The 67,702-nt window shown below is 44.1% G+C and overlaps 4 protein-coding genes across 4 annotated transcripts; 3 read left to right on the top strand and 1 right to left on the bottom strand.

Moving 5' to 3' along the window:
• LOC8085128 lies at positions 7,777–14,011 on the top strand. The gene is made up of 8 exons (XM_002439746.2): positions 7,777–8,022; positions 8,394–8,607; positions 9,790–10,511; positions 11,568–11,741; positions 11,848–11,964; positions 12,512–12,691; positions 12,989–13,035; positions 13,408–14,011. Exons 1-8 carry the CDS (start codon positions 7,972–7,974, stop codon positions 13,745–13,747), a joined length of 1,845 nt encoding a protein of 614 aa, XP_002439791.1. The 5' UTR covers positions 7,777–7,971; the 3' UTR covers positions 13,748–14,011.
• Positions 15,255–17,847, top strand: LOC8076946 (cysteine proteinase inhibitor 3). Its single transcript, XM_002439747.2, has 4 exons — positions 15,255–15,579; positions 16,098–16,329; positions 16,432–16,535; positions 17,546–17,847. Exons 1-3 carry the CDS (start codon positions 15,391–15,393, stop codon positions 16,533–16,535), a joined length of 525 nt encoding a protein of 174 aa, XP_002439792.1. The 5' UTR covers positions 15,255–15,390; the 3' UTR covers positions 17,546–17,847.
• LOC8076947 (65-kDa microtubule-associated protein 5) lies at positions 33,807–39,454 on the top strand. Its single transcript, XM_002439748.2, has 11 exons — positions 33,807–34,106; positions 34,695–34,898; positions 34,994–35,248; positions 35,326–35,541; positions 36,229–36,384; positions 36,484–36,643; positions 37,376–37,527; positions 37,665–37,752; positions 38,411–38,484; positions 38,574–38,648; positions 38,875–39,454. Exons 1-11 carry the CDS (start codon positions 34,035–34,037, stop codon positions 39,139–39,141), a joined length of 1,719 nt encoding a protein of 572 aa, XP_002439793.2. The 5' UTR covers positions 33,807–34,034; the 3' UTR covers positions 39,142–39,454.
• Positions 50,200–52,513, bottom strand: LOC8076950 (WAT1-related protein At5g07050). The gene is made up of 6 exons (XM_002441045.2): positions 52,038–52,513; positions 51,814–51,930; positions 51,412–51,655; positions 51,133–51,291; positions 50,847–50,998; positions 50,200–50,733 (listed from the first exon to the last, which is right to left on the bottom strand). Exons 1-6 carry the CDS (start codon positions 52,310–52,312, stop codon positions 50,481–50,483), a joined length of 1,200 nt encoding a protein of 399 aa, XP_002441090.1. The 5' UTR covers positions 52,313–52,513; the 3' UTR covers positions 50,200–50,480.

Consider the following 67,702-nt stretch of genomic DNA (forward strand, 5'->3'; position numbering starts at 1 on the left):
GCACGGTGGTAGCCCGGCCTGGTCGGCCCGTGGCCCGATGTGGCCCGGCACGGCCCGCTGAAAGGTCCTAATATGGCTAGAGGGGGGGTGAATAGCCTATTTAAAAATTCTACAAACTCACTAGAGCAAGAGGTTAGTAAAAACAAAGCAAAGCTTTTTGCTCTAGCTCTAAAGGGGTGTTTGCAAGCCACCTACCCAACAATTCTAGTTGCTAAGATCACTAACCACACGAGAACTAAGCTACACAAGGCAAAGAAAGCAACTAAACTAATTACACTAGTTTGCGGTAAGTAAGGATAGGACGAGATATTTATACCGCCGTGTAGGGGATGAACCAATCACCAATATAAACAATCAAGCACCGGGAGAATGCCAATCAAACTCAATTGAGACACCGATTTTTCTCCCGAGGTTCACGTGCTTGCCGGCACGCTACGTCCTCGTTGTGTCGACCAACACTTGGTGGTTCGGTGGCTAAGAGGTGTTGCACGAACCTCGTCCTCACTAGGACACCACAAGAACCTACCCACAAGTGAGGTAACTCAATGACACAAGCACTTTACTAGAGTTACCTTTCGGCTCTCCACCGGGGAAGGTACAAGACCCCTCACAATCACCGGGAGATGGCCACGAACAATCACCAACTCGTGCCAATCCTCCTCCGCTGCTCCAAGCCGTCTAGGTGGCGGCAACCACCAAGAGTAACAAGAAAACCGCAACCAAAACGATCCCCAAGTGCCACTAGATGCAATCACTCAAGCAAATGCACTTGGAATCACTCCCAATCTCACAAAGATGTATAATCTATGAAGGAGATGAGTGGGAGGTGTTTGCTTAGGCTCACAAGGATGTCTAGTAGTCAAGAATGCCAAGAGAGTGAGCCCTAAGCCGGCCAACAACTATTTATAGACCCCTCAAACAAACAGAGCCGTTGGCTCTTTCACTGGACAAAACTCGGGGTCACCGGACGCTCTTAAAGGGGCACCGGACGCTCAACACCAGCGTCCGGTGCTCCAACGTCAGCCGCGTGTCAGAGTCTAACGGTAACCTGTAGAGCACCGGACGCTGTGCACACCGGACTCATGCGCAGAGAGTTCCGCAAACCTGCGGGTCATCGGACGCTAAGCACCGGTAGCATCCGGTGCTCACCGGACCCATGCGCAGACAGGGTCGCAAAATGCCCGCACACCGGACACTAACCACCGGACGCTCCCTCAGCGTCTGGTGCTTCCAGTCAAACACTCTGGCCGAAGTCAGATAGCACCGGACGCATGAACAGGAGCTCCCCTGCGTCCGGTGAGCATCGTTCGGTGCTTGACCCCAGCACCACAGCACATCGGACGCAAAGCCTCTGCGTCCGGGCCTCAACGGCCAGCGTTCGGTGAGTGTTTCTCAGCGAGGAACACTCCCGCGACTTCTCCAAATTTCCCACCGGCGCAATAGAAAATATACACTTCATTTTCTCAATGCATGCACATGAACAATGACACCTAGTGACACTTGATAACCGCTTAGCCAAAGAATTCCCCTCTTTATAGTACGGCTATCTATCCTAAATGTGATCACACCCTCTATGGTGTCTTGATCACCAAAACCAAAACCCTAAGCAATACCTTTGCCTTGATCTCAATAGAGTTCTGTTTTTCTCTTTCTTTTTTTCCAAGTTGAGCACTTGATCATCTTGTGGTCATCACCATCATCACCATGATCATCACTTGCTCCATCACTTAGCATGTACCAACTTCATTAAGTCTACACACACTTAGTATAGAGGTTAGTACTAGGGTTTCATCAATTATCCAAAACCAAACTAGGGCTTTCACCCGCTCATTTTGTTCTATATGTTGTGATTTTGTGCTCTTTCTCTTTGATATAACTTGTGAATTGAGATATGTTTTGCTTGAAACAACGAAATTGTATGCTGTTTCTTTCATATGCTGTGATTTGTGAAAAAAATTGACCTTTGTTAAAAAAAACTGGTAAATTGAGACACGATATGCTTGTCGGGCTATGGGTCGGCCCGACCCGACCGGGCTGAACGGGCGGCACGGCCCGGAAAAATGGCCCACGAACCGGACCATGGGCCGCACCCTCGGCCCGCAGCACGGTGGTGGCCCGACCCGGTCGGCCCGTGGCCCGACCCGTGCCGTGCCGGCCCGGCTCGATCGGGCTGCGGGCCGTGCCGACCCGGCCCGTTGTACATCTATACCTTCTAGTGTGAAGATTCATATCATCTATCAAAGCAAAAGGATTCATGTAGGTGTGCACTGTCAATGGGAAAATGATTTTATTGCCCTTAATCGAAATAGTAGCTTGTTTTTAAATGTAATGTCAAAGCCATGGGTAATAGGAAAATTGTATAGGAATAATCGAAGACTCACTCCACTATAATATCCCCTGAAATCATGTGCCTTTTTTCCGACATGAATATATATATATATATATATATAACTAGGAGGATTCTCCGCGTGTTGCTACGAGTATGAAGAAGGAATTTAAATAGGTCAAAAATGTTAATCCCTAAGAAACAAAGATGTATATGTAAGGTGTTAGTAATGCAACAATAGATGTTAATAAATAATATGGTTTGCTAATGTGAATAGCTTAAATGAAGACATAAGGCATGTGTTAGTTGAATGTGTTAGTGGATGTTGATGTGAACTTTTTATATGGCAAGCTAGTTGAATGTGCTATGTGCTTGTGGGATATTCTAGTGGATGCTGGCATGGACACTTTGCATGGTAAAATAAATAGCCAGCGAGGTTTATCTTTATAAGAGATATAGATTGAGTTAAATGTACTCATTTGTGCTTGTGTGAATATTCACCAACAAGAGGAGTGAGGAGGAACACAATTGAGACACCAATTTTTCTCCCAAGGTTCACGTACTAGCCGGCACGCTACGTCCCCGTTGTGTCGACCAACATTTGGTGGTTCGGTGGCTAAGAGGTGTAGCACGAACCTCGTCCTCACTAGGACACCACAAGAACCTACCCACAAGTGAGGTAACTCAATGACACGAGCAATTCACTAGAGTTACCTTTCGGCTCTCTGCCGGGGAAGGTACAAGACCCCTCACAATCACCGGGAGATGGCCATGAATAATCACCAACTCGTGCCAAAGCTCCTCCGCTGCTCCAAGCCGTCTAGGTGGCGGCACCCACCAAGAGTAACAAGAAGACCGCAGCTAGAACGATCCCCAAGTGCCACTAGATGCAATCACTCAAGCAAATGCACTTGGAATCACTCCCAATCTCACAAAGATGTAAATCTATGAAGGAGTGGGAGGTGTTTGCTTAGGCTCACAAGGATTTTATGTATGCTAGAATGCCAAGAGTTGAGCCCTAAGCCGGCCAAACACGTATTTATAGACCCCTCAAACAAATAGAGCCGTTGTCTCTTTCATTAGGCAAACTACGGGGTCACCGGACGCTACATAGGAGGCACCGGACGCTCAACCCCTACGTCCGGTGCTCCAGAAACGGTCATGTGTCGCCTTTTGAAAAATCTCGCGTCAGAGTCTAACGGTAACCTGCAGAGCACCGAACGCTCCTAAGTTGGCACTGGACGCGTCCGGTGCACACCGGTCTTAAACGCAGGGAGGTTCGCAAAACGTGCAGAGCACCGGACGCTGAGCACCGGACCGTCCAGTGCTCATCGGACTTAAACCCAGGGAGGAAACCAAATGGACCTCACACCGGACACGTACCACCGGACGCACAAGGCTGCGTCCGGTGCCTGTCGTCCGGTGGCTTACCCTAGCTGGGCCAGGCACTGACAGCACCGGACGCACAGACTCAGTGTCCGATGCCTCAATGGCCAGCGTCCGGTGAGTTTTCCTCAGCGAGAAACACTCCCGAGACTTCTCCAAATTTTCTCACCGGCGCAATAGAAGATATGCACTTCATTTTCTCAAAAAGCGCCGAATCCCTCCTCCCAAGCTCGGCGGGTCTCTCTACCCTTCAAACTCCACCTCCTTCTCAAAGCGTGCTAACACCACAATGTGTAAACCAACAGTGCACGTGTGTTAGTATTTTCACAATCATTTTCTTCGAAGGAGTTAAGTTAGCTCACTAGGTTCTAAATGCATGCACATGAACAATGACACCTAGTGACACTTGATAACCGCTTAGCCAAAGAATTCCCCTCTTTATAGTACGGCTATCCATCCTAAATGTGATCACACCCTCTATGGTGTCTTGATCACCAAAACCAAAACCCTAAGCAATACCTTTGCCTTGATCTCAATAGAGTTTTGTTTTTCTCTTTCTTTTTTTCCAAGTTGAGCACTTGATCATCTTGTGGTCATCACCATCATCACTTGCTCCATCACTTAGCATGTACCAACTTCATTAAGTCTACACACACTTAGTATAGAGGTTAGTACTAGGGTTTCATCAATTATCCAAAACCAAACTAGGGCTTTCAACATCTCCTCTAAAGGAAAAACTCAACTTCCTATGTCAATCGCATGCACCTCCTTGTCAAGAACTCACCCCATATAGTCCCCTTGTCGAGAACTCACCCCATATAGTCTCGTTCTGAACTCCTCAAACTATCATACTTGTCACATCTCGTTCTGCTCAACATTGCTCTTTTTTTAGATTTACACAGTACAACGTTGATGCCACAACACACATGTATACTTACTCCTATGAACACATCTACACAAACCTACTCATATGAGCATATTCGTTGTGAAGTAAATGAATGCCCTCAATAGAATGGTTGTTCAGATTGAATTCATAGTTAAACAGGCCAAGGTGAAATTTGTTGTACTTTAGGGAGCTAGTGATGTTGGATGATAAGTTGGCAACGACAAGCTAGGTAGCAGCTTGTGCTATTGTGTTGTGGCACAATGCATTTGCTTTATCAGAGGGTTTATCTAGTAGTTTTAAAAGAAAAAAGAAAAAAAGAGAGGGTTTGTCTGGTGCTCTAATATCTGGATTTGGTGTCACCATAGGATATGTTGCCTTTTTTCTTCCAAAGAATGGATCTATTGTCTGATATGGAGTCCTCTTGCATAACTTAATATTGGTGAGAAATGCGAGATAGTACAGTTGACATGTCCGAACTATCTGTATCGAGGCGTTTTGTAGTATAGTATATCTGATAGCCAATCTTTGACCATGTTAAGCTAGTTCTATTTTAGTTTATTGCAATGTTCATGCACATGAGCATATTCTTGCTTACTAAGGAATGGAAAACTAGTTGAGCCTTGTTTAGTTTCCTAGGTGAAAAGTTTTTGGATACTCTAGCACTTTCATTTATCTTTGGCAATTATTGTCTAACCATGGACTAACTAGGTTTAAAAGATTCATCTCGCAAATTACAGGTAACTGTGCAATTAGTTAAAATTTTATCTATATTTAATGTTTCATGCATGTGTCATAAGATTTGAAGTGATGGGAAATCTTGAAATTTTTTTAGATTTTGGGTGGAACTAAACAATGCCTTGGTACATTTTTACCAATTAGAAAACCATTTTGCACAGACCTTTCCTTTATATTTTTTCTTAGGTAATTTTGATAGTTGAAAAATACTCCTATATGGAAAATATTAAAGAATCAGTGTTACTACTATCTGGCTCTCCCTTTTTTTTTGGGGGGGGGGGAGGGGGTTAGTTGAAACCACTAAAAAAAATCACAATTTGATCCTTTTTCGTGGGTTTGAGTTGAAATCATGAAAAATGTACCAACCCCATATGCATTTTTGTTAATTGCGTTAGGGTTGCATGAGGTTTGTCTCATGCTGTTTGGCATAGGAGTTCAAGCCTGCTTATGGAACCTTAGTTCAACTAAGAGAACTACGTGAGTAACCTGTGTGGATTGCCTTGCATCTTTAGAAAGCCAGAAGTCATTATTTTACTCATAATCATAAATATTTGGTTCCTTGTGAGATAGTAAAAGGACTACAGATTCCATTGGCACAGGAGTTTAAGACTTCTTATGGGACCTTAGTTTAACTGTGAGGACTAAAATAAATTTTGCGCTGTTGTATTCACCCTCGTAACTTGTAAGACAGCAAAAATATTTGTAGATTCGACAATCAGATGCATAAAATGGAGTGTGCTAGCTAGCATAAAGCAAGCGTGAATTAAGCATGACGTTCACTTATTTGAAAAGTCATAACTGAAAGTATTGTTTGTTGATTTATTATGAAAGTACTAAATATTTAACAGATTTAGCAGATAAACTTAAATGAACATGCTTGCCTAGATATGGTTTGCAGCCATGCGAGCTGCAGTGTTTACCTCAGCATCGGACGGGCGATGTGAGACCACCCTGTCTTGGTGGTATGCCACTTCCTTTGTGGCTAAGAAATTCGGCACGGGCCTATTTGGAAGGTAGCAAACCGAACCATCCTTGTTGACTTAGCTAAGGAACAATAGCTCCTGGTCCTTGTATTCAAATGCCTTGTCACCTTTTCGTTTTCCCTAAGTTATTATTATATTACAAACGAACTTAAAAAGAAGAGCAATAGAAATAACACCACGACAAATAGACACAAAAAATGCCTCACATATTTTTGACTATAAAATTACTGTTATATTTACATATATCTACCTGAAGCATTATAAAAAATAAACAAAAATTATTCTATATAGAAGAGGCAAAATTTTTTACCTCTGGTATTTTTTAATTTGATCTCCCTTGCTAATTATACCATGTTTAGGTTATGTACTCATTTCAAACTCCATCTGACAAAAAAAATTAGGACTCCTTATCCGTGTCACACAAGGTAAAGTATCATATCGCTATCCGGTATCCAGGCCGCACATGTATAGAACCAAATCTAGATTCTAGATCTATCCAAAACAGTCCCTCGTTAAAAAAAAATAATAAACAAGGTCAATCTATTAATTTTCCCTACAAAAGATTTTGTTACTAAATTGTTGATGCAATATTGATTACAAAAAGTTTATTTTCATTAAAATCTAAATCAATCAGTAGTACATGAACTAAATCTTGATCAGTTTGTTGTAGTTTGTTATCTAATCCAGTCTAAATAAATGTATTTTTGGAATCATCGATGATGACTGCCATGTAAAAAATCAAGAGAGGTCTCTCGTCATAATCGTCATCGCACAAATTAATTCTTGAGACGTCAACAAATAACTGCTTGCAGACTATAATAAAACATTTTATGGGTCTAAAAAAGTCACAAAATATTATGGATATCATAGTCATAGTAAAATTATATATTTCAAGTTTTATACAAAGGATAAATTATAAATAGAAATATGTCATTACCATTGTCCCTTCCCATTAAGGTTTGAAAGTTTTATTTTTCTTCCATTGCAACGCACGGGCATATTTTACTAGTATATAAAAAATAATAATAATATGTAAAGAACATCATTAGATTAATTTTGAAGTACATTTTCATAATACTTTTTAAGATATAAATGTTAATAAATCTGGTTAATTTCAGAATTAATTGGCTCCTCAAGGTTTATATTATTTTTGAATGAGTCAGAATTAATTGGCTCCTCAGGTCTTGTTTAGTTCCTAAAAAATTTTGTAAATTTTTTTAGATTTTCTATCACATCAAATTTTTAAATATATACATAGAGTATTAAATATAGATGAAATAAAAATTAATTATACAGTTCACCTATTATTTGTAGATAAATCTTTTAAGTTTTGTTAGTTTATAATTAAATAATATTTATCAAATATAAACAAGAGTGCACGTAATATTTTGAAACTAAACAAAGCCTCGAGGTCTCCGAAGTACCGGAGGACCTAAACGGAAAAAACGAAGGGACGGGCTGGAGGCTGGAGCTGGTAAAAGCCCGTCCTCCCCCGTGGTTTCGGTCACCTCCTCGCTTTCCTTCTTCACTTGGTATCTAACGCAATCAGCGGGGAACCCCAAACCCTAATCCTCTCCATCCGCGACGCCGGAGACAGCCGTGTCGGAGCTCGGTTCTCGGGGTTCTGCATCGATTCTGTTATCTAGGTTTCTCAGATGGGCGATCTCAAGGAGGTTTTCCGCTCCCTCCAAGAACTCTTCCCTCAGGTGCGTACGATCGGTTCTCGTCCGTGTCTCGCGTATAGCCTTTGAGATGTCATGTGTGAAGGGCTGCAAAATAAGTTTTTTTTCGTGAATGTATTTTTTTTGGTAGCTGAGGGTACTAGGGTAGGGTGACTAGCCCTAGGAGGCTAGGACACACATGGACTGGGTAAATACCGGTGGGATTAGGAGCTGCTAATTGCGGTGAGATTCGATTCGATTTTAGTGGTTTTGGAGGGATCGGATACGATTATTTGATGATTAGATCAAATTTAGGGGCTTTATCTGTTGGGTTCATGGGCAGCCTGAATTGCAATGTTTTTGCCGTTCCTGTCTGTTTTCCGAGGTCAAATTTGTGTGATACCGCTTTTCTGCAGGTTGATCATCGTATACTGAAGGCTATCGCAATTGAGCACCGTAAAGATGTTGATTCCGCGGTGGTTGCTGTCCTTGATGAAGTCATGCCATCCATGACTGGTTCGGCTGGAGCTTTGTCTACCCATCGAGAAGGGTTGCCATCTATGGATGATTCTGTTGGGAATTTGTTTGCTAATCGCAGCACATGTGAAGTGGGAAGTTCATCGTCTGCTGGTGAGTATGAAATCCAAACTTTTAGTCTTTTGCACCTTTTTTTTCCTTCCGATGTTTGGCCCCATTTGTACTCTAGTGTTAGCCTTAAAGGTGTTAGGATCCCTGGGATGTTTTTTTACATATATAGTGTATTTGTAGTACTGTAAAAATAAAGTAGTTGTGCTAAAGATATAGGGGGGGTGTTTGGGACTGCTCTGCTCCACGTTTTTTAGCTCCGCTCCACGTTTTTTAGCCAAATGGTTTCAGGTCCATGCACTTAGTTCGAGGAAAAAGGGTGGAGTTGTGAGAGCACCTAAAGAGGTACTCCACAAACTCTAGTTTTTTGTGGAGCTGCTCCACGGTGGAGTTTGTTGAGCAGTCCCAAACACCCCCATACTCCCTCCATTCTGTTTTACCCGGCGCGAGAGGCATGACACCAGATACCAAGATGACGTACTAGTTCAGCGATAGTAACCACCTTGCGGCATGCATGGAGTAACCACCTTGCGGCATGCAGGGATGTATTAACTCTCCGTTGCCTACCTGTTGCGCTTTTTTCTCTCCCACCCGAGTAATTAAATTATCCTTGATAACCCAGCTCGCCTCCTATTCTAGCAGAATTGAAAAATGGGTGTGCGCCTGGTAAAACGGAATGGAGGGAGTATTGATGATAGCTTGCATATTCTTCTGCACTGGCAGTATTTCCCATATATATATTTTAGTAATTATTACGAGGTTTACAATATGGTTGAAAGGTCCCCAAAGACACATGCATGAAATTGTGCCATTTGGCTCATTTACTACTGTACCAGTGGTGTTTAAACTTATTCAGTGCTCCTGTTACGTTATAGTAATTATGTAAGGCTGTTGAGGTTTTACTTTCTTGTGTGTGGGTAAATTTTATTTTGAACCACTCCGCACTCAAAAGCTTGGTTCAGTTTAGAGATGTTCTGTGCGTAGCCCTTTTTGTTCTTCATTGATCATAATCAACATTTCTTGACTTTGCAAACGGGCTTCTAGCTGAGTTGGTTAGGTGATTCTAGTAGCACTTCTCAGATCTTGGGTTTGACTCCCCGTTGGAGCGAATTTCAGGCTTGGCTTGGGTTGAATATACTGGGGAGGTCTGTTCCACAGTATTTCTTTCCAAAAAAAAAACATTTTCTTGAATTTACACTAACTGAGTTGGCTGTTGCCACAAATTAGGACATGATATACATATCGATGAGATTGATGTAAGTGTTCACTCTGCGCAACACACTTCTTCTGGGGAGGTCAAAACTTGCAAGCAAGAAAACATAAACATTGAATATGTGGGAAGAGTTGCATCAATCGAAGGGGTCAGTGAGCAACTAAATCTACATTCTGATCCTATCCCAAATGACGGTCAGCATGATTTGATTCCCAACCTTGATGTGCTATCTTCAAATACCAATCCAGAGAAACAGTTGGCTAACACAGATAATGAAGTTGGATACGGTGGATTGTCAAGTGAATGTTTTTCTCAACCACCGACAGGGGAAGACGGTGGTGATATCCCACAATCCCATGATCAAGATCCTAATAAGATTATTCCAGTTGGGGATTACTTCCCCCAGAACACTTCAATGAAGTTCTTCAGTGGTTATGAGGACATAAATTTTGATGATGACCTTTTGCCTCTTGGTTCTAATGATCAAATATCTTCTGGAATTTTGGGTACTGAAAAAGATTCTTTTGCACCTGTGCTGGATGTTCCTGGCCGAGATAAAGAAGAATCCTCAGTTGGGACTTCTGGATTTATAGAACAGAAGGACACCAGCAGTGTTGCAGATATGCTTCCTGATCTTAATTTGAATCATTTTGCTTCTACGGCTTCAGCTCACTCAAGCCATTCTGTTAGTATTGAGTCTCTTGAGGATTCTGTTGCTGATGCCAGAAGCAATAAGGTAACGTATTATGCTTGCTGTGCACTGGTCTTTTTATTATGCATAATGTAGATATTAATTTTCAACTGTACATTCTCTACCATGTCCCTGTCATGTGTGTGTGCCCACTAGCACTGGATATTAGTAGAACATTCATTTGGATTGATGGTGACTCCCTCTCTCTTTTTTTTATCTTGTTTGGCCTTCCCTGAGAAATAAAGCGAGTATATTGGACTAAAAAGTGCATGAAATACATGCCTAACCTATTTTTGTTTTGTAATTTTGTTATGTTTTTTGTGACAAGTATTTAGGACCAAATTTCACATATTTTTTTTTCATTATTTCTCTAAAACGCCACATGCTCATTTTTGAGTAAACATGCCAGATTCTCAAGCATAAAAGACCTGTACAACCACCATATTTACTAGCTGGGGGTTATTTGGTTGGTCACAAGTACACAAAACATGCACTAAGCATGTCCATTTTTACATAGAAGAGGATAGTGGTATTCTTCTGCACTAGGTTTAATAGATAGGTGTATCATCTTAGGATGAAAAGGGCACAAGATCACCACCCCTTAGATTGATGAGAGCCACTTCAAGCCATACTGGACATTAATCAGTATTCTGAGCCCTACCTAATTACATACTCCCTCCATTCCAAATTATAAGACACGTTGGCTTTTCTAGATACATAGCTTATACTATGCACTTAGATATACATAGTCAAAACAATGTATCTAGAAAAGCCAAAACATCCTATAATTTGGAATGGGGGGAGTATTTTATTTAAGCTGCTGTGCTACATTTTTCCAAAAGATTTTATGTCTTGAATCCTTTATTTGGTTTCCTATATTAGGATATGTTTCTTTCTCATATGAGCCTGAATTTTCTTAATAATGAGGACTGTTAATAGTTCCTCAAAAGTCAAAACTTCTATGCGAGCTATATTTCTCACTTTCTGACGCTTTCTCAAGTTTTAAACACCACTTTCTATGTACAATGTGCATTCCAATGATTAACTATCATATTGTTGTTGAGGTTGGTGGCTCATTCTTGTGCTTTTGATATAATGCAGAATGATCTGTTACCTTCTCTAGAGTTGGTTACAAAAATGATAGAGGATGTTGAGCTTCTTGAAGAAAAGGCTAAAGTAGCCAAGCATGAAGCATCTGTTGCTGGGACAGGCATTCTGACCAAAGTTGAGGAGCTCAGAGAAATGTTAACTCATGCAAAGGAAGCAAATGATATGGTCTTTCCCTCTGACTTAATATTTCATCAATCATCATCATTTTATAAAACATCTCGATCTGCCTAGGGTCATGGCACAGGTTATCTGACAATTTTTCTATCTACAGCATGCTGGCGAGGTTTTCGGTGAGAAAGCTATTTTAACCACAGAGGCACGTGAGCTTCAATCACGACTTCAGAGGCTTTCAGATGAGAGGAATAAATATCTGGTGATAATTGAAGAGGTATATTGTTTCTTTGGTGCTGGTATCACACTGGAGTTGACACAATAACTATCATCCTGCATAAACTAAAAGTTAATACTCTCTCTTTTCCAAATTATAAGTTGATTTGACTTTTTTTGGCACATCCAATTCTATGTATGTAGATATATATTATGTCTAGATACATAGCAAATTTGATGTACCAAAAAATTCAATGCAACTTATAATTTGGAATGGAGGGAGTAATAATCTTTAAAGTTTAAAGTGTGATATTGAAGAACTGCCACCTTTTAGTTTATATAGTTGGCATGTTTATTCGTCAATTTGGAAAACCTATATTTTTCTACTCTGGTTTAAGTTTTCATACCAAAACATGGAACTGTTGGTCTGTTCAGCTATGGTTTCCTTATTTTTCATATGCAGAATTGATTTTATTTGATCTGACTTGAATTATACTTTTTTTTTGATAACATCAATACTAAAACCTATAGTGGCCATGTAATTGATTGCATTACATTATAAAAGCTGAGTTGATGCTAAATTTGATATTTAAATTTAATTTATATAGATACGCCAAACTCTTGATGAAAGATTGGCTGCTGCACAACAAGAAATTGCAGCAGCTGAGAAAGAAAAGATTGAAAAGGAGGCTGCTGCTCAGGCACTACTTGATGAACAGGAAAAGACGATGAATTCTATTGTTGAAGAATCAAGAAAGCTGCAGATAGCAGCTGAGGAGAACCTGAAGGTATTATCTGCTTTCTTTATCCAGTATAATATGGGTTTTGAATTTTGACAATTTTATTTTATGTGTTTTTCCTTGTTTTTGTAATTTATAAAACATGCTGCCCGTGTATAATAGATCTTGATTTGCTCTATATATCTAATAATATACTCCTGTGTATAATGGATGATATACTCCTGAGGCGAGGAGTACAGTCACGTGTTATTGTCCACACATATAATAGGATATATAAATTTGCAGAACGATTTTTTTACAACAAACAATTGTTTACTGATGTTTATAATCAAATTGTTTGTACAGTTGAAGGAATTCTTGGTTGAGCGGGGGCAAATTGTTGATATGCTGCAGTAAGTTGTCATTCCATCTCAGCCACTTCAGTGCTGTTAAACTTTTCAATACTAGTCCTGTTCAAACTTTGAATTGTTTTATTTTTTATCTTTCAAAGATTCTCATGAGCATACCACTCCACGTATTAAGATGGATACCTGTTATAATAGTCATTCAGATACATAGGAACTGAAGCAAACATTAAAATAATTCTCATTTAACATTATTTTTTTATTCTTTTCAAGCCATGTCTTGTCTGCACTGTACAATAAAGTCCCACCCTGCCTGCTCAAATATGATTTAGAGCTATGATAGCAGTAGACAATCTTAAGTGTTTATGAACTCTAAATCTGCAACCAACCCTGTAATTCATGTCCTTGAAATCATTGCAGAGGTGAGATGGCCGTGATCTGTGAGGACGTTTCGTTGCTCAAGCGAGTGGTGGATGAGCGCCTATCATTGAGCAAGTTGCAGCGCTCAGCTATGTCGAGCCTCTCTTCTTCACTGCATTCTTCTCAACACAAGAGCTGGACTTCCTCGGATAGGACTACTGAAGCAATGGAGTCTCCAGATAAGCGCACCCTTGTTGAACCTGCAAGCCCAGTGTGCAAAGATCTGGATGGCGATGACGACGAGTGCACTGTGGAAGTGTCATATGGCAACGACACTGGTAAAGGTATCTTGAAGCGCGTGAATTCCAAGGAGGACGGTGATGGATGGGAGCTTTGCTGAAGATGTTCAGGAATAGCGGCCTTGCCAGATGATGCTGAACTGCTGAAGCATAGAAAATATGAACTAGCAATAATGGTGTATAAACGTTTTACTAGTCCGGTGCTAATCTAGTCGTTTTCATATGAAATCGGCGAACTGTCGTGGAACTGAGTCACTGGCTCACCGCAGCAGTATGTGAGATGAGTCCAACTGCAGCTTGATGTGGTATATATAAAAGTGAACATTTCAGCTGCCTCTGCTGCCGAAATTTTAAGTTGTTTCTAATCTTGTTCCATGTTAAATATCTCTGATTTTTACTATGTTTTTTAATAAATATTAAAACATCTATATAGTAACAAATACACTATCGATACTTGCATGGTGGATTTAATGAAACTAATTTGACTATGTAGATGGTGGTGACTATTGTCAGAAATGGTGTGAGCAGATTCATCCACATTAGAAGGATATTCACCACCTTACTAAATAATGCCTGCATATTTTGTATTTCTAAAATTTATGCGTAGGAGACTGCCTATGGTGGCGTCAATGTGTCAAAAGTAACTTTCTACCACTGCTGTAGCAAATTGAGCCTTGTTTAGTTCATCCCCTAAACTTTACTTCCTATCTCATCAAATGTTTGGATATAGACTAAAAAAAATAACTAACTGTACAAATTGACTATTATATGAGATAAATCTTTTAAGCTGAGTTAGTCTATAATTTGATAATATGGTATTTACAGTAAAGCTGTAATAAACAAGTAATATTGATAGATTAATTAGGTTTAATAAATTCGTCTTGTGAAGCATTAAAGATCTCTATAATTTGTTTTATTATTACTTTGGTCGATAATCTCTGGTTGCACTGTTGCATTGATAAGTTATTATGACTTGAGCTCACAAGAAGCTTCGGATGTCCAAAGCGGTTGGACGCAGCCTTCCGAGTTCTGATTCTGACGCGGTGGCGCCGCCCTAGACGAAGGCAATTGGGTCGCGTTCGCGTGTGGCCTTGCGGGTCGCGACTCTCGAAAGAGCAGCAGACGCGCAACGCAGACACGCTTGCGTTGCGTTGTGTGTGTTTTGATAAGGACGCTCGCGTCGTGGTAGGCCAAGGTCTTGTTTAGTTTCGACCGTAGCACTTTCGTTTATTTATGATAAATATTATTTAATTATAGACTAACTAGAATGAAAAGATTCGTCTCGTGATTTACAGCTAAACTGTGTAATTAGTTTTTTTATCTATATTTAATGTTTGTGCCATAAGATTCGATGTGACGGAGAATCTTGAAAGCTTTTTGATTTTCAGGGTAAACTAAACAAGGCCAAGGCCCAAAGGGTCGAGAAGGGAGCGGAGAAACGACAAGCCGATCTCCGCGTCGGGCTCCCTTTGTCATCACCCACCGCCCGATCCCAAAGCGCTGACGGCTCTGATGGGATCACGCGTCGCTGTCCCCCTCCACTCCAACCTGCCCCCACCACCCGGTTCCCCCTTCGCTTTCCTTCCTCCCCCACCAGTCCCCACCCGCGCCCACCACCGTCCGAAGCAAAGCGAGCACGAGGCAGCACAAGCGCAGAGCGCAGAGCAGCCAAGCGCCACACGCCGACGCCGAACCAACCAACCAACCAGCTGGTAGTAGTAGTAGGTTCTCGCCCTTCGCCGCGATGCCTCGCTGCGCGGTCGTCGTCCTCTTCGCCGCGGTGCTCCTCGCGGCCTCCGCCGCCGCGGTCTCCGGGTTCCACCTCGGCGGGGACGAGAGCGGCCTCGTCAGGGGCGTGCTCGCCGCGCTCCGCGAGCGGGCCGAGGCCGAGGACGCCGCGCGCTTCGCCGTCGCCCACCACAACAAGAACCAGGTGCGTGCGTGCGTGCGTGTGCCCCTCCAGCCTCCCTCCTCGTCTCTCCTCTCCACCCTGTCGACACCAATTCCATCAGTGTGTCTGTGGACTCTCTGTGTACCATGGATATGAGATGAGTGAATCGCATTGACTTGCGAGGTGACGTCACCCAGTTAGGTCAATGAACCTCCACTCTCGAGTGGGGAAAAAAAGGTTTGGTCGATGAATTCGCTACCGGGCTTCAGTTGCATCAACTTCTAGGGGTCCCTAATAAACTTCGATTTGCTAGAGTTCAGTTTCGATTTCGAGATCTGATGTCTCAACTGTATGCGAAAACATATGATGAGCCAGAGCCGTTAGAAAAGTGGAAACGCATGCAGCGTCTAGCAATTGGGTCATTGTCTCATGTTATTCCAAGACTCGGAAAGTTGGGAGTGTTTTCTCATAGTAGGATGATCTCTCAATGGATCTACACCACGTCCACGCTGGGTTTCTTCTGAGTTCTGCATAACGGTTTGGAGAATTTTCTTGTACAGGGTGCTGCTTTGGAGTTTACAAGGGTGCTCAAATCTAAGCGGCAGGTGGTGACCGGGACCCTGCATGACCTGATACTGGAGGCAGCTGATGCTGGAAAAAAGAGTCTGTACAGAGCAAAGGTTTGGGTGAAGCCGTGGGAGGATTTCAAGTCTGTTGTGGAGTTTCGCCTTGTTGGAGACTCTGAATCTGAATCCGAGTCTTCTGTCACTTCTGATGTTAGCTCTGGGCAAGGTATTGTTGGTATCCAGTGTTTGGATAATATATATTTGTTGCTAATTATCCAACATGATCTACCGGGATTAATAAATAAACATGGTTTTTTATTGTTTTCAGCGATTGCCAAGCTCTCTCTTGAAGCAGACATTGCACAAGAGGAGGCTCACCTGCACACCATTGAGAATGATGGACTTTCCGGCGATTTCGCATCATCCTCTTAGGTATGATGTCATCTATTTTCATCTTCTTGTGCAACGGGTGTCATTTCTTGTCTCTTGCTATTTGGTTAACCGACCTATGACCACACGAGTCAAGGACAGGCTGCCAGTGATGCTAATGAATGTAACCATGTTATTGTTTTGATCTTTCATGGGTATCTTGTATAGTAGTGTCTCAGTACATGATGCAAACTAAACTATGTTTGTATAGTTGCTTTTATCTTTGTCATGCTATTGTGGAACTAAGAAGTATCTAATGCTGATGTGGGACCTTATTGTTGGCATCTGTTGGGATTTAGTTATGTCGTTTTTTATGGAAACCCAAAAGGCCTTGATTAAAATGACACTCTTCAAGTAGTCATGTGACGCAGTCTGGTACTGGTGCTTTGGGTCCATATCAAACCGTGTGCTATCGGTAGAAAAATGCATACAATGTTTTGTTAAGAAACTAAATAGCAGGAAGCACACATTAACGCCAGACACTGCCCCAAGAGAAATATTTGCATCATGCAGTGCTTTTAGCTTTTGTCTGCAACTATTTATATAATTCACACAAAGTATTTGTGTATCTTGTAATTCTATGTGAAAAAACAGTGGCATAGCTCAGGAATCTAGTTCATAATCGGATTCTTTTCAGGAACCATATAATATCCAATGCTCCGATGAACAATATCTGTATCCTTATATGTGGTGTGCTGTGGTTGCATCAGTCTTCAGAAAATAACTTTCTTTTTGAGGACCAACTGGACTCTGTATCTCTGTCTGTTTATTTGCTTTCTGATGCATACATCACAAATTGGTATTTAAAACTTGCGATCCAAGTTACTTGATATTAGATCACTGTTTTCTTTGATGTATTAATGTGAGTACTCTAGCAAAGAAAACCCCATCTTTAGTTTTCTCATGTCCATACTATTCTATTACCAGTTTCTTCATTTTGCTTTTTTGGTTCTATAATGCAGCATTCTGCAAACACAATGTGATTTAAGTTTTGACTCGTCCCTCATTTTCAGACATACTTGGTGTGACTAGGATTCCAGGCAAGGATGGAAAGCGTGAAGGTTTTAAATGAAGTTTTAGGTATTTAGAATGCTATATCGTAGATTGCTGTCAAGCTGAAATGCTTTGCCTTGTTTACTGGAATATGTATATTTCGTTTGTAACGTGGGAGCATAGAACTGTATGTTTCGGTTTTTTGCACTGTCCATTTCCGTGTCTGTATATAAGGAGGTTCTGTCTGTGTACGGCAGAGTACTTCAACTGCATATATATATATATATATGTAATGCAAAATTGTCGTCTGGTTTCAAGTAAATTTCTATCCAACAAGACGAAATTGCTGTTTCAAAATTCGGTCACTAGACTAGATGGCTGACAGCTGTCCAGTACGTATCATTTGGGAATACAGCCGAGTGCCGCTCGCCTAGCATTCTGGTACATACCAGGAATCTTTGCACCGTATGAAGTTCTTACAAAAACTCGTGGTTTCCAGCCTTTGTACATATAGGCCTATTGAGGCCTTGTTTAGTTTCAACATGAAAAGTATTTGGGTTCACGTTAAATATGTTGGCACATATTTGAAGTACTAAACATAGATTAATAAAAAAAATAACATAGCTCACCTGAAAACTGTGAGACTAATTTATTAAGTCTAATTAATCCGCCATTAACACATTGTAGCAGTTATGACTAATCATGAACTAATTAGGCTTAAAAGATTCGTCTCACGATTTACAATCAACTATGCAATTAGTTTTTTGTTTTCGTCTATATTTAATGTTTAATGCATGTTTTTAAAGATTCGATGTGATAGATGAAAAATTTTTAGGTGGGAAATTATAAACAAAGCCTGAGATGTGGTACCTGCTAAAATTAGCTATGTCGTCCCAGCTAATAGTTCAAAATAAACTACTACATTAAATTGAAGTTGTGTCGGACTTTTAAGATGCATTTATTTGCTACGTATCTAAATATATATTATATCTAGATATATATTAAAAAAAAATTTAGAAAAGAAAATAAAATGGCTTATAATTTGAAATGGAAGAAGTATTTGACGAATAAAATATTAATTAGCACTATTTAGCTAACAGTCTACTCCCTCCGTCCCAGAAAGAATCAATTCCTAAGATCCGTGCCAGTCAAACTTTTTAAAGTTTGACTAACTTTATAGAAAAGAGTAACAACATCTATAATATAAAATACACATTATATGAAAATATATTCTATGATGAATCTAATAATACTAATTTGATACTATAAATCTTAGCATTTTTTTCTAGAAATTTGGTCAAAGTTTAAAAAGTTTGACTTAGAACAACTCTAGAAATTGACTCTTTCGTGGACGGAGGGAGTAATTGAATTCGCTGGTAGTGGTAGCTATTAGTTTATGTTTAATATTAGCTATCTAGTTAATAACCTGTTCGCTTGAGCTTATCTACGGAATCTGACAGCCATTCAACAATGTTTTTCTCTCGAAATAAATTAGCGAATAGTACTTTCAGCCATAGGAGGCTCAACTAGTACCATATCCACTAAAAGTTGGGTGCACTAGTGGTTTTGTCTTTATATTCTTTATTTTTTATTCGCAATTTGTAGGGCAATGTGGTTGGGGACGGTAAAAGTGTCTCTTTTGCAATCTATTATCTAGGTTGTAATAGACAGTGGATAGTTATTAGCTGGGTGCAGGATGTCAAACTAACAACTACTTGGGGGATCAACGAGGCTTAAGAGCATTTCTAATGGTTTGCTAAACACACTTGCTATCTTGTATAATTTAGCAAAACTAGACAAATGATCTCTCCAATGGTTCGCTAAACAACTGGCCAAAAAATAGCAACCTGCCATTCTCCAACCATCCACGCGCAAATTTGTGCACTTTCTCCCGCTTGCCATCGCGTGGTGCGGGCGCCGCGACCTCCTCTCCCGCGCGAGTCAGGAAATTTCATTGTAGGCCTGATCATCATAGCATTTTTTGTCACATCAATCACAAACATAGCAGCTGCTTTTATTTAAATGCAACACACACACACTTGCTACTTCGTGCATAGGAACAATTGATCGATCAATCTTCACATTGATGTAGACCTGCGCAGCGGCGGCCACCAGGTACGACACACAGGACATAAACATACAGCAAAAAACAGTTGGATCTGTTTGGAGTGGGTCCATTTTTCCTAATTTTGCCAAGCCCAAATACCAAACTATTGGAGATACTAATTTTTCACTTGCTATATGTGGGGGTATAAACCCCTATACCCTTACGGCTAGACTTCAGCCAGGAAGCTTGGCTCACTACGAGACGAGTTCAAGGCTTGATCCGACAGCTCGGAGTTTCGCGCAAGGAAACAAGACGTGGAGATCAAGCAGGATTCTAGTCGGTTAGAATAGGAATTGATATCGAATTATCCATGGCAATTGTAACCGACTAGGATTAGTTTCCAGATCTGTAACCCTGCCCTCCAGACTATATAAGGAGGGGCAAGGGACCCCCTAGGACAGATTATCTCTCAACACAATCCAATACAACCAGACGCAGGACGTAGGTATTACGCCAACTCGGCGGCCGAACCTGGATAAAAAGCTTGTCCGTGTCTTGCGTCACCATCGAGTTCGTAGTTTGCGCACCGTCTGCCGATAAACTACTACCGTGGGTATACCCCAAGGTAGACTGCCGACTAGCTTTCGTCGACAGTGGCGCGCCAGGTAGGGGGTGTGCGTGCAACTTTTCCGGCGAACAAGATGGTCACGATCCCAGCTTCCGCGACCGTGCCCGAAGGCCTCACGTTCACCGTCGGCCAGATCACGTGGACGACGTGCAGCGGCGGCTTCGCGACCACGGTTCCGAAAGAGATCCAGATCCAATCTGAGATCACGCCGTCTCCGACCACACGCATGACGGCACCAAGCTCCCGACCACCGTTCCCGCTCTACAAGGGAAAGGAGATCGACTGCTCGGACCTCCTCCAAGCGCTCGATCGCGCTGACTCCAAGCTACTCGAAGTCTCCCAACTAATAGATGGAGTTCTGCGCCGGCCCGACCAAGCTGCTCGAGCGGATTTTTCGAAACTCCGCCGTCCAACTCGTGTCGCCACACACGAACGGCTGGGAACGTCCCTGACGATAACCTCAACCTCCTCAGGACGATCCGTCGAGCTCAAAAAGGAAGACTATCCTTGCGGCCTGAACAACTCGGCCTCTGTTTACTCACAGCATGTCCAATCCGTTTTCAGCAAAGCGGGCTGGTCGCCGACAAGGAACAATCGTTACCATGTCAACATGGTGACCATCCGAGAGCTACGGGACGGCCAGGTTTCCAGCACCAACTCAAGCACCGGCTCCGTCCCCACCGAGGTTATAAACACCGAAGACGAGGGCTACGACCTGGATTTTCCTTCACACCCTTCGGGTTTCGACCGATTCCCGATATTTCCCCCCCGGCGAGGGGATATTGTGTTCAATGTCAGCGCCGACGAACCGGCTGTTGACGGAGAAACAGATGACCAGAGGCAACTCCGCGAACAGCGTAACGCCGATCGCGCCCGACGGCGTGCGGACGAGCAACAACAGATGCCACCAAGTAACCTCAACGATGCCTTTGACATGGTCGGGGACCAGCCGGTCTACAAAACGCCAAGCGCCAACGTGGCTGTCGCCATGGCCAACCTGGATCGGCTTCCTGACACCCCCGAATGCCAGGGAGTCCGGACCAGCATCCGAGCACACCTGATCGCCGCAATGGGACAGACAGCCACTCTGCTCAAGAGAGTCCAGGACGTTTCTTATACGGAAGCCGCCTCCGACCAGACTAATCGTAGCCGGGCCTCACCCAGCAGGCGTCGCCGCAGCCGCTCCCCCGACAACCATCGAGGGGACTCACGGCGCGACGATGGTGGTCGGGACGCCGATGGCCGCTGCCAGCAGAACCGCGCACGCGGCCAAGAAGAAAATCAACACAGGGATCTCCGCCACAACATCCCTCCCAAAGATGCCCGGGACCGCATCAACAGGCGCGCCGCAGAGAGGGCAGTCCACGAAAACCTGCGCCGCATCGAGTACGATGCAACTCACGGTCCTCCGGGCCTAAGGCAGTTCTCCTCACACCTCCGCCAGGTCGTGTGGCCCCGCAATTTCAAACTCGAAAAACTTAAAAAATACGACGGCAAGGAAAATCCAGAGAACTGGATCACTCTCTATGAAATCGCCGTCCGATCAGCGGCAGGAGATGAGCACGTCATGGCTAACTACTTCCCCGTAGTCCTCGACCAGGCTGGTCATCAGTGGCTTCTCGGCTTGCCCGAGGACTCCTTCGACTCTTGGGAAGAGCTACGACAGGCTTTCATCGACAACTTCATCGCCACATGCGAGCAGCCCGGAAACAAGTATGACCTTGAAAGGATAAGAGACAGGAAGAATGAACCTCTGCGCGATTACATCCGACGATTCTCGGATATGCGCCTCAAAATCCCGAAGATTTCTCATGACGAGGCCATATCAGCCTTTATCAAGGGCTTACGTTTCCATGAAGCGCTGAGGAACAAGCTGTTGCGTAAGCGTCCATCAACGGTAGCAGAGCTCCTCGCCACGGCTAAAAATTATGCCGATGCTGATGACGCAGAAAAACTAATCCGAGACGATGCGAGAGGCACCGACCAGCCCTCCCGGCGAGATGACGGTCGTGGCCGCTACGACAACAGAAATCACCGTCGCTCCGACAATCGCGATCACCGAGAGGGTTGGGATCGGCGGCGCGACAGCCGCGACGACTTCAGAGGAAAGCGCCCTCGCGAATACGACCACGAAGTAAACACGGTCAAACGTCCCAATGGACGACGGGACTACCAAGACGACTACAACAAAACGTTGAAGGGACTGTGCCAGCTACACCCAAAGTCTAACCATACCATGGAAGAGTGCCGCGTCCTCAAAAATATCTATACACGGCGGGCCGCCCAAGAAGACACCGCCAAGAAAAGTAACAAACGCGACGGGCACGACCACGAAGATGAGGATGAGGACCAAGACAGGGACCCCCGACACCAATACGTCAGCCCCACCGACGTGGTCCACTCCATTTTCGGGGGCAAGGTCTCCACTGAGTCCAAGCGAGAAAGAAAGCTGTTGAAGAGAGCCTGCCTCAACATAGACAGCACGGACGGGCTGATCGCAGATCCAAAATTTCCCGCCTGGTCCCACAGGGAGATCGCGTTCAGCAGGAAGGACCAGTGGGCCGCTATCCCAGAGCCGGGTCGTTTCCCACTAATTCTTGATCCTTGCATCAATAGCATCAGATTCGAGCGCGTGCTCGTGGACGGGGGAAGCTCCATTGACATCCTCTTCCGCAACAGCCTGCCCGCCCTCAAGATATCACCGGCCCAACTAAAACCTTACGACGCCCAATTCTGGGGGGTTCTGCCAGGTCAAAGTTCGGTGCCCCTCGGACAGATAACATTGCCTGTCCAATTCGGCACACCCGATCACTTCCGGACGGAGTTCATCAACTTCGTAGTCGCGGACTTCGACGGGACCTACCACGCCATACTGGGCCGCCCATCGCTGACAAAGTTCATGGCAGTCCCGCACTACTCATACCTAGTGCTTAAGATGCCCACGGAGAAGGGTGTCCTGACCGTCAGAGGCAACGTCTACACTGCGTACACCTGCGAAGAAGAAAGTTTCAAGATCACCGAGGCAATTGACCTCTCAATCCGCATGGCGGAAACAGCAAACCAAGCCGCACAGCTGCCCCCCGACCAGCTCCGATTACCCGAGCAGGAGACAGCCAGAAAGAATTCGAAATCCAAGGAGTACAAAGAAGTGCAGCTGGTCGAAGGCAACCCCGAGAAGACAGCCCTCATCGGGGCTAACCTGGATCCAAAATAGGAAGACGCGCTCGTCAGGTTTCTAAGGGACAACGTGAGCGTTTTCGCATGGAAACCCGCAGACATGCCCGGTGTCCCACGAAACCTGATCGAGCACTCCTTAAACGTCTCGAAGACCGCAAGACCAATCAAGCAAAAACTGCGACGGTTCGCTCGTGACAAAAAGGAGGCTATTAGGACAGAAATAACACGGCTTCTAGCAGCCGGATTCATAAAAGAAGTGTATCATCCCGATTGGCTCGCCAATCCGGTTCTTGTACGCAAAAAGAATAATGAATGGAGAATGTGCGTTGATTACACCGATCTCAACAAACACTGTCCTAAAGATCCTTTTGGTCTTCCTCGCATCGACGAGGTGGTCGACTCAACGGCCGGATGCGAACTCCTCTCCTTTCTAGATTGCTACTCTGGTTATCACCAGATCTCGTTAAAGGAAGAAGATCAGATCAAAACATCCTTCATCACACCCTTCGGCGCATACTGTTACACTACCATGTCTTTCGGACTTAAAAACGCCGGGGCCACTTATCAAAGGGCCATCCAGCAATGCCTCCACGACGAGATTCGCGATGACCTCGTCGAGGCCTATGTGGACGACGTGGTCGTAAAAACAAGGGACGCGAGCACCCTAATCGACAACTTAGACCGAACCTTCAAGGCACTCAATAGGTACAAGTGGAAGCTCAACCCCAAGAAATGCATTTTCGGCGTTCCTTCCGGTCTACTGCTCGGCAACGTCGTCAGTTGCGACGGCATACGACCAAACCCTTCAAAAGTCAAAGCCGTACTCGACATGCGACCACCGAAGAACGTCAAGGATATTCAGAAGCTAACCGGATGCATGGCCGCCCTCAGTCGTTTCATCTCAAGGCTGGGAGAAAAAGGCCTCCCTTTCTTCAAACTACTGAAAGCGTCAGAAAAATTCTCTTGGACAGAAGAAGCCGACGCTGCGTTCACTCAGCTTAAGACCTTCCTCACTTCACCGCCTGTCCTCACAGCGCCTCAGCCCAATGAAGACCTACTCCTTTACATTGCTGCAACCGACAGGGTTGTTTCCACGGCAATAGTGGTCGAGCGAGATGAACCAGGTCACGTCTTCAAGGTCCAGAGACCCGTTTACTTCATAAGTGAAGTTTTAAACGAATCCAAGGCCAGGTACCCACAAATACAGAAGCTTATATACGCCATCCTGATAACGTCAAGAAAGCTGAAGCACTACTTCGACGGCCATCGAGTCCTGGTGACAACCAGCTTTCCTCTCGGGGACATCCTGCGCAATAAAGACGCCAATGGCAGAATCGTGAAATGGGCAATGGAATTATGTCCATTTTCCCTAGAGTTCCAGAGTCGCACCACTGTCAAGTCTCAAGCCCTGGTCGATTTCATTGCCGAATGGACGGATCTCAACGAGCCTTCCGTTCCAGATGTCTCAGACCACTGGTCAATGTTCTTTGATGGGTCCTTGAACATCAACGGTGCAGGCGCTGGGATATTGTTCGTATCACCAAACAAGGACAAACTCCGCTACGTCCTTCGGATCCTTTTTCCGGCGTCAAACAATGTCGCCGAATACGAAGCATGCTTACATGGCGTACGACTAGCCGTTGAACTGGGGGTCAAGCGCCTCTATGTCTACGGCGACTCCGCTTTGGTCATCAACCAGCTCAACAAGGAGTGGGACGCAACCCACGAGAAGATGGATCTCTACTGCAAAGAAATTCGCAAATGGGAAACTAACTTCTATGGCATAGAGTACATCCACGTGGTCCGGGATAAGAACCAAGCAGCAGATGCGTTTTCAAAGTTAGGCTCATCTCGGGCCCAAATCTCGCGGGGTATTTTCGTCCAGGACATCCATGAGCCGAGCGTAGGCTCCCCCCTGGTCGACAAACAACCCACCGAGGCAATGCTCATAGATGATGCCACTCCGACAAACGGTGGGCGTGACTGGCGTACCCCGTTCATCAAATACATATCAGACGGGACAGGCTTTCAGGACAAAACAGAGAACGAGCGTCTCATCCGACGATCAAAGAACTACATCCTGGTCGACGGAAAACTCATGCGGAAAAACGCAAGCTCCGAAGTACTGCTCAAGTGCATACCCCAAGATGATGGTATCAAGCTCTTGGAAGACATACACGCCGGATCCTGCGGCAACCACGCCGCATCTAGAACGCTGGTCGGAAAGGCTTTCCGAGCAGGTTTTTATTGGCCAACCGCGGTCAGCGACGCAGAAAAACTGGTTCGGCATTGCGAAGGATGTCAGTTTTTCGCTAAGAGGACCCACGTACCTGCCCATGAAATTCAAACCATCCCGTCGTCTTGGCCCTTTGCTTGCTGGGGGCTCGACATGATCGGACCATTCAAACCAGCCCCGGGCAATTTCAAGTTTGTCTTCGTGTTAATCGACAAGTTCTCCAAGTGGATTGAATACATGCCCCTGGTCAAGGCAACCTCCGAGAAGGCTGTGGAGTTCCTCAATCAAATCATACACAGATTCGGCATTCCGAACAGCATAATCACCGACCTGGGCACTCAGTTTACTGGCACCACTTTTTGGGATTTCTGCGATGACAGAGGCATAGTCATAAAATATGTGTCAGTGGCACATCCACGTGCCAACGGTCAAGTTGAACGTGCTAACGGAATGATCGTTGACGCCCTAAAGAAAAGGCTGTACACCGAAAACGACAGAGCACCCGGTCGATGGATGAAAGAATTGCCGGCTGTGGTCTGGGGCCTCCGAACTCAGACCAGTCGAAACACAGGGGTGTCTCCCTACTTCATGGTGTACGGTGCAGAGGCGGTCTTGCCGTCCGACATACACTTCGGATCTCTTAGAATCGAGCACTTCGACCAGGCGACCGCCGACAACGCCAAAGGACTCGAAATCAATTGCATGGAGGAAAAGCGTTTAGTGTCGTGTCTCCGAACAGCAAAATATCTCGCAGCAGTCAGGCGATACTACAACAGGAATGTCAAGGACCGTTCTTTCGTGGTCGGCGATCTGGTGCTTCGATGGAAAACAAGCCAGGAGGGAATGCACAAGCTATCCACTCCCTGGGAAGGACCCTTCGTGGTGACCGAGGTCACACGACCTACGTCCTACAGATTGGCATACCCAGACGGAACACGAGTGCCTAACTCTTGGCACATCGACAAACTGCGACGTTTCTATCCATAAAGTTTTAATGACTTTCTTTTGTAAGTATCTTATAATTTTTGATAATGAAATTCTCTATTTTTGGCCCATACCTTGTCACACACAGCACTCGGCAAAATTCCTGCAACGGATGCTCTTGGCGACAACCAAGACAAATACGGTGACACGTCACTCAGATATTCTTACAGCGCTCAAAACAACAGTCATGACAAAAAGCAAACTTTATTACAAACTTTACATACAAAGTTTACAATAAATACCCTGACGGGCAAACACTAGTCTATTCCTACAGACTACTTTATTGGCCTGGCTGCTCGGGCTGATCACCCGCCTGGCCCTGCTGCCCGGACGAAGGGGTCGGGGCCACCGGCGCCTGGCTGGTCGAGACCGCAGGCGTCGACCGCCCATCTCCCGCAACGGACGCGCCCGACAACTCCCTGGCCGACCTATCTGAGCTCGGCTGGTCTGTAGGAGTGGCCGTTCCGCACAGATTGATGTCGCCGATCACTGTCGACGACAAGTCCAGCAGATTACCCCGAAGTTCGTCCGCTTCCTGTGGGCCGACTTCCTTCGGGTACCCCTTCTCCAGCCTGCTCAAGTCGACCAGGGGGTAGTGGGCGCGCACCATGCTGAGGACGTGCGCGCCGGCAAACTCCCCGGCGTCCTTCACAAACTGCTGGAGCCAGTCCCACGCCCGTTGCGCCTTCTCGACCGGGGTCAACTGCGGCGCGCGGGGCTGGCTCTCCGGGAGCTCGGGACTGATCAGGTCTAGGACCGGGGACACTCCTTTCCAGATCCTGCAACAGTTGACCTTCCAGGAGTCCCGGTCCTTGATCAGGTCATCCAGGTGCTTTTTGGTGTTCGCCTTGAGCACTGCAAACGAAACGAAATGTTACTTTCGGCATACCAGACAAATAAAGGGGCAGGCAGCAACCAACAAGGCGGCACCCATTACCAGATAGCTCCCGGTCTTTTCGACCCAATTCCTCTTCTGCTCGCCGCCCGGACTCCAGCGCACCGGCGAGCTGTTGGCTGAGCTGCTCCTTCTCTTGTTGGAGGCTCGCCACCTCCTCCTCCAAGTCTGCGTGAATCCTAAACTGGTCAGCAAAGCAAACTATACAAGTACGCGAAGCTGCTCGGAGCGTGTGACTAACCTTCCTGCAGCCGGTACTGGTCGGCCAGACGACGAGCGAGGTCGAGACGACGCTCCTTTTCGGCACTCATCTCGACCACCTTCTCCCCGACCTCCGCGCGCAACCGGTCTACCTCCGCGGCAAGGGCCTTGTTCTCGGCCATGACACCTTCTATCTGGTCAAAGCACCGTTTCCGGTACTTCGCCGTTTTCATTACGTCCTACAAAGCAAGCATATAACGACCATGCAAGACAAGGCAAAAGAATGCGCAGCAGTACAAAGAGCCGCTTACCTTGACTTCGTCGACAAGGCGCTTGGCCGCGCGCTCCACCCTGGCGGCCTCTTCGGTCTCGGCGAGCTCCTCATGACCGATAAAGTGATCCCCGCGTTGGCGCCACACATACACGTGTTGGCGGCCATCACGGGGACGACCCTCGATCTCTTCCACCTCGTCATCGGAGGCCGCCCGGGTTTCCTCCTCCTGTGCTGCGTCACCCCCGGTGGTGGTCCCAGGCATTACTGGCCCTTGGACCAGACCTGGGGAGCCCGCAGCCGAAGAGGCTCCTGCTCGGGGCGGCGGGGGGACTTCACTCCCCCCGGCAGGAGGAGCGGTCGGAGATCTTCCCTTCTCTGAGGAGTCAGTTGGGGGAGCCTCTCCAGCCCTGGTCGGGCTGCTTGTTGTAGTCGGCGCCGCGCTTGGGAGCCCCTCGGTGCTCCCAGGCGCGACTGCAGCTGTTGGCTGCTCTGTGGTCTGGGGGGCCGCATCCCCAGAACCGCGGGCAGGCTCGCCCGTTCCCTGGCTGGCAGTTTGGCCAGGGTCGACATCCGATGCCGCACTACGGGAACAAAAGTTAAAAAAAAAAGAGAGAGGAGTCCAAAATACGTAAGTCGAACACTTACAGGTCTGACCGACGGTGGGTCGCGGTGAACCTCCTCCTTGCCCGGCCGGTCGGCACCTGTGCCCCCATCTCGGCAACTTGCGGGGCAGCGGCGCCGCTGGCCACTCGATCAGTGGCGACCGGCGCAGTGTCTGGGCAGCTCCGAGGCCGGCGGACCAACGACGGCGCAGCCTCCTCGTCGTCGTCGTCGTCGACGATCCGCACGAGCCGACGACGCTTCGGTGCTTGGCTGCTCTCCGCCGGTAGATCTGCCGGCAGCTCCGGTGTCGGCAAGGGATCTGCCGGCAATGGCCTTTTCCCCGCTACCCTCTCCTCGGAGGTCGGGACGGGGCGGGCCCGGTCTTCCTCACTGCTGGTGTAATGAGTACACCGAGCAGCGTCCTCCTCTGGCGGGACCTCTCCCACCGAATTTTCCATCCCCGGTGCCAGTGATACATACACTGCGCACCGGTCGACATCACCGACCTGCAAAAGCAACAGAGATGAGTCAACTGCAGACGATATACGAATGATCAAACAGAATCTGCTACATACCTTTGGTGCTGGTCGTCCTAACTTGAAGGCTTGCACCCGATCACTGCCACGGATGAAGCCTCCGTCCGCGAAGTTAAACAGCTCGTTTAACAGCTGTTGTACCTCCGCTTTCTCCAAGATTTCCGACCGCATCCTGGTCGGGTCTGCGCTTCCGGCATACTCGTACGCCGAGTGCACCCTCTTCTGGCAGGGCATCACCCGGCGGCAAATGAAGTTGCCGACCACGCCAAGCCCGTCCAGGCGCGACCAGTCGATCAGCTTCATGAGATCCGCCACTGGTTCGTCGAACTCCGGGCGGTCGGTCCAGCTCGTCCTCTTCTCAGGAATGTATCCAACGTCGCAGAACGTGGAGCTGCCCGGTTCCTCCCTGATGTAGAACCACTTCCTGTACCATTCGGTCAAGGAAGTGTTCCATGGGCAATGCAGGTAGCGATTCTTCATCCCATCACGAAGGTTGAGGTATACTCCACCTGCAACCTTGGAGCCTCCAACTGCTCCCTTCTTCCTCAAGCAGAAAAGATAACGGAAAAGATCGAAGTGTGGCTCTATGCCAACATAGGCCTCGCACAGGTGGATGAAGGTGGAAATAAGGAGAATTGAGTTCGGGTGCAGATTGCAAATCCCGATCTCATAGTACAAAAGAAGACCTTGAAGAAAAGGATGAACAGGAACACCAAAGCCTCTCTTAACGAAATCTTCAAAAACGACGATCTCACCGGCGCGAGGGTCGGGGTAGCTCTCCCCCTCCGGTGCCCTCCAGCCGCCGAGCTCTGCGCCGTGCAGAAGCCCCATATCGACGAGGTCACCAAGAGATTTTGTGGTGCTGCGAGACTTCTTCCACTCCTTGGCCATCAGTTCGGCCCTCTTCCTGGAGTCGCTCTTCGCCATTAGAGGTGCGAATGTGGGCTGGAGTCAGGAAGATGCAGGAGATTGGAGAAGATGAGAGCGGAAGGTTCGAAGGCAATGGCAGGCGAAGCGGTACAGGCGGACCTATTAGGCCCTTATAAACCCGCGACTCCACCTCGCCCACTTCCTGTATTCTCGGGAAGTGGGCAGGCCATGCGGCGGACGCGGCGTTTCGGTTTACAATGATTATAGACAATTAATGCGGCGGAGTTTTCGTACCAATTAATGGTTTCCTTTTCTCAAACCATGCAAAGAGCGGTTGTACAGTTGCCAGGTGCAACTTTTCATGCATCCGTCTGACATATCGTCAGGAGACCTCGTCACGTCAACTTTAACTGGAAAGATCTTTTCAAAAGTAAGAAGACACATACGCCAGTGAGTCAACAATCCGGGGACTGCACCGACCACCGAGCACTCGACGCTCGGGGACTGGTCGCCCAGTCTATCAGCTCGGAACTCCGGGACTGCACCGACCACCGAGCACTCGACGCTCGGGGACTGGTCGCCCAGTCTATTAGCTCGGAACTCCGGGACTGCACCGACCACCGAGCACTCGACGCTCGGGGACTGGTCGCCCAGTCTATCAACTCGGAACTTCAAGCACTGCACCGACCACCGAGCACTCGACGCTCGGGGACTGGTCGCCCAGTCTATCAACTCAGAACTTCAAGGACTGCACCGACCACCGAGCACTCGACGCTCGGGGACTGGTCGCCCAGTCTATCAGCTCAAAGCTTTAAAGCATGCACCGACCACTGAGCACTCCACGCTCGGGGACTGGTCGTACAATATAGCAACATATAATTCCAAGAAGCACACTAAGTGCTTGGGGACTGGTCGATTGGTCTTTTCAATTGCAGGCGAGCATGACATGCTCGGGGACTGGTAAATTCACTTTAGACCTTGCTACAAGGCTCATAATTCGCCTTCCAGCAAGCTCGGGGACTACATCGGTACGATGCATCTAGCGATGCATCTCAGTCTCAAAACTACTTTGGGGAATTTTCTTTTGATCCTGGCACCACGTGCCTACGTCACCTACTACCAGGCTCGGGGACTAAGTGGGCACACTTCACCTAGCGGTGAATTTGTTTGCTTTTTTGATGCTTTTACCTTTTAAAAAGGTAAAGTGGGCACACTTCACCAGGAAAGAAATTTTTTTTAAGAGCACCATGCATTCTTCGAACAACCTGCCTCTTCGATGTCAATGTTGATCAACTGTCTTTCGAGTTGGTCAAGGAACCGCTGCAACTGCTTGGGCGATCTCCCCACTTATTGAAGACGCCAAGCCTCGCTGATCGAAGAAGCTCAAGACGGCGTGTTGCATCACAATACATGGTGCTCGGGGACTAGCTGTGGGGGTATAAACCCCTATACCCTTACGGCTAGACTTCAGCCAGGAAGCTTGGCTCACTACGAGACGAGTTCAAGGCTTGATCCGACAGCTCGGAGTTTCGCGCAAGGAAACAAGACGTGGAGATCAAGCAGGATTCTAGTCGGTTAGAATAGGAATTGATATCGAATTATCCATGGCAATTGTAACCGACTAGGATTAGTTTCCAGATCTGTAACCCTGCCCTCCAGACTATATAAGGAGGGGCAAGGGACCCCCTAGGACAGATTATCTCTCAACACAATCCAATACAACCAGACGCAGGACGTAGGTATTACGCCAACTCGGCGGCCGAACCTGGATAAAAAGCTTGTCCGTGTCTTGCGTCACCATCGAGTTCGTAGTTTGCGCACCGTCTGCCGATAAACTACTACCGTGGGTATACCCCAAGGTAGACTGCCGACTAGCTTTCGTCGACACTATATGTTTTAGTCACTTGCCAAATCATAAGATTTGCCAAGTGATTTTTACCAAATTGTTAGAGTATATACTAATATTAGCTAGAGGATCTAAACAGAGCTTAGCTAATAGCTCCGCTAGTAAAAAGCTATAAGTTAGTTAGCTATTAGCTGTTTGGATCAAAGACCCTTATGTTTTACAAAGGGAACTAAACACAAGAGAGCTAAAAATGACGAATAGCCATTCCTCTCGTCTCTTTTGTCTTCATGCACTACATCTTTGCCTTTTGCCCTCATTTTGCTCCCTCCACCTTGTTGGCACAACACTCCAAATTCCCGCCTCTCGAAGTTATAAGAAACTTCTACTACTCTAATGTTTTGTCCTATAACCATTGACCTCCCTCATTCCTCCTGAGCTGAGCATCACCTTAGTTATGGTTTGGTTTGTCATCACCGTCTCTCTTTTTACGCCTTTTTCGCTTGAACTTAGCAGTACTTTTTTAGCGAAGGAATAATATTTTTCTCTCACAACAAATCAGCATCAGCAGCAACATCAGCCAAATTTCAATATTGTAGGAGTAGTTTTGATGGTGCCATTGCTTGCAACATGAACAACCACTTGGTAGTTGGCGTCGACACCTCAATCACCTCTACTAAGTGTCTGGCCCACCATCATGGCAAGAAGTGGAGACTTCCTTGGTCTTCACCTTTAGCTCCGGTAGCCATGCCACATCACCTACCAAACCTAAAATCCTTAACCCTAGCAATACCGATCATGAAGCAAAGTTCTTCCAACAGAATAAAAGGTTACATTATTCATCTTGTTCTTCCTTTTTTTTTGTTGTCTTCCATATTTTTCAGCCATCGGTTCCTTCTGATATGTGTTGTCAAATACCTTTTCAAATCAAGAGAACTCTCTTGTTTTACTTCCTCCAATTCTTAATATAAGTCTATTTACCTTTGTACTAAGTTAACCTTTTGTTTGGATCATGAATGGCTAAAAAGTTGTGCGGATGTTGATGTTGTATCCATTGTGGAACATACTAATGCTCTTATAATACTCCCTCCGTATATAATTTAGAAGTCGTTTTGAATAAGGTTTGGGTCAAACATTGAGAATATAAATCAATAATTTTTAAATTGTTGAGTTTGCAAATGTGAAAAGTATATGAATAGATTTATCTTGAAAGATACTTTCATAAAAGTATCATTTTTTGCTAAATATTTTTATAAAAATAAGTGGTCAAAGTTATGTTTTGCAGACCATGTCACTATCCTAAACGACTTCTAAATTCTATACCGAGCGAGTATGTAACTTATCTACCCCCTCCAATTCAAATTATAAGATATTTTAGCTTTTCTACATACATTAGTTTATTATATTTACATGCATATATCTAGAAAAACAAACTTTTATTAGCTTTTCTAGAGAGAGTATTTAAAAGGATATATTATTGGTTGACAAAATGTAAGATAGGAGGACGTGTCAATGCCTTATTGGACTTCTATATATTTATTAAAATATACTCTCTGAAAGATTCAAATTTCTAGAATCCGTGTCAGTCAAACTTTTTTAAGTTTGACTAACTTTATAGAAAAGAGTAACAATATTTATGACATAAAATGCGCATCATATGAAAATATATTCTATGATGAATCTAATGATACTAATTTGATACCATAAATCTTAGTATTTTTTCTAGAAATTTGGTCAAAGTTTAAAATTTTTGACTTAGAACAACTTTAGAAATTGATTTTTTTTTAGACGGAGGGAGCATTGAAGAGAGTAGTTCTTTTATTAATGAAATTCTCATAAAATTGAATTTAACGTGTTCAAAAAGAGACCGCCCGCTAGCCGTGAGCCGTAGCCACTAGCCAGGAGCCTCCTTTGAAAGCCCGCCGCTCGCACCCACCGAACCGTTCAAAGCTGCCGAGAACAGCGCGTCCGTTTTCAAACCTTTTCAAATTCCTCTCCTCTCCTTGCAAGTCGCGCAATAATACCGTTCATTCGATAGTTTCACCGTCCCTCCATCTCCGGCGGCTTCGCTTCTTCCCTCCCGCTCTCCCCCTTTTAAATCAAACCCTCCTCCCCACGGTCTCTTCTCTATAAACCCTAGTCGAAGCCAGGGAGCGCGCACTCCACTCCCCAACCCGATCCCCCAAGATCGCGTCCGCCGCAGTCGCCGCCTGATATGGCTACCCCGCCGCCACCGCCCATGCCGCCGATGCGCGTCTCCTGCGGCTCCCTTCTACAGGAACTGCAGGTTCGTCCGACCCTGCCACCCAATGCTTCTTTCGTTGTTTGATCTGCGATTCTGCCCAATGTCGACTGGATCTTGGGTGTCACGTTCTTGGCCGGTGATTCTGGCTGCTGCGGTTCTTGGTGGGTGAGGGGTTTGGGTCTGCAGGGAAAATACATGGTGTTGTTTGGCGTATAATTTTGCGGGACCGGGCTCCGAATTTTTGGGGTTTCGTGGTTCCCGGTCTTGATTTTGTAAGGACACGCTGGAACTGAGTGCCGATTTTGTGTCCCTTCATTCATTCTTCTTGGCCTAGTTCGTGAATTTCGGGCACCGAGGCACGGCCATTGCATTTCTTGGTGTCGAATTGTGCCATGATGGTTGGATCCTGGGGACAAAGTTGTCCCCTCTCCGGAAATTCCCTGTTTCCTGGTTCTCTTGGCGCTAATTCTGGCCTCGTTTGTCCCCTGCCGTTTGCATCCGTGTTTCCGTACCTATGGGGAGCGCGTTCTGATTGTCTTTGTCTCTTTCTGTGTCGCGTTGGATGGGTCTCTCTCTCTACATCCTGTTTGGCTTTGCATTACGGTACTAAACACCAGAATTTTGAATCAGGGACTATGGGGAGAAATCGGTCAGGATGAAATGGAAAGAGATCGGATGATACTGGAACTAGAGGAGGATTGTCGCAATGTTTACAGGCAAAAAGTGAATCAGACTAGGAAGCAGAAGGCAGACCTGCTTCAAGAGCTGTCCTTTGGCAAAGCTGATATTGATAAGATCCTTTCTGCTCTTGGAGAGAGAGAAACCTTTCCCAGGGTAAGTTTTTGTGTCATCATTCAGTTTCTGTGGTTGTTGTAGTTGTAGACTTTTTGTTTTCAAACTGACACTCAGAAAAAAAATTATCTGTTCAGTCAGAGAAGCTTGGGGGCACGTTAATGGAACAGCTTGCTAAGATAGAGCCAGTTCTAGAAGATTTGAGGCGCAGAAGGGATGATAGAGTAAATGAGTTCAGGGCTATTCAGTTGCAGATAGTTCGATTGCAAGCAGAAATTTCAGGAGTCATTGATCATGGGGATCCCGCTGCTCCTATGGTAGATGAGAATGATCTATCCTTGAAGAGATTAGGGGAATTGAAGGAACAACTTAATGATCTTCAGAAAGAAAAGGTTGAATATTGAGCTATAAAATTTTCTTTCCCAGGTTGCTTAGCTGCCATTCTTAAATTGATTGTTTTTTTTTTCAGGAATGCAGGCTGCAAAAAATTGACATCCAGACTAACAGTATTCAGGAAATGTGCAGTATAATGTCTATTGATCTCAAAGTGGCTCTAAAGGATGTTCATCCCAGTTATGCTGAGCTGGGAAGAAGCAAACCCATGAGTATTAGCAACAGCTCACTTGATAGACTATCGGAAAAAGTGCATGCGTTAAATCATGAAAAGAAACAAAGGCTTCGGAAGGTGTGTATATTGTTCAAGCCAGTTATTTCATTGTAACAGAGATCAGCATATATATTACTGAAATGCCTTCAATCTCACATATTTCCCATTTTTTTCCTGATGTCGAGCACACTAGCCATTGAACTTGACCTTAAAGAACAAAAAATTGATGAAATTTGCCTTAGAAAAGTTTCAGGTTAGAAAATCATATATTTTCCCAACACCAAATATGCCATGTTACATTTTCTTCACCCCTGCACTAAATATTCACAGACTATGACCCTTCATTATTTAAATATAAAAAATATACAAGTAAAATATTAAAACAACTCAGTGCTCAATAAAAAACTATTTTAGTGGCTCGGTGTTTACAATCTTGAAGTCTAAGATATTGGAGGCCACTGCCTTGAAACCCTTGGTTTTGTTGGTCACTTGCCATTCTGTGTCTAGTGACGCAGGAGTAATACTTTTTTTTTCCAGAGTATGGTTTGCTTGCTCATTCCTCACAATTTAAAAAGTACATTGCTTTTGCTATCAATTGCTATTTTTTACCTATTTGACTTAAACCTTGTGAGTAGTTTGTTTTCGGTACAAAACATTTATTCCCTGTGGTTATTTAGTTATCCCTGCATGTACTTTGATAGTTTAGATTATATATTTCCATTGTGTTCAGTGTGCTACTTCATTGAAAATCACACTCTATTGCAGCTCCAAGATCTTGGCAGCACACTCATTGAGTTATGGAACCTCATGGACACACCAATTGATGAACAAAGAAGTTTTGACCATGTGACTTCTCTTATTAAAGTCTCACCAAATACAGTGATGCCCCCAGGATGCCTTGCACATGAGCTTATTGAGAAGGTAATTGTATTACTCTTTCCCCCCTTTGAATCTTGTTGATGTCAATACTTCAAATTTATTCTAGTTCTTAAACAGAATCCTTCCCCTCCTCTTATATAGGCAGAGAATGAGGTTAAGAGACTGACTCATTTGAAAGCCAGCAAAATGAAAGAGCTAGTCTTCAAGAAAATGACTGATCTTGAGGAAATCTATAGAAGTGTTCACATGGATATTAATGGTGACTCAGAGCGGCGAGCCCTCAGTGATCTCATTGATTCTGGTTAGCTTCTTTGTTGTACTTTCATTTCATACCGAAGTGGTTTCCTGTATTTTGCTTTGTTTCTTCCAAAGTTCCCTTGATGCTCCAGCTGGTTTCTTAATGTAGCTTGTGTTGTCCAGTCAAATTCTTTTTTTTTTCTCAAATACGCAGGAGAGCTGCGTATCATTGTATTAATAGAAGAGTAGTGTCCAGTCAAATTCCGCCATTGCCATCTATGCAAACAATAATCTGCCCTTGGCTTTGTGGAATTGCATTATGATTTGATGCTCGTCTTCTCAGTCAACATTCTTTGCTGTTAATGTGTTAATTAATTATGTATCATTGTCCATACTTGTGCACAGTATAAGCTCAAGGTCCTATGTCTAGTGCACACCACCATGATTCTGTGATTGGAATATATATTCTGTTTATTTTCTGCTGTGTAGTTCAAAGGAATAAATGAGATAAGAAAACAAAACATTATAATGAATGAAGACATTATCCTTCTTGCTGTATGCTGCATTTTCTAGTACATTTTTCCTTTTGTGTTGATGGTCATTTCCAATTTAATTCTACCCTGTTGTGACGTTATGTGAATTTCTGGTCGCTTGATTTAATTCTACCTTGATTTCCCCATTCTATATTGAAATGTTTGAACTAATGTGACAATTCACTCCTCAGTTTACTCCATGGTTTCCTACAGCCATTTAGTAGCTGATTCAGTAATTCAAGAAAAAAAACTTTGATCTGTAGGTAGAGCAGATCTTTCAGAGTTGCTGACAAGAATGGATATTCAAATTGCGGAGGCAAAAGAACATGCATTAAGTAGAAAGGATATTCTAGAAAAGGTGGAGAAGTGGACATCAGCATCTGAAGAGGAGACTTGGCTTGATGAATATGAGAGGGTAACATAATTTTGTTTATCGATCCTTATTTGCTCTTCTTTAAAGAGTTCATGCATTATACATCAAGCCTAACAATATTACAGTGCCATATCTGTTCTATAATCGCACCTAATTTCCAACCTTGATTTCCATCCCAGGATCAAAACCGCTATAATGCTGGCCGAGGAGCTCACATAAATCTCAAGCGTGCGGAGAAAGCTAGGACATTGGTCAGCAAACTTCCATGTAAGCTGTATACTTGCTCATACTTCTACTGAAAAATTTCTAAGAGCTTAAATGCCCCCTACATACTGAATAATTATCGAAACATTCCAGAAGGCTGCAGTATCCTATATGATTATCATTTGGGGTTGTTTGGATAATAGATACAGCAACTTAAGACTTCAGACTATGTATTGGCCTGTTCACTTCAACTTCTTCTGACCGCGTTGCAAGCTGTGGCTGCACCACCAAAGTCACGTTCCTACGAACAGGCCCTATATTTTATACAAAGCAACGCACACAACTATAAAATAGGAAAAACCAATTTACAAAAGATTCTTCTGCAGTGGTTACCATGAGTTATATTTTTTTTTGTGTGTGATCTTCGTTGTCTGAGCAACTTGTGTTTGACTTGTCTATTCACCGCCTCCATGCCATTCTCACAAAAAGAAAAGTACTATTCCATTCAAGTGATCTCTTTTGGAAACATGTGTTACACACCTCTATTAGTGATTCACATGTTCCCCTATTTCAAGTCAAATTTACGTTATAGTTTAGGCCTGTTTTTAACAGTGCAGTTTAATTACTTTCAGTTATTTGCTGTTGCTGCTTGCTGCTCATTCATCTACTAGTATAATCTCTAAAATTTCAACTTGATCTTACCTCTTATTTCATTTTACAGCTCTTGTGGAGAACTTGACTGCTAAAATTATAGCTTGGGAAAAGGAGAAGGGTATGCCATTTATGTTTAACAAGGCAAGTTGAATTACTCATTGTTCTTGTCAAACAAAAAGGCTTGTTAGTTTGAAACTGTGAATTTGGTAATTTGGTATACTCATGTACAGGTGAGGCTGTTGCACTGTTTAGAAGAATACACCTGTACAAGACAGCAAAAAGAAGAGGAAAAGCGTCGCTCAAGGGTTGGTTTTTATTTTGCATATCTTCTGTTCCATAAAGTCATGGTTATGTAAGCATGTTATGTTTTTTTAGTTTACCTTCTTTAGCCTGTTTTCTTTTTATATGTTTTTTTTGTGATGGAAATGTTACAATACTTGCAAAACTATCCTCTGATTAATATACTGCCATGTGACTTTGTGTAATTCCATCTGCAAATCTAAAGTCCAATGATGTTTCAACTGTTTTCAGGAATTGAAGAAACTGCAAGAACAGTCTGGTACAGAGCAAGGTGCCAAGTTTGTAACGAAACCAAGCCCTATCCGTCCTCTTTCTGCAAGGAAGCCTCTTGGGAGCTCTAATGTCAATAATATTGGTGGAACTCTGACCGGCCGCCGTATTTCTACCCCTATGTCACGGAAGGGTAGGCCATCTTCTGGAAGGGTGCAGGAAGCTGGCAAGACTGCCGTGACACCAGCAAACTATGTTGCCCTTCCCAAGGACCAGCAAACTATGTAATCACCACCTATAAGTTCAACCTAGTCTGACCATCGCTTGCCTTCTCACTTGATCGGCCTATATAGTCTTGACTCCAGTGTCTATGCGTGTTTTCAGACTTGAGAGTTGCTATCCTGAATAGTATAATTTTCTCTTTTGAATAGCTGTAAAATTTTACGGCTTGTTTCTTTCCCATCATGAAGGTGGCTCATATGTAATCAAGTGCCAGCTTTAGGTAGACTTGGTAGAGAAGAGCCTGGCTCAGCTCAGATAATGATATAAATTGATTTGGTTACCTACATTGAGAATGTGGTAGCATTACGACGAACACCAATGTTTCTGTCTTGTGGCTCGCAAGGAGCCTTGCTATGGAGAAACGAAGGCAAATTCCAGTTTCCGCCGGTGCAGCCTTTTGCTGCTTTTAGGGAGCGTGCCTGATACAGATCCGTACATGTCTTCGAACCAAAGGGTACCTGCCTGTCCGAAACCAGCGCTCACAATGCAGACTCTATTATAGAGTCTAAAGTTATTTATTATTTCGAACAATGTGGACTTAAAGTCTAAATAAGACTTAGAGTCTTATTTTTTCTACCTCTTTCTTCAATAAATATGCTGCTACATCAGCAAAATACTATAAATAATATGTAATTAATTATTTTGGACCTGGGCAGATGCCGGCTTCTATAGCTGCCACTGTTGCTCTCGCCTTTCCCAATTCAATCCTCTCGCATCTTCCTTCCTGAATCATTTCTTTTTCTTCTCCGCACCAGCAATCGATTGCTGCTAGTCTGATCTACCATCTATTTTGCTTGGCTCGAGATTGCATCCTGCTCAAGCTTCGATTGGAAGTAGGTTGTCTGCAGGCTCATCCCCTTCTCCCCTCTCTGATTCCTCCATCGATTTTGCTTCATATCGTTTCTTGCTGGCTGGTTCTTGCATCTCCTCCGCAGTCATCTGCATATCTCGGCTCTTATCTATTTTGCACCATTCATCTGGTAGATTTTCTCCATCTTCCTCCCTCATCTTGCCTGCACCAAGATCTCCGACATTTTGGTGCTGTTCATCAGCAGCTTTGCAGCGCCAGTGTCTCCTCCACCTTCGAGCTTGCCGCCAGCGGCCGCGTCGTTTACTCCTTTGCGGACTGCACCTTCTCGAGGGTGCTCGTGGTGGCGCAGTGCTAGGGGCAGGGCTTCTCGTGGCGCCTGTCCCCAAGGGAAGCCTACTCCTCGCTCTGCTTACACCACGGCGACAGGGTCAAGCTTCTCCCCGCGTGCCTTGACCACTTCCTCGCGGCGGCGCAGCCAGGATCGGATGCTCTACACCAACGTGCACGAGAGGATACATGCATCTGATTGCAGTGAACCTTGCAAGAGGAGTGACGAGGTCTAGAGTAACTCTGAAGTACTCTCGTGGTGGTTTGCTTTTGGCTTTTGGCTCCGTTGTGTGCTTCCCTTGCTGCGAGGCACTCTGAAATATTGGCGTGGAATCTTGGTGTGGGATCCTGGCTGGGGATCTTGTCACGACATCAGTCTGCAACAAGCTTTAGCTCATTGCACGCAATAGGAGGGAGTGGAGTCCGACGCCACAGGCTCCATGAGTCTGTTAGCGTGAAACTGTCAAGGTATGGGAGGTGGCCTTGGTAGCCCTAAAATGCTCCATCTTCAGAGGTTGATCTACTCCACCAAAGCACAGGTAATTTTTATTTCAGAAACTAGAAACTCCAAGCTTAGTAAGACTGATCTGATTAATAGATTTAATGTTAACAAGGCTCATGTAGTTCCTGCTAATGGTCTTTCGGGTGGTCTGTGGCGCCTTTTCAACTATGATGTCGATATAGTAGTTCTAAATTCTAGTCCTAATTTCCTTTTCTGTATGTGTGACCACAAACTTCTTCATAAGAAATTTGGCCTTGTGTGTGTACGGAGACCCCCATCATCAAAGAACTGAACTGATTTGGAGACAGATTAGAGATTTTGTTATAATATATCAAAATCTGCCTATTATTTGTATGGGAGATCTTAATAATATCATGGATGTTAAGGAAAAGTTAGGTCCTAGATCTGCTAATGAGCGTGTTATCTCTCATTTTTGTTGCTTAGTTAAGGCTTGTGGTTTCTTTGATCTTGGCTACAACGGACCTGCTTACACTTGGACTAACAAGAGATTTAGCACTATGCCTACTTATGAAAGACTAGATAGATTTCTTGCTAACGCTAATTGGTGTTTATCTTTTCCCAATACTATGGTTTACAATTTGCCTATGCTAAAGAGTGATCATGCACCTATTCTTGCCATTCTCGATGCTAAGCCTAGGAAAAAACCGAATCACTTTAAATTTGAGAACTGGTGGCTTTTGGAGAAGGACTACATTGCTACAGCCAAGCAAAGCTGGTTGAAATCCTCCAATCGTCCCTTCTATTTGAAAACTCATTACCTGGCTCAAGATCTCACTAAGTGGCGCAAAACCAAACCAAAAACCTCCGACCAACTCCACGAAATTGAGAACAAGATCCTGAAACTCCAGTTGCTTCCCCCTAACCCACAGAACATTAGCATTCAAAAAGAGCTTGAATATCAGCACCAGACTACCCTTGCCAAAGAAAATGCCTACCACAAGCAGAGATATAAAAAGAACTGGTCTGTTAAGGGGGACAGAAATACCAGTTTCTTCCATCAAGCTATTATCAAGAGAGCTAGGAGAAACACTATTACCCACCTCCAGAACACCGATGGGTCCTTCTCCACCACCTAGGAACAATTAACAAAAACTGTAAATAATGCAGCTCCAGGACCGGATGGACTTAATGCAGCTTTTTACAAATCAGCATGGGAGTGGGTAGGTAAGAATGTTCATCAGTTAGTTACAGATTTTTATCAGACTGCCACTATGCCTCCAGAGATAAATTCTACTCCTATTGCTTTAATTCCTAAGATAAATGCTCCCATTACCCCCAAGGATTTTAGGCCTATAAGTCTTTGTAATGTCATATATAAGATCATTTCCAAATCTCTAGCTGAAAGGATTAAAAATCACCTTCCTCACATTATACATCCCTCTCAAGCTGCTTTTGTTCAGGGTAGACATATTGCTTCGAACATCATTATAGCTCAGGAAATAATTCACAGTTTTAACCTTAAAAGTTGGAAACAAAAAGCTTTCTTCCTTAAACTTGATCTTGCAAAAGCTTTTGATAGAATTGAATAGAATTTTATTGTTTGTGCTCTCAGAAGGCTGGGCTTCAATGACCATTTTATTGCCATGATTCATAATTGCATTTCGACAACTAACCTTTCAGTGATCATTAATGGTGAGCCAACACTAACCTTTTATCCGCAGCGTGGAATCAAACAAGGATGTCCTTTATCTCCTTACTTGTTCATAATTGCTATAAATGAACTTGCAACTTGTTTGCAGAATCATTCGAGGGAGCACAACATTACAGGTATCACCTTAGGGCCTAATTGTCCCAAAATTCATGCTTTACTTTTTGCAGATGATCTCATAATATGTGGGCAAGCGACAAAGGAGGAAGCTGATAGGATCAACTACATTCTTCACTCTTTTTGTTCAGCATCTGGCCAAACCCCCAATTTTGCAAAGTCTTCAATCACTTTTAGCAAAGGGGTTGATCAAAATACTAGACTTTTAATTAAGACAATTTTTCCTGTTCCGGACTTAAGGCCTAATGCAATTTATCTTGGTCATCCACTCATTTTCAGTCATAATGATAGGTCCAAAGCATATGAATTCATAATCAACAAATTCAAACCTAAGCTTACAACTATCAAAGCCAATAAACTGAATCATTGAAAGGTCCTAATATGGCTAGAGGGGGGGGGGGGGGGGGTGAATAGCCTATTTAAAAATCCTACAAACTCACTAGAGCAAGAGGTTAATAAATAACAAAGCGGAGCTTTTTGCTCTAGCTCTAAAGGGGTGTTTGCAAGCCACCTATCCAACAATTCTAGTTGATATAATCACTAGGCACACAAGAGCTATGTCACTACTTACTCTAGAAAGCTACCTAAAGTTTCTATACAAGAAAGCAAGGTACTCTAGTTTGCGGGAATGTAAAAGAGATGGTTTGATCTTTATACCTCCGCGTAGAGGGGATGAACCAATCAATAATATGAAGTCCAATCACCGGGAGAAATCCAATGAACAAACACAATGGAGACAAACAATTTTTCTCCCGAGGTTCACGTGCTTGCCGGCACGCTACGTCCCCGCTGTGTCGACCAACACTTGGTGGTTCGGTGGCTAAGAGGTGTAGCACGAACCTCGTCCTTAATAGGACACCACAAGAACCTACCCACAAGTGAGGTAGCTCAATGACACGAGCACTTTACTAGAGTTAACTTTCGGCTCTCCGCCGGGGAAGGTACAAGACCCCTCACAATCACCGGGAGATGGCCACGAACAATCACCAACTCGTGCCAATGCTCCTCCGCTGCTCCAAGCCGTCTAGGTGGCGGCAACCACCAAGAGTAACAAGAAAACCGCAGCTAGAATGATCCCCAAGTGCCACTAGATGCAATCACTCAAGCAAATGCACTTAGAATCACTCCCAATCTCACAAAGATGTTTAATCTATGAAGGAGATGAGTGGGAGGTGTTTGCTTAGGCTCACAAGGGTGTCAAGTATGTTAGAATGCCAAGAGTGTGAGCCCCAAGCCGGCCAAACACGTATTTATAGCTCCTCAAATAAATAGAGCCGTTGGCTCTTGCACTGGGCAAAACACGGGGTCACCGGACGCTCTTAAAGGGGCACCGGACGCTCAACACCTGCGTCCGGTGCACCAAAGTCAGCCACGTGTCAGAGTCTAACGGTAACCTGCAGAGCACCGGACGCGTCCGGTGTACACCGGTCCTAAACACAGAGAGGTCTGCAAACGCGCAGGGTCACCGGACGCTGAGCACCGGACCGTCCGGTGCTCACCGGTCTTAAACCCAGAGAGGTTTGCAAAACGCACAGGTCACCGGACGCACACCACCGGACGCTCCCTGAGCGTCCGGTGCTTTCAGTCAGGTTTACTCACAGAAGACAGATAGCACCGGACACATGAACAGGAGCTACCCTGCGTCCGGTGTTCACCGTCCGGTGCTTAACCCTAGCACCACAACACACCGGACGCACAGCCTCTGCGTCCGGTGCCTCAACAACCAGCGTCCGGTGAGTGTTTCTCAGCGAGGAACACTCCCATAACTTCTCCAAATTTCCCACCGGCGCAATAGAAAAAATATGCACTTCATTTTCTCAAAAAGCGCCGAATCCCACCTCGCAAGCTCGGCGGGAGGGAGAGAGGAACCCATCCTCTCTCTACCCTTCAAACTTCAACTCTCTTCTCGAAGTGTGCCAACACCACAAAGTGTGTACCAACAAGTGCACGTGTGTTAGCATTTTCACAATCATTTTCTTCGAATGAGTTAAGTTAGCTCACTAGGTTCTAAATGCATGCACATGAACAATGACACCTAGTGGCACTTGATAACCGCTTAGCCAAAGAATTCCCTTCTTTATAGTATGGCTATCTATCCTAAACGTGATCACACTCTCTATGGTGTCTTGATCACCAAAACCAAAACCCTAAGCAATACCTTTGCCTTGATCTCCATAAGATTTTGTTTTTCTCTTTCTTCTTTTCCAAGTTGAGCACTTGATCATCTTGTGGTCATCACCATCATCACCATGATCATCACTTGCTCCATCACTTGGCATGTACCAACCTCATTAAGTCTACACACACTTAGTATAGAGGTTAGTACTAGGATTTCATCAATTATCCAAAACCAAACTAGGGCTTTCAATCATGCAGGGAGACTGGTCTACATTAACTCTGTGCTCGCATCAATTCCCATGTATTACATGTCAACCATTCTATTCTTCGAGGAATTTATTGATAGGATTAATATGATCATAAGAAAATTCTGGTGGTCTCGCGTAAAAGAAGACAACTCTTCGACATCTTTTAGTTTCAGATCGTGGAAGGACATTTGCAGGCCCAAGGCTGAAGGAGGCTTAGGTATAAGAGACTTGCAGATAGTCAACCGCAGTCTAATTGTTCATGCAGCTTGGAACATTGCCACAGGTAAGAATCCATATCTCACCAGCATCCTGAAATCCAAATATTTTGCAAACACGAGCTTCTGGTTAGCTAGCAGCACCCCTATCAAATCAGCTTTTTGGTCTTCAATCCTGCAAGTCAAAAAAATTTTGGTTGACAATTGCATTATCCAAATTCATAAAGGTGACTCTAGTATCTGGTCCACTCCCTGGTGTCCAATATGGAATCAAATTCATGACCACATCAAACTTCCTGTTACTGACCGTATGCCTGTCACTATCTCTGATCTTTGGAACAATAACACTCACCATTGGGATTTCAATTTTATCTCCCAAATTTTTGATTCCAATGCTACCTCCCAGATTTGCTCCACTCAAATAGTTCCTTCCAATAAATCTGACATTATTACATGGAAACCTGCCACTAAAGGGGTTTGCTCTGCTAAAGAAGCTTTTAAGTTCCTCAACCAACAGATGCAGGTATCAAGACCAACACAGGGTGCGCGAGGCATTACTGATGAAGCAATGAATATCCTAAGGAGAATGTGGAAGCACAAAATGTTGCCACCAAATATCAAAACTTTTGGTTGGAGGCTAATCAGAAAAGCAATCGCAACGGGTGCAAGAGCAGGGAACCTATCCTCAAGAATTAGCAAACAATGTGACAGATGCAATGACATGGAAAACGATGCTCATCTTTTCTTCCACTGCTCCTTTGCTAGAGCAGTTTGGTTTTCATCTAACACTCCTATATACACTTCAATGCTACCTATTGAACAGGATGGAGTACAGGAGATCTTGGCGGGCATAATCACTTCTAACACTTCTGAACAACAGATGCAAAGAATCATGACTACACTATGGTACTTATGAAAGGCAAGAAATGATCTACGTTTTCAAAAAAAAACCTGGACTGTTTTGCAGGTAAAACATGCAGTAGAGGCGGACATCAAGGTCTCATTCTTAGAGGCAGGCGATAATGCAGCAACTAATCTATCAGCAACAGAAGAATCCCAGAGGCAAAGCCTTCAACCTTTACCTTGCAGGTTGCACGTGGTTAAGCAGGGCCCCAGGTGCTACACAGATGCCTCCTTGGCACCGGATTGTAGCCACATAAATCCAAGGAATGCAGGGCTAGGAGTCTTCCTCCTGGATCCTGTAAAAGGGTTCAATTTCTATATAAAGGCGTCACTTCAGAATAGCTCCTCGATCATTATGGTTGAATCAGCGGCGATGGCACTTGCAGCTGATGTTACATCGCTTTTGAACATTAGTGATATGTCATTCATCACTGATAATCAGATTCTTGCAACCTTCTACAATGGAGACAACTTCGATCAACCTCCATCATGGGATGTACGGCCTTTCACTCAAAGATTTCTTCATAAGGTCTCACATCTCTCTTGGAGAGTAATGAAGATAGGAAGAGGAGATAATATCACAGCACATACTCTGGCAAGTCAGGCTTTAAGAGCTACTACACAGATTCCAAATCAAGATGTAAACAATCATACTGTAGTAACCTGCAGTAACGAAGATCATGTTGATGGATGTCCTCTTAAGGAGGCTCTAAACCTTGTAAATTGGGAGACTTTCTCCCTTATTGCAGCTTCATGCTGCTAATAAAATTTCTGTTCTTTGTCAAAAAAAAAATATTTTGGACTCTGTGATAGAGTCTTGCATTATGAGTGCCCTAACAAACACTGTTGCACCCCGTTGGATTGGTCCAGAGCTCATGCCAGGGAAACAAACAGGCAATAACCATGGGTAATTGCAACACGAGCGACATACAACATACTGATAGGCACCGAGTACATGTTCTCTTCAAGCTTTGCAATATTGTACGTACTCCTCAAGTGTTGGTGAGCACGAAGAAATCATGCAGGTCTACCACGAGTAGTTATTCGGTTTCAATATGTTGCCTCATTCAGTGTTCAAACAGTACACAGGAAAACTGGCTATGTACGGTTTTGTCTGACCTATGAAGCAAAATGTCTTGCCATTACATGAACAAGATAATTTCGCCTTTTGAGATTCATGTCACTGTTCTTTCATACTGATTGCAAAACCTTGTTCTCCAATATGCCCATGCTCTTCTGTCGTATTCATTACCATTAGTGCCATCTTAGATGATCTCATTGAACCACACTAGATTTCAGTGTTGCCTGCCTGGTCATTCCATTGATCTGAAAGGCAGTTTCGGTGCTGCTTGTCCCCTTTCTCATGTTGCTAATCCAATAGGTAAAGTCACTGAATCTCCAGCTAAATAATTCAGTGACATCAGCCCTCAAGATTTGATCCGAAAACAAGATTTATACAACCCGCATCTGAGTCGAAGTTGCATGCATGTGTTCCTCTACTGGGAACCTTAATTAATGAGATGGAACATCGTATTAGAGAATAGTATTCCACAGTAGCTCACATGCAAACCGGGTTCTGTCACTTTAGCTGTCTTTGTGAATTGTGATATCCTTGTTGGCTAACACAAATTATCTTTAGAATATTGCAAAGTATGTGCAGCGATCTGGAGAGCGCTCAACTTGGTGCTGGAAGAAATTACTTCTTCCGTAGCAAAACGACGCAGCTGAACTACAGCACTAGCTTTTGTAAAGACAACAACGATGTAAATTGTTCGTCAATTACGCAACTGAAAGTACTTTACAAGAAAGTTATCTCAATGCAGTGGAAGTGACTGAATCATTGTAGTGTTTTAATGGTAGACGATGTTACCTGCCAGGTTAAAAATCCGGTATCAGTTAAACATCACCGAATTCTTTGATTTAACAAAAACTAAAAAGTATCAAGGGTTCTTATCATGTCCTTCCAGGTAACAATTTTCTTTCAATTCCTGGTTGAATACACAAACTTGGTCATCGGTGCAATTGCTCTTTAGTGCCTCCGAAGTCCGAACACTGGTAATACATCAATAATCCATGGAACCAAAAGTTTGGCACTTCTAAAGGCCTGTTTGCATCCCATGAATTGAAACCAATATCTACAAAGTGCTTCCCATTTCATTATTGGATTACTTTCCAATTCCTCTCAGTTTTTGGGAACCAAACAGAGCCGAGCCAAACTTTCATGATTAGGGTAACCATGCTAAAAAAATATCCTGTGTGAACCAAAAAAATTGCGAAACTTACAGGGGGTTACTTTTCTCCTATGAAAAAAGAGGCCGGTTTGGATTTACAGGAATCAGACATGCAATTTGAGGTAGCATAACATGTTTTGGCACTTTGGCATATTGCGGGCTGCATGATATGACAAATCCTGCTAATGCCCATGCCGCATCATTATTTCTGGTTTGCAGCAAGGAAAGGAATCTTACGAAGATTATTACTTGGCATACGGCTCTTATTATTAATGCTCTCTCATCCTGTTTTAGTACTCTACTGAGGTTATCATGCATGTAGCGGAGAATATATGGCACAATTATGAGAATATAGCCTGAGTGCGAGGTCACCACTCTACTTGTGTGTGGTTTGCTTTATGGTTGCATTGCTGCTTTTCTGTTATTCCCAAGATGTCGACAGGTGTTTAGTGGAATCGCTTTGTTTTCCTCACTGTCTGATCAGGCGATAAGCTCTGGAGACTCTCTGTACTCGTCTACTCTTGAATCAACTGAAGCGAGCATCTTGAATACACAACTGCATGCGCCTTTTCCGTGTTTTCGTAACTGATGAAAGAAAGGCCCAGTACACGCCAAGAAACAAAAGGATGCAGAGCTTCAGAACGAAACGTATCTGAAACATCTAATGAGGCAGAGCCCTGTGGAGTCAGTCACCTTTGTGGCAGTAGCATTGTTTCTTCTGCATCCACATGATAACATTCGCTCCAGATGAGTGCGAAATTTTACACGACCAGACCAGCTACGACACAGCTCTTCAGCTGAAGATTGGTCTATCTCAAATGGTGAATGTCAGATAAGCCATGCTGCGTCATGATAAGAACCATGCACGACGACATCGCGAAACGTGTTCCGAGCGGAGAACCAAGTGATGCAGAATCCATTAACTTGATACGGAGTGGTCTGCTCTGCCTATCAAGTATGATTGTGTGTATGGCTTTCATGTAGTACTACTAGTAGCACATCTGCAAGTTTGGTTCTGAAGAAACTGAATGGAAGGCACAGAGGGAACCTAGGAGAGCTTATCGCATATAGATCGACTGATCCATGCCCAGGATTTGGGGGAAAAAGTTTTTTTCCTTGGGAGAGGCATCAAATTCAGGCAATGAAATTGAAGGAAGCCCCTGGGCTTTATGCAACCAACTTGCCCACTGCGCTGGTGCAGTTACAGTGGAGATGGGACCTCAGCTCTCTGGAGTCCTTTTGTTTATTATTTCTGTTAAAGAGATGCATATTGGTTTAGGGATCAACTCTGAATCTTTCAAGTGCTTGCTAAGCAGGACTACTTTTGGGGAATTATTCCCTCAACTCCCATCACTAGGCAATGCTGATTCCTTGAGACTACCCTTGCTAATTGAGAATTTGAGACAGGGTTCTTGGAATCGGTAGACATCATGGGTGCTGCCTAGTACGCCAATAGCATATACACATGGCAGTAGAAGCATTTCTTTTCAAGATGCAATGGGAAACAATGCTCTATGATACTACTAATAAGTAGTATATGCTTACGCGCCATTCGCCGCATCAATATGTTAATACATAGTGAAACCTCACACTGATCACGTTTTTGCATATAAAAATAATGCGAAGGATGCTGCAGAGAGATAAAGAATGCTTAAGGCTGAAAAAGATTTGCCTTTTAGGTGCGCTGAGTTCTTGTTCTTTCAGAGTTCCAGGAACGCTGCTTGCCTAGCGACACCCAATTATATGAGCTGCCTCAAAAGTCTGATTTCCTGCACTAGCTAAATTATGAATTTGTGATAGTCATACCTTTGCATAGATGAACTGGTATCTAAGTCTAAAAAATATGAAGGATAAGTTTACATGATTACACATGTTTTCTGAAAGAAAAAAAAAGATTTAATGATCAAACACTCTGTTGGGAGCTGAGACACATAATGCTACAAATGTCACCATTGATTCAAGGTGTAGATGGTAGTACAAGAGGTGATTCTCTCAGACTGGCAGCATCTGCTTAGCAGGAGAGGTTACAAAACTCCCCATCATCATTATATTGCATCCTCCTCAGCTTCCATCTTGGCACTACTACACTACTACTACTACCATTGCTTAAAGCATGCATCAGGTCGCCCCACACTACAACATCTATCATGGGGAGAAGAGGACGCACAAAAGCAGGAGGCTAAAATGATGCCATCTCCTGTAGCTTAAGCCTGGTCCTTGCCCTGCATCCGGGCCTCCTCTGCGGGGACCCTGACGGCGACTGCGGCGTTGGCCTGGGCCTTCTCCAGCTGCACCTCGTCCAGCTCCACGATTTCCATGATCCTGCCGTTGCCGTCGACGGCCTTGATCGCCACGGGGATCTCCATGGCCTGTGCCTCGAGCTTCTCCAGGTTCTCTTTGTGCTTACCCCACAGCACCGAGTAGAGGCCGGCGACAATCAGCACGGACCCGATGATCCTGGAAACAAGAACGAAATGACATGCATGGGACGGTTACTGCTTGTGCTCTCTCTCTCTCTCTCTCTAGTCTAACAGTACAATACTGCATGGCGCATGGCGGCCAGCACTTACCCGCCGAGGTAGATGTTCTCGGCGAGGATGAAGGAGCCCATGATGGCGACGATGATCATCATGAGGGGGCTGAAGGCCGAGGCGAAGACGGGGCCTCTGCTCTGGATCACTAGCCCTTGCACGTAGTAGGCAATGCTAGACGTCACTATGCCCTGCACCAACAGATTCTTTCTTGGTCAGCGTCATTGACTCATGCATGTGTTGATGCATGATGTGTTTTGGTTGTCGGTGAATATATAGCAGCAGATCGATGCATAGCTAATTGAGGTTTGGTTGGTTTACTGACAGCGTAAGCGGCGGCTAGGAGGTTCATGTCGAAGCCGATCCTCCAGACGGAGGTCTGGCGCTCCATGACGAAGGTGACGACGACGGCCTGCAGGGTGCCCACGAAGCAGATGAGGGTGGTCAGCGACAGCGGCGCGTCGTACCTCTTGAGCGTGGCGGCCTGCAGCAGTTTTGATGACCAAATTAAACCAAATATAATTTAGGATACTTGATTGAAGCTCCAGCGTTCTAGGAGAGAGCTATCCATGGCTCAGAGTCAGTCAGAGCACACAGCACAGACCTGGAGGATGAAGAGGGACGCCCAGGCAAGGGTGGCGATGATGAGGAAAATGGAGCCCGTGAACCAGTCCTTGTCGGCGGCGGCGTCCGCCGGGTGCGGGCCGTGCAGGTGCATGTGCTTGGTCCACACCATCTCGACGACGCGGCCCTTGTAGAGCGTCATGAGCATGGCGCCGGCCACCGTCACGAGCGTGCCCACCACCTTGGCCACGCACCTCGCCTTCTTCAGGTTCACCTTCTCCATCCTGACGATACGATACGATGTTCATTATATTTGATCAATTCTCGCATCGGTTCGCGTTCGTATCTACCAATGCCACAACTGTGTTTTGGCTACTTTCATTGCTGTTTGTGTTCGTCAGTTCTTAGTTGTCCCAGCAGCGTGTGAGTATACTATCTATACCTGAAGAGCACGGCCAGGATGAAGGTCATGGCGGGGAGCATGTTGCTCATGGCGCAGGAGAAGGTCGGCGAGGTGAACTTGAGCCCCGCGTAGTAGAAGTTCTGGTCGATCACCGGCCTGCATGCACACGATGAGTAAGCTAGTCAGAGCAGAGTTCGTCAAGCAAGAAACAGAGCAACCCGGAACGGAAGGGAACGAAGCCCTGAACGCGCGCGCGCACGCACCCGAGCAGCGCGAGGACGAAGATCTGGAGGAAGACCCACGGCGTCATCCGGGGGCGGACCTTGCGCTCGAGCACGAGCGCGAAGGGCGCGATGGAGAGCGTGGCGAAGGCGTGGCGGTAGACGACGAGCACGTAGTGGCTCATGCCGTGGTTGAGCGACACCTTGGTGATGACGTTCATGCCGGCGTACCCGAACTGCAGCGAGATCATCGCCACGTACGGCTTGCACCGCTGCATCAGCGACTCGCCGCCGGCGGCATCTTTCACGCCCGCCATTGCTGCTGCTGCTGCTGCTGCCACGGGCGCGTGCGGTTCGATCGTGTGTGCTGCTGGACGGACCGTACTGAGAGGCTAGCTAGCTTAGGGACGATGGTGTCAGTGTCAAGTCAGCAGCAGCAAGCTCTGCTCTGCTATGGCGGCCGGGGAGGGAGAGCGGTGCGCTTGCTCGCTTGTCGCCCTGAGGTGGAGTGGCAACAAGCGCGCCGCGGGTATTTATAGGCGTTTGTGCTGCTTCTGGTGCCAGTGCCGGTGCTGGTGCTGGTGCTGCGCTTGTTGGATGGCCGCGGGGGCCAGCGCTGACGTCGCGCCGGCCAGGGGCTTCTGGGCTTCTGCTGACTGAGATGCTCCTCTCCTATTCTGTTGCGGTGCTGCAAAGGCGAAAGACAACAAGAAGCTGCCAGCCACACTGCCTGCCCGGGGCCTGGAGGCAGGCAGGGAGCTATTCCCTATTCCGGAGCAGCGCGCGTGTGGTGTGGCTTCTGACGCCGTTGCTCGTGCAGTCATGCTCAGGGGCACTCACAGTGCAGACTCTATCATAGAGTCTAAAGTTATTTATTACCTTAAACAATGTAGATTTGGAGTCTAAATAAGACTTGGAGTCTTATTTTTTCTACCTCTTTCTTCAATAAATATGCTGCAACATCAGCAAAATACTATAAATAATATGTAATTAAGTGTCTTAAACTCTGTGATAGAGTCTTGCATTGTGAGTGCCCTCATACTCATGTGCCATTCGGTTGCTTTCTAAGAGCCTGCTCAGACTCGAGCCTATTCGCTCATCTACCAGATTAACAGTATTTTTCATTCACAATAAATTAGTAAATAGTAATTTTAGTTATAACTTTTCAGACAAATAAATAGACTTTAAGTGAGATGACTACCAGCAACCCGATGTCCCGCAGGCCCTCATCTTCTTGATTCCGTGTTAAGCCATAGCTGTATATAAGGATGTTCTCATATTAGATCAGCTCAGTGTTGCTCCGAACCAAACTAGGAGCAGAAGTTCATATCTACTTGTAGGACTTTTTCCCCTATTCAACTTTTGTTTGAGCTTATCAACCGAATCTGTCTGTTATTTAATAGTGTTTTTCTCTTAAAAAAATCAATGAATATTACTTTCTACTATGGTTTTTAGCCAAGCGAATAGACAACTTTTTGCATACACCATGAGTTATAAACAAATCAGGAGGAAGTCGGTTCTTTTACCCTTAAGGGCACATGCCCTCACTCTCCCACCCATTAGATTCGCTTTGAGAAATGTGTAAACACATATCTCAAAGCAGTTTCACATTGAGATGTGTGTTTGCACACTTTTCAAAGCAAATCTAATGGATGGAAGAGTGAGGGCACATGCCCTTAAGGCCAGTCTCAATGGGGTTTCATTAGAGTTTTATGCACATTAAATATGCTGATGTGGCGCTATATTAATGAAGAGAGAGATGATAAGAGTTTCATGAGAGTAGCGAGAGTTTCTGTAACATCCCAAAAATTCACATTCAAAAATCACTCGCATTAAAAAAATTATTTTCAAAATATATTTCAAAAACTATAAATCATTTGAGCTTATCTCCATCTAATTCTTTTTCCATCCATTCTAATTATCCATCTTTAAATATAACCTGCACCGCATGACATGAGCATCATATGTCCGCTACTTATCCCTCTTGCTCGCTCGCTCTGCCCGATACCCGGCAACGGCGCGTGCGCCGACCCCACCACCATCAGCGCCGCAGCGCACTCACGCCCGGCCCCCTCGCCGAGCGCACTCGCTCGCGCGCGCACCGCGGCATGCGGGCCCCACCTCTTGCCTTTTCCCGCGCCTCTTTTGCTGTACAAAAAGATAGCAAGTACCAGCAAGCTTACATGCGAGAAAATATAGCAGTGCACCTACACGAATATATATCTCATGCATGCATGCAGGACAAGCATGCCACCGTCCATTTGCATGCACCTGCATGCAAAGGACATGGTGATTAGGCACCGTCCATTTGCACGCACCGTGCATGCAAATGAGACATTGCCATTTGCATGAAAATTAGGCACCGTCCACCGTCCTGTCGTCCTGTGTAGCCATGCACTACAGTAGCAATTCTAATGGCACGAAGCTGAGCACCAGAGGCATAACCTCACTCCTCTGGCTATAAAAAGCCAGCCTCGGGTGCTCACTCTCACCACCCGAGAAACACGTTCACTCACTCGCTCACTCACTCTCACTTCGCGTATACCGTATACGGCCATACGCACAAGCTGAGCTCGACTGTCGTCGCAAGACGAGGTGAGCAGCTCATGAGCATCTCCTTGCTCTTCTCTGTCTTTCTGTAGTATTTTTCTGTATTTTTCCTTGTATTTGTCTGTACCAATTCACTGCCAAGAACTCCACGAATAGAACCATGACATACAAAAGAGCTCTAATGACCCCTGCTAATTTCTCTCTAACCATGCATGTGGGGCCATAAGCATTAACTCCAAATAGTACATGCATGCATGCAACATGCACTACCAGCCAAAATTCATCTCGTGAAGCATATATTTCTTAATCATCGTTAGCCTTTTTCACATGATTAAATCCCGGCATTTCACAAATGCCGCATGCTAACTCTGATTTTAATAATTCTTTTTTTCTAAATTCATCTAAAATCATGACCTACCTCCCATATTAATTTCATGATTTTTGGAGCTCATTTGAATTTATATGATTATTTATCTGTGCCTGTTGTCTGTGTCGTTCGTCGCGTATTTTAGCTGGCGGAGTGAACGAGCCGGAAAACGAGAACGTTGGAAACGAGTACCGCGAGTTTGACGCCGAGGACCCGGACTGTCAGCAGGAGTTTGCCGAGGACGCCGCGGAGGCAAGTCCAACTGATCCCCTTTGATGCATATTGATCCTATTTTTAAACACAACCCGTAGAAGCCGTTTTAAATATTGCATGTACAATATATGTACGAAGTATTTTCGCTGCTTAGTTAAAACCTGTTGAATAACCATCCTTGAATTGATATTACCCGGTAATTATCTTGTTCGAACCTAGGAACAAATAACATGCTATGACAGAAATATTATTATTTAGTATGCTTAGGACTTGTTACTCATCGTTGTATTTTCTCAAATATAATGATTTTAAAAGTAAAAGGTGTGAGTGGTGAAAATAAATTGTGGGTATTGTGAAAGGGTTAATGAACAAGTTATAGATGTGATTACTATGGAGATGGGGCGGATGGGATGGGATGCCCTGGTGTTGTGGCTTATACCTTGCGGGGTTAAGCGTGAAGATATCCGCCTTGTCTCGATTAAGGACTGAGTTGATGATTCATCTTGCCTAACTCATTTATCGTACAACCACTCGCCTTGCATGGGAAAGGCTTAGTCTAAATCCCTCTAGTTAGTATGGCAATCACCTGGAGGCAGGTGTGCAACGGGACACTAAGTGATGTATGTGAAATTGTGAAAATATATGAAAAGAGCTTTGTGAATTATTGTGGTATCATGAGATGTGGCCTTAGTGTTCCCGTGGTGAGCGCCATTACTTAGCTATGGAGGGTAATGACTTTGATGGATCTGTGCTTGCACGACGGTGTAAGTTATGGTATCCTACTTGTGGGAAAAGTGTACAACCTCTGCAGAGTGTAAATCTATCTGGATAGCCGTGTTCGCGGTCTCGGACGGGTTATGGTTTGGTTTCAACAACTAGATGGGTTGGGATGAGTGAAAACATGTGAGAGAGTGTGATTTTGGAAATAAATGGTTGACTGCCATTGTGTTGTGGGAACAATGGTTCCACAACACTTAAAATTGTGATCAAACCCCCATTTTCAGAAATACTATCATATGTGGAAAAAGAGGTCTTTTACAACAGTATTTGTGAAATGAAACCTTGCATGTGTAAAAAGATAGCTTTATGCAAATAAAACTAAGCCTCATCCTTGATTTATCCATATACATATATACTGTTATCCCCTTCCGTAGGGTAAGGTTGGATTTGCTGAGTACTTTGTACTCACCCTTGCTTTATTAAACAGAGGAAGATCCGGACTTCGATCCCGAAGTGGCGTTCGAGTAAGGTCGTGTCTGCACCCAACTAAGCCTGTGGCATTGGGACTCGTCAGATGTTCGATGGCGATATCGTTTGTTTCTGGGTCCTTTGGACCTGTGTTGTATTTTGGTGTCTTATTATTATAGTGTGCCTTCCTTGTCCACGCTTTCCAAGACTACTGCGCTGAAACTTATCTGATGTAATAAATGTGTTACTAGCCTCCTGGAACTAGTATTGTATCACATTTGAGTTCCTGGTTTACCAGGGGCGCTTCAGTTTCATCCCCATGAAACTCCTATGCACTGTTTCCAAAATATTAATGTGTTGGAAACTGTGACATGAAACTCCCATTGAGGATAGCCTAAGAGCAAAATAAACTTTGCCAAATCAGGAGGCACAAAGGAGTGTTGATTGAGCTTCCAAGTGAGAGATGGGTCTCACAAATTGATTTAGCACTAGAGCTGTCGCCTGTGAAACCACATAATAGAATGCTCCTGGTTCGGTTCAAACCAAAATAACAATGGATCTGTGGGAGTAACTCCAACAATTTTACAAATAGATTTGGCATTTTTGTTTTTTTTTGCTAAAACTCTCAAAATCTGCTATCCAACAGTTTGACCGTTGGGCTTGGCACTTATAGTAAGTTGACAAATTCTCCTCCTTTCTTGGCATTTATGCACGCCTAGAATAGGCTTTTATAGCAAGCTGACAACCTGATGCTTCTTCGTTGATCTCCGAAACTAGCAGATTTTTTTTGCCAAGTCAAAATTGCCAAATACTTGGAAATGCCTTTTTTATTCCCTCCCTATATCATTTTGTGAGTTGGAAAATAACAACATTTACCAAATAAAATTTGTAAAACTGTTGGAATTGCTTGCTGCTAGCTAGAGTTTAACTAAAACAACACACGATAATGCTAACACTCCCCTTATTTTTATAAAGGCTACCCTGTTTCTCAGAGCATTTTCACCGAATTGAGAATAAGTAATCCCCTTTCCCTATAACAGGTAATAAAGAGAAAAAAGAATAAAAAACAAGCTCTAGCAAATTCTCTTTTCCTATTTTTTTTCTCAATTCATAAAATCAACCCTCAATCTCTAAACACAAAGGAGAGAGCAAACCAATCCTCTTTTCTTTCTCTTTTCCTCTCCGCGTTGTGCATTGGGTAGTAGTATTAGAGGAAGCAGCTGCACCGTGCAACGACCATGCCACACTAGACGAGAGAAGTGGGTGCCATGTTGCTGACCGCGTTGGGTGGGGAATGTTGTGCTAGCGCTGCCGTTGGGCGAGAAGGGACAATGGGTGGAAAGAAATAAAAATAGGGTTTCTTTTGATCCATTGACACATGGGGCCCATATGTAAAGAAGATAGTACTTTCTCAATTTGCTACAACATATAACTTCCCTATATCCTTTTTAATTTTGTTTTCTCAATCTCCTTCATAAACATTTTAAGGGAAAAAGATGTTCAATGTAGTGGATATGTTGATCTAACCCTAAGTCAGCCAGCGGTGGATCTAGAAGAATAAGTTAGGAGGGTCTTATCCCATTATCTTCTATCTCTAGCTCCTCATCTTCGTATATATATACTTCCATGGACACCATTTTTTTTTTTGGGGGGGGGGGGGGGGAAGCTCACTCTGTCCCAGTATTAGATCCGCCCTTGAAGCTGGCTATCACCCGATTCATTTTTCATGCTTTATATTATATATTTGCATGAAAACAAAGACAATTTCAATCAACAACATAGTGCTTGAGACAAGGGATCCTCCATTGAACGAGACATAGAATGATAGAAGTAAAAAGCAGAGTGTGTAGGTGCCCACCCAAAGGTGAAGATTTTAGACCCTGTTTGGCATGGCTCTGGCTCTGTCTCCTCATGTAGATCAACTTCTATGTGGAGCTAAAACTGTTTTGTAAAACGTATGGCAAAAACAGCTTCAGTGGCAGTTTTATAATAATTTATATCATGTTTGTGAAGAGTCGAGAGAAGCCATATTTCTGCTACTTTGATTTCTCTATACAAAAATGACACTAACTCATTCGGGCTTCTTTTGAGAAGTAGTTTTTCAAATGGTCGCTTGGCAAGACTCCTTGCAAGAAGAAGCCACGAGAAACTAGAGCTCTGCTCAAAATAGAGCCTTAGCCGGGATGCATTCCGCCGGACATGGTCAGATGATGCTAGGGTGGAGGAGCTCCAAAATAATGTAGAAAGCTAGCATAATAGAGACAACACACACTTGTTTACTTGACGGTAGAAACGTTTGTTGAAGACGGGGAAGTGAGGAATGGTGTGCGAGGAAGAAGGAAGGTGGTAGTTAGTCAACGGAAGAAAATAGATCGACCCTGAGCTATTTTTTTTAAAAAAAATTCTAGGTTAAGTAAAGCTTGTTCTAAATGTCATATCTTTGTAAACGGAGTCAGCATTTCTTAAGCCCCAATTGGAAATGCCCAAGCATATTCCTAATAGCCCGATCGACAGTTGCAGGGAGCAACGCAAGCATTCGACACAACAGAGGCGGGTAGCGATGATGGATAAGACGGAAGAATGCCGGCGTGGCGGGAAATAGGAGAGGGAGTGGAGGGCGACGCGGAGCGGACGACGACTCGGCTCCTCCGGTGGTCATCCGAGGTGCGCTGTGACGCCGGCGTCCCACCAGATCGAGCCACCACCCGGCCGCCAGCACGGCAAAGGATGGATGGGACGGCCTTTGCTCGCGTGTCGACGCGGCGTTGGCTCTTCTCTTGCCTGCATCTTCACGGCGCCGGACGGGATCGTTCCCGCCGGCCGGTTGGCTGCTACCTTGCATATGGCAATGCCCGCGCTCGCTCGCTTGCGAGCTCGCGACCTGCATGAGCGTTTCAGAGAAGCTGCGCAGTGACTGTCCCGGCCCGTACGTCTCGGTCGCTGCTGAGGTGAACTGATAGATCGACACACTGTGCCACTTGAGAAACGAAATGCACAGCTCCAGCCCAGGAGAACGTACGTGTGTGTGTGTGTGAGTGTGACGCCCCAACGTACGCGATGCTTATTCATTCTATCCGAGTGGCACGCGTGCATGCAACTGTTGCTCATGGGCTCATGTCTGATAAACAGCCACGAGATCGATCGACCAGTGCTATCCGTTCCAGCTACACATGGCAAACTGTAGTTAGCATTGGCCTAAATCATTAGCATCTCATAGAGTGGACGCATCAATTCCTGCGATCCTTCTTTTCTTGTTTGTACTGCGATCCACAGTTCCACACTTTGCACCTTATAGAGGAAAAGTTCGATATGTACTATGCAGTGCCGGTTCTAGAATTTTGAACAAATTCATCGTGACGACCTTTTAATAAACCATAAAATTTTATAATAATATAAGCTAATTTTATTCGTAAAGAGAAAACAAATCCAATCATATATAGACAAACTGTTCTTCTTGTCTTTTTCATTTTCCTTTCACAGTCCCTGACAAATATTTCTTAGGTAATATATTCTAAAATTCTAACACCTAACCTAAATTACAAGAAAAATATAGCTATATGAGTACAAAGTACTAGACAAAAACTGAACAAGAAAAAAATCTAGTGCCTAGACAGTTGAGACATGAACTAATTTAGAATTAGAACCAAGATTCACAAATCACAAAAAATAAAATGATAGAAAGAAATAACCAAGATCACATGTCATAGTCCCTATCGAGCCCGGCCAGCTGGTCGCCGCAGTTGTTTGGATTTTGGAAGACTAGAACTCGGACGCAAAGGTTTTGGTGTTATCCACTGCAGGTGGTGATTGCATGGTGAACTGGTGATCGTATCGCTGGCGCTGTGTCTCTCCTCGCGGTCTCGCCATCTCACTAGAAGTCCAGAAGTCGCAACTCATGATCGCTATGGGCGGAGCGCGTGCACGGGCATTGGTGGCTCGACACCTTGGCTCACGATTTTTTTGGTGATAGGCCACTACACCATATATATGTATGTGCTAATAAACAACTAAAGAATATGTGGTATTATATACTTAGGCTTGAGCCCCTATCCTGCAAGGCCCTCCGGCCATCGCACCTCTTGCCCTCCCCCTTAGGGCCGACAATGGTACTATGATGCTTCCTCTCATATATTGAAAACATATATAACATACAGTATAGTCTTTGTTTTTTTGGGAGCATCACCATTAATTTGCCACAAGAGTTTAGTACAAACCTAATAAAGTAATATAATCATGGTGATGAATATGTGTAATAAGAGGTATTTACTACACCACAAAAAGAATTTTAAGACATGCCTTTTTTTCAAAGGTGGGAATAAATTTCACGTCTCCTAAAATACCGGATGAGTGACGATTTACGGAGACACGCTTTATTTATGGAGAGTCGGAGACACCCAAAAGTTGTTTGTCTCTTAAAATCAATTTATAGAGACGGTCTTTTTTATTTACGAAGATTCGTTGAAAATACCCGTATCTAAAAAACAGATTTGTAGAGATGGACCCCTTAAGTGACCCGCCTCTTGAGAATTGGTCATTTTAAAGATGCTCTTCCTCTATAAATCTATTTTTGGAGGCGGACATTATAAACCCACCTTAGTGAATCAGGCCCAACCCACTAACCATCTTTAGGCCCATATCGGCCCACTATTAGTCTCGAGTATCTAATGGAAAATGAAAACCTGTACCCTTGCTCCTCTCTCAGTCTCCCTTGTCCATGTCGCTCCACTCTCTTCACCCACCTTCTCTCTTTCTCACCCTAACGGCGCGTGACGGTGAATTGAGCTCGAGCGTCCCACGGTGGTAGCATGTGGTGCTAGCTAGCAGCAACACGGACGAGTGGATGGTGGCGCCTCATTAATGGCCTTGGCGGGCTCCGTCGATAGGTTCGGCGGTGATGGAAATGGGCTTTTGGTTTTATTTATTCTTCTAATATATTTTCAGAGGCTTGCACTTGACCGCCTCTAAAAATACTGATTTATAATGACAGGAACCTAGAGGTGGACTCTCTGCATGTCTTAAAAAACGTTTTGACAGCGAAAATTGTTTCAGTAATAGTGATCCAAATTTTGATGAGAGACATTAATGTGAATTGTTAGGCATGATTGATGGTATAAAAATAAGTTACTGTGATGTATGAGTTCCATATAACAATTTGTAGTATAATTTTTAAAGTTGACTCTTGCTTTATAGTTTCGCACTAGAAAGTGTTTTTGCATCCAATAAACATTCAAAATAAAATATCTCAGCGCTGACGGCACCTTTCTCTCTTCTACGTGAAACAAAATTATATACATAGCACTTGTTTTAGATAGCTGAATGTGTATACTCGTATGGTATTTCCAGGTCACTTCTAGGAAATCAACGACGTCGTAGACTACTTCATTCTTCTTCTTTTTTTTTTGCAAATGAACTACGACAGCCTATCATATGAAAATATATTCTATGATGAATCTAATGATACTAATTTGATACCATAAATCTTAGTATTTTTTTCTAGAAATTTGGTCAAAGTTTAAAAAGTTTGACTTATTAGAAATTTATTTTTGCGTGGACTGAGGGAGTATCACTGAAAAGATCTTTAAATCTAGTTTTTTTTTTAACAAATTTATTTGAAGATACAAATGTTACACGTACTTTCTATAAATTTAGTTAAATTTATAACACGAAAACTTAAAATAACAGTTATTTTAGGACAGAACTGTAGACTGACGATTTTCCAACGGGATTCCTCGTGGAATTCACTGGCGGGTGGCGGCGATCCTGGGTGTGGAACATCTCACGGATCGGAGTAATCTGACTGAGCGTATTGATGCGCTGCCGCCACGGTATCGTCGCGCGTTGGTCGGCCGTGGACGAATATCTACGCTCGGAATCGGTTCGTTGGGCTGAAAAAAATTTGTTATTTGTGGGAGATCTAAATTTTGCTCTGTTGGCTAAAAATAATGCTGATGGCCTTGCGTGTGTGATGAAGATTTTTCAGCTGATAGGACAAAATGGTGTCCAGATATGGCACGCACATGCAATGGTGCATATATTCCCTATAGGATTTACGTATCATTTAATTAGAATAGCGTTACAGTCTCCAAGACACAATTTTAACCTCTTATTTTTATAAAAAAGTTTAAAAAATAATATATATATATATACTTTTATAAAAATATTTTTTAAGACAAATTTATTTATATAATTTTCACATTTGCAAACTTAAAAATTTAAAAGTTATTGATGATTTATATTTCTAATAACATTTGACTCAAACTTTATCTAAAACAATATCTAAATTCTATAAAAAAAATAACATCTAAATTCTATACAGAGTGAGTATATCAAAAAGGCCGAAAGCACAGATTGAGAAGATAAGGATCTCAACGCCTACCGGACTTGCGGGAGAAAGTATCTTAATACAGGTCGTCTCAAAGACTCAAAACCAAAAAAATGATTATTTTAAAAAAGAAACAAAAGTGGATCACCTACGTGTATAACAAGCGTACAGCCTTACACGCCCACGGCTGGTAGCCTGATAAGTGCCTGACTGCCAATCTGATTGCCTCACCAGATTGTCTTATAAGCCGTATTTTTTCTGTTAGCCAATAGTGTTTTTCTCTTATAATAAATCAGCGAATAGTATTTTCAGTCATGACTTTTTAGACCAGCGAACAAAAAGTTGTGGGACATTTTGAAATGGGTCTCGGAGCCAGGTAGCAACTCAAACCGTCTCGGTTAATACCTAGGATTAACTCACAAAATTGATTAACTGAGGCGGACACATTAAAATATTCACCTCGGTTAACACATTGTCTGAGGTGGGCACACTATAAGGCATGCCCTCGGATAATACTAGTCCGTTTTAGAGCCCAAACAGCCCATCTTGACCTAATAGTGCGCTCTACGTATATTTAGACGAATCATTCATCATAACCCTAAACCCACTCCCCAATCCCGCCACCCCAACTCCGATTCCCTCCTTCCCTTAGGACCGCCCCGACTCCCTCCACTCCTCGTGAGCCCCGTCTTCTTCCCCGCGAGCGCCGCGCCCCCTCTAAAAGGTCCTAATATGGCTAGAGGAGAGGTGAATGGCTAGAAGATTCGGCTACTGTAGCACTTTCGTTTGTATTTGGTAATTATTGTCCAATCATCGATCAATTAGACTCAAAAGGTTTGTCTCATAAATTACAGACAAACTGTGCAATTAGTTATTTTTTTATCTATATTTAATGCTCTATGCATACGTCTAAAGATTTGATGTAATGAGAATCTTGAAATTTTTTTGGACTAACCAAGGCCTTAGTTGCGTGTATTAGTTAACACGTGCTTGGTTGACACAAAGGATTGCATAGTTAACGCTCAAAGCATGATGAAATTTTCATTAGCTAGTGCACCATATTTGCTCTTATTAGGCAATGTAGATTTACATAAATTGATGGACCAATAAATAGAATCTTTTCGCCTTTCTATCTCTACTAGAACATGGAGGTGACCACATACAGCAAAATGCAAGCAAGCAAATCCAATTATCTTACTAAAAACGAGCACAATCTTAGTAAACAAAGCTTGCATGTTTAGGATAACCAAATATACACACATTGTATATGTTTATATGCTGACTTGAATTGTATTGTATAAGGTCTAATGCAGGCTAAACTAGTCCAAGCAACTAATCACATCTACTCCTATAGCATCTATAGTACAGTTTAGTTGACATACAAAGAGAATAACTTTTTATACATGAATTTACCTAGAAAAACCTAACTTCATGGAAAAAGTAGTGATTGAAACCGTCTACAAATTTGGATGGAATAGAAGGCACATGATTGCGAATTAAGTGGCGTTTTGTTATAGTGGTGTTCTAAATCTTGTATCACCTTTTGGTGAAGTGTGGCTTGCTTAGTGCTATTTATGGGTGTTGTCGATGACTATACTCAGTGGCGGATCCAGAATGAGAACAAAGGAGAGCCAAGTGAACATTTAGAGTTAAAGTTAGAGATTAATAAGGATTTAAATTAAAACTAATTAATATTAATTAATAGATAAATCAGACTTATAGGAGGGGCTGGAATGTGGGAGGCAAGGATATTGTTTATTCCTTTATCTAAAAACTTCCTGTGAAACATTTCAAACTTTTTGAAATTGGACCCAGCAACCCCAAACTTACAACCCTAGCACTAAAGAGCGACGACAAGTGACAGAAAAAAGCTATCGCAACCAGGTGATGAGAGGTCGCCGACTAGATAAGAGCACTCCCAATGCAGAAACTATCATAGTTTCTATAGACATTAATTATGTCGTCACCTAAACATTTTGCTGATGTGGCAAGGTAGTTATTGAAGAGAGAGAGCAAAAATCATAGAAACAGGATCTAAGTTAGAAACCATATCTACACGAGATCCAAGACATAAAGTGGTATGACTGGTTGAGAATAAAGAGAGAATGAATATGATTGGATAAAAAATTATTGTATAGAAACTATCTATTGGAACTATAGTTTCTATACATAGTGTCTATAAAAATTAATAGGTATAGAAACTACATATAATTTCTAGTATTGGGAGTGCCATGAGATTACTAGAGCAGCAAGTAGCCCGCTAGCAACACTGGGTGACGACTGTAGTGATTAGTGAAGATAGTAGATAGGTAGGGGCCAGGAGGAATGTAACATGTTGCTGTTGTGGTTGGTAGTGCATCCTGCCCTGTTGGGAACAATTGTTCATGCATGCTAGCACCCATGACATATGCTATCCTAGCTTTTTGGTTGGCCCTTGCTCTCCCCCGAGAGGCATGGTTGCTTTACCAAAGGTTTTGGAGGGCAACTGACTGACACTATCAAACTGTCCAAGAAAACAATGGCAAATCATAGGGCTGAGAAAGAAGAGGACAAGGCATCGCTGGCTATGTAGTAGCGGAGGTACGACTCCTGTCTACAAAATCTTGCTCTGACCCACACACAGCTGCCGACATTGTCGAGGAGAAAGGCTTGGGCTTGGCAAGTCGACCTCTTTTCAGAAAGCCTTGGGTTTTGCTGACATTGTCAGATCTTTATTTTGCTAGTGACATTTATCAATCTTGAACAATCCATTGAAAAACTGATGTGTGCCCAGCTTTGAAGTTGAGGCGTGATAACTAATCACTTAATACGTGCTCTTTCTCAGATTATAGCTAGTTACCAATTACTCTCAATTATTTTATCACTATCCATAGTTTCCTCCTTTATTTGCATATAGTACACCTTTGTGTCTTAAGCTATGTCAACATTTGTTGCAACTCAGTCCATAATCTATATTCTCGGTCCAAAGCTTTGCTATTACTTACTGCAACGACATAAGCAGGCGTTCAGCATGCACCGTAGTGTATTCAGATGCTAAAATTTTTTATATCAAAGAATAACAATATATATTATTAAAAAATAGAGAAATTATTAGTCATATATGTTATCAATTAGTTTTAATTTAAATTTAACATGGATTGATATTGTCATGCATATGCTACTCACCGAGAAAAAATATTTCAGGGCAGCTAATAAACCATGGAAAGCGATATGCTCATCATTCCCTTCCTTCATGCATGTATACATGGCACACATCACAATATATACTATACTATCTTGTTTATATATTAATAATGGTAGCCATGGGTGGTTTACAAGCATATATATTGGGTACTTACCTTTGGAGTACTAATCCTTTCATACTGGCCAAAGTGGATATATATAAGCTAGATGCAAATTTTTGAGGTTTCTTCCCTGTATATAGATCGGCCCATCGAAAAAGAAAAGGTATCTTTGAGATCGAGGAGCAAAATAAAGACCTGTCAGTAGTCGGTTCTTTATATACGCGCTTCCGCGAAACACGTTCCATCACGGCGGATACTCCTGCCGCACCCAGCCGGCACACACCTGCAGAGGCTCCTGCAGCCGATTCGATTCGAAGGAGGCAATTTATTCCTAGAAGGACGAATCCCTCTGGTGACCCTCATGTGGATGGCAGCATGGCCCGAATCTACACGTACTGCAGGAGCATTAGGCCTTGTTTAGTTCAAATTTTTTTTGCAAAATCGACACTGTAGCACTTTCGTTTGTATTTGATAAATATTGTCCAATCATAGACTAACTAGGCTTAAAAGATTCATCTTGTCAATTTCGACCAAACTGTGCAATTAGTTTTTATTTTCGTCTATATTTAATACTCCATGCATGGGTCTAAATATTCGATATGATGAAAAATCTGAAAAATTTTGTAAAATTTTTTAAGAACTAAACAAAGCCTTAGCAGTAGCTAGCAGCCCAGGACCCCGGAACAACCGTATCAGCATGAGTCCGTCGGTCCGTGTCATCTCATCTCAGGTTGCCTGCAGCCTGAACCTGTGCCGCGTCACTTGCATTGCAGGCTACAGCGCCTCGGCAGCTCGCTGTTCGAGATCGATTTTTTTTTGAAAGGCGGCAAAAGGATTTTGCCGGATTTTAATTAGATGAGGAAAAAACAAAAAAAAAATACAACATGATCAAGCAAAAACAAGACGAAAAGACTGTTCGAGATCGATACAGAAGGGATTATCCATGTATCGGTAGGCATCAGTTCAACTCGAGATTCTTGCTTTGTCTGCAGACCTGCACAAGTGAGGAAACCATATTCGGCGTCTGGTGCATGATGTTTGTTGTATCCCCTTTGATCGGCTGCTTAACTCCTCAACAACAGTTCCTCTCGTGCTGGAACAATGAACACATATGCATGCACTTGGACAGTTGGGGAGGGCTGCTTCCTTGTGCTTGAATTTGCTCGTCGGCGTACTACTCGTCTACTCCAAGTTGTTCCAAGACCGGCCGCAGTATATATAAATTCCGCGGCTAATGCATGCCGGTCTAATTCCGGTCCAAGGGGCTTGAATGCTAAATGAACCAATATGAAGAACAAAACATGGAGCAGTTAAGAAGGCATGTACAATGGAACTCATAGTTACATCGCAGATTCCAAGAACTAATTAATCATGAAGCTCTTCCTTGGGAAAAAATTTCAGGTTTCGTAGTCGTAGGTGAGATAACCTGTTTCATCCGTGGTTCTGAATTTCAGGGCACTCTGAATCTGTTTGAAGCTGATCAAGCTATTCGTGTGTTTATGTAGAATTTAGCGCATGTTATAGCCCATTTAGCATCTGCTATAGCTGTTTTAGAGGTTATCCGCTAAATACCTTTAGCCGGATTTGCTATATGACAAAACATATTGTTTTCCTTCGAAAGATTTTCTTGACTGTTTTTTGACCGTCCTCCCACACGAAATGTGTAATTATTGATGATCTGGACTGGACGTACCTTTTGTACACAATGGATGCCCAGGTGTCGTCCAAACTTCAAAGTATATATAACCTTTTGTGTCAATTATAATCTACCGCTTTAAGGTGC

This window comes from Sorghum bicolor, chromosome 9 (assembly GCF_000003195.3).
Source record: "Sorghum bicolor cultivar BTx623 chromosome 9, Sorghum_bicolor_NCBIv3, whole genome shotgun sequence".
Classification (NCBI taxonomy): Eukaryota; Viridiplantae; Streptophyta; class Magnoliopsida; order Poales; family Poaceae; genus Sorghum; species Sorghum bicolor.

What these genes read in the sequence shown, in the direction of transcription:
- LOC8076946 (XM_002439747.2), top strand. Translation starts at nt 15,391, where the DNA reads ATGCCTCGCTGCGCGGTCGTCGTCCTCTTCGCCGCGGTGCTCCTCGCG. An exon ending in CCCACCACAACAAGAACCAG is followed by an intron (nt 15,580 to 16,097) that starts GTGCGTGCGTGC and finishes TTTCTTGTACAG; the next exon opens with GGTGCTGCTTTGGAGTTTAC. An exon ending in TGATGTTAGCTCTGGGCAAG is followed by an intron (nt 16,330 to 16,431) that starts GTATTGTTGGTA and finishes TATTGTTTTCAG; the next exon opens with CGATTGCCAAGCTCTCTCTT.
- LOC8076947 (XM_002439748.2), top strand. Translation starts at nt 34,035, where the DNA reads ATGGCTACCCCGCCGCCACCGCCCATGCCGCCGATGCGCGTCTCCTGC. An exon ending in ATTGGTCAGCAAACTTCCAT is followed by an intron (nt 37,753 to 38,410) that starts GTAAGCTGTATA and finishes TTCATTTTACAG; the next exon opens with CTCTTGTGGAGAACTTGACT. An exon ending in AGGAAAAGCGTCGCTCAAGG is followed by an intron (nt 38,649 to 38,874) that starts GTTGGTTTTTAT and finishes AACTGTTTTCAG; the next exon opens with GAATTGAAGAAACTGCAAGA.
- LOC8076950 (XM_002441045.2), bottom strand. Translation starts at nt 52,312, where the DNA reads ATGGCGGGCGTGAAAGATGCCGCCGGCGGCGAGTCGCTGATGCAGCGG. An exon ending in ATCCTGGCCGTGCTCTTCAG is followed by an intron (nt 51,656 to 51,813) that starts GTATAGATAGTA and finishes TCGTATCGTCAG; the next exon opens with GATGGAGAAGGTGAACCTGA. An exon ending in TCCTAGCCGCCGCTTACGCT is followed by an intron (nt 50,999 to 51,132) that starts GTCAGTAAACCA and finishes CTGTTGGTGCAG; the next exon opens with GGCATAGTGACGTCTAGCAT.
- LOC8085128 (XM_002439746.2), top strand. Translation starts at nt 7,972, where the DNA reads ATGGGCGATCTCAAGGAGGTTTTCCGCTCCCTCCAAGAACTCTTCCCT. An exon ending in TCCAAGAACTCTTCCCTCAG is followed by an intron (nt 8,023 to 8,393) that starts GTGCGTACGATC and finishes GCTTTTCTGCAG; the next exon opens with GTTGATCATCGTATACTGAA. An exon ending in ATCTGGTGATAATTGAAGAG is followed by an intron (nt 11,965 to 12,511) that starts GTATATTGTTTC and finishes TAATTTATATAG; the next exon opens with ATACGCCAAACTCTTGATGA.